General features: G+C 34.7%; 1 long non-coding RNA gene and 1 pseudogene across 1 annotated transcript; one reads left to right on the top strand and one right to left on the bottom strand.

Moving 5' to 3' along the window:
• Window positions 1-25282: 25282 nt before the first annotated feature.
• On the bottom strand, window positions 25283-25650 carry LOC149558476 (uncharacterized). Its single transcript, XR_016352465.1, has 2 exons — window positions 25571-25650; window positions 25283-25475 (listed from the first exon to the last, which is right to left on the bottom strand). It is a non-coding gene; the product is annotated as an uncharacterized LOC149558476 (long non-coding RNA).
• Window positions 25651-29895: 4245 nt separating this feature from the next.
• LOC149558475 (DNA replication licensing factor MCM7-like) lies at window positions 29896-55456 on the top strand (annotated as a pseudogene).
• Window positions 55457-72089: the final 16633 nt, after the last annotated feature.

Raw genomic sequence — 72089 nt, 5'->3', positions numbered from 1 at the left:
AAAACCTTACCAAAGGTTTTTTTAATTTTGCTTCACTAACTCATCATAGGAAGATGCAGTTTTTAGCAATGGTCCTCGGTCTGTGTGTTCCTCCATAATTGTTTTTCAAAGATGGTCAAGAGACTTCACTGTCTCTAACGAAAAAAATCTTAGGGTTCTTGTCTGGGTCGAGTTCCCAAGTTTACCCTTTCCATGTTGGCATTTTATTGAGTCCATTACCAATACTCTTGGCAAAGTTATCACAAAGGAACATGAGAAATTCTTCAACACTCACCCTCATAAATGCATTTTTTTTGAGGTTGATCTTTCTCAGGATCTTAAGGATTCTATGGAAATATAGATTGGGGCTCAAACCTTCTCTCAGAAGGTGCTTTATTTGAAACTACATAACACCTACTATAGGTGCTAGTCGGTGGAACACAAGATCAGGGATTGCCCTTTGGCTATGCCTAGGGTTAAACCCTCGCCTAAAGAGGTTCTTGCCAAGCTAACACGAGGGAAAAAAGAAGAATGGACTACTGTTGGGTGCAAGGGCAAGGCTCACTTGGCTCCTAAAAAATCATATGTGGCAGTCTTTTTGGTTCCTCTGATTTCAACAGAAGCACAAATCCCAACCAGTCTAGGGACACAAGTAGTTGTTCTAGAACCAAACCATGGTGTTCCTCATGGGATTAAGGCAGTCGCCAAGGCTAATACCTTGGTGGTCATTCACACTTCTCTTTGCTTCTTCCATAGCAACTTAGAATTTGTGGCATTCTTGCAATCCTCTTGGACATGCTAAGAAACTAGAGGAGAAATGACGAGCCATCAGTCGAAAAGATTTTCCTTCTAGCTTTAACCTAGTTTCTACTTTCTTGTAGAATAGTTACTCCTCTCTTGAGGACGAGGAAGTTATGGAAGAATTTTTATGATTTTTTTACCATGGAGTGTGCAAGGTCTCACAGACCTCTCCAAAAAGTACTATGTTAGGGATACCCATCATAGACTAGGAAATTAAGATTTTCAATGTATGCAAGAAGTTAAGATCTTTGGTTTCATGCTCTTTCTGCATGTCGTGTCATTTGGCTGGATGGCATTATGTTTTCTTCTTAGCACGATGTTGGTAGAGGTGGTGTAGTTACTCTCTTGTCACCTCATCTTTATTCTATTATTTTGCATTGTTCTGACTTCATGTATAGAATAATTTAACAATCATTTTTTTGGAGTCATTAATGTTTATGCTCCCAATGATGTTGTAGAAAGATCTCAATTTTGGGGGTGCCTAGCTGACAACTTGCCTCCAACTACTTGGGTTATGTGTAGTGACTTCAATATGGTTGAGGTGGCCTTTGAAAAAGATGACATTTTTTCTTTTCACTGAACAACTGGGGAAAGGGAAGCCTGGTACTACATGCACAATAAATTGGGCCTTTTTTTATCCCAATATTAACGCTACCAACATAGTGGGGTTTGGCACACTTGGTCCAACTTTTGAACATGCTCTAGTTGCATTTTAAAGCATCTTGATTATGTCATGATTACTGTACAATCTTTTTTCTCCTTTTCTGAGGATCGAGATTTACCTGTCATTCCCTTGCTAGATGTGACGTTATTTGACCACTATCCCATTTATTTTGTCATTTCATGGCAAACAACTATCCATTGTCAAGTCATAATCATAAGGCAGTCTTATGAATCCACTACTTTTGTGCTCAAAAAAGCTTTTGAGGCTCTCACCCTTAATCCTTTTGATGTTGATTTGCAAATCCATCTTGCCAAATTTCACCATGATAAATAGGTTGTGGATAATTATGTTGCTCGAGGAGCCCAAATCAAAGCTCACCTCCATTGGTTGGAGGTTGGCGATAAAGCCTCGAAGGAGTTCTTCTAGGCTCTTCAAGCTCAACATACCGATTTTGGGATTAAAAAAATCAAACAAGGCACTCTATTCTCTAGAGTCTCCCTAACATCTTGCAAGCATTTGTTCATCATAATGAGAACATTTTTGCTTCGCAGGAAAATTTAGTTGCTCAAGAGGAAGCTCTCAGAAAGTGTATTTCTGTTACTTCAAACTGTCTAGTAGTTGAGCAATGTGCTTTCTATGAGCAACTTCTTACCCTTTGAGACCTTAAAGAGGTGGTTTTCTCCATGGCAGATGATAAATCCCCTAGGTGTGATGGGTTTCCTTGTGAATTTTACAAACACCTCTGGGAGCATATTGGTCTTGATATGCACAAAGTTTATCTTGAAGCCTATCACTCTAAAAGTTTAGGAACTATTATCAACAAAGGAAACATTAAATTCATACCTAAAGCTGGAGATCCTGAGGATATTTACAATTGGTGACCCATTACCCTTCTGAATGTGTCTTATAAGATCATTGCCAAGGCAATTTCTGTCAAAGTTTGACAACTCTTGCCTTTAATTGTGCAACTTGAACAAATTGGCTTTATCAAATCCATATATATTCTTGACAACATTATTGTAGTCTGGGAAGGAATGGAGTGGGCTCGCAAGTCCAAGCAACCAGCTATTTTTTTGAAAATAGATTTTGCTAAAGCCTATGACTGAATTGAATGGCTTTTTATATTGGATATGCTTTGAGCTCTTGGCTTTGGTCCCAATTTTTTTTAGTTTGTGGAAATGCTCTTTGGAGATGCTAATGCTTGCATTACCACCAATAACTCCTAATCTAATGCCTTTGAGCTTTTTCATTCCATTAGGCAAGGTTGCCCTTTGGCTCTAATGCTTTATGTTCTTGTTGCTGAAGGGTTTTGCTATCTGCTAGCCCATTCCATGTCTTTAGGTTTGGTTCATGGCATTTCTTTGCCAAAATCCTCTTTCCAGTTGGTCAATGGTCATTTTGTTGATGATTCATTTCTCACTCTTTTGGAGGATGAAGAAAACATCAATAATGCCTTAAATTGCCTTGACACTTTTTTTCAAGCCTCTAGCTCTGCTATTCAATGGCATAAATGCTTTGTTATCGCTAGTCTTTTTTGCTAGTAGCACCTTGGCTTAGCCAATTTGAATGTTAAATGGGTTGCTTACAAGGAGATCTTCTGCTTTTTAGGCATTCCTTTTTCTTTTCAAGGGTCACTAGTGGATCTATGGAATGCATTGCTTGCCAAGATTATTAAGAAACTGGATTATTGGCTTACAAAACCGCTTTCTCTTACGAGAAAATTCTAGATTTTCTCGAAAGTTCTTGCAGCAACACATGTCTATTATTCCTCTTGTTGGGCTCCTTCTAAAGCCTCCTATAAAAAATTAGAGCGATTGCTCTATGATTTTCTCTAGTCCTTTGGTTCTGATCATCATGGCTTTCATAGAGTTGCTTGAGATTTTTATTGTCTCCCAAAAGAGTCTAGAGGCCTTGGCCTACTTTCCACATAGAAGCAAGGCCTTTCTTCACGTGCCAAATGGATTGTTCATGCCATCACAATGATGAAGCTTGGAAAATTTTGGTTTGGCATTGCATTTCTTCCAGATTTCTCGTCAATAGGCTTGCATGGAAGGGGATTGTCTTTCACACCCTTCTCATCATGCGAGAGCTCGTGCTCATATAGGGCTCTTTTGTTATCAATAGCATATGGAAAGCTTGGGAAGTTATCAAGCCTTGGCTTCGCTGGTTTGGTGATGAATTCTGTGATGGCCTCTCTTTGAATTAGCAGAACATTTGGTGGTCTCCACTGTTTGCCATCTAGGGTATTCCCCTTGCCAAGACTCAAGGTGCTAGTGCTCTACATTTTTTCAAACAAGGCATCAAGACTCCTAAAGATCTTTCCTCTAGGGTTTCCATGAGTTTTAGATCTTGGGAAGATATGCAAGTCTAGTACCGTCTGGCCTGTTCAGATTGACAAACTTTTGACTTATTGCTTTTTGCAATTCCAGTGCACTTAATTCATAAAGTGGGCATTCAGTCTATTAGACCTTAGTGGACTATTTGGAATTGGTATCCTACCACTCTTTTCACTAGTTACAAACCGAGTTTGGGTTATAGATGGCTTTCTCCTCATTTGCCGATGGTGGATATGCTAAATCAGAGATGACACTTTCAATCTTCTCTTTCTTAATGGAGAAAGCACTTTGACACTATTTGGAGTGCTATTACAAAACCCAAGATTGCCCATTTTGTTTGGTGCCTGGCTTTTCAAGGCCTTCCCCTTGGGCCTCGGTTCAAGTATGTTGGGGTTCCTGATCCTAGATGTCCATTCTGTGGACAACCAGAGTTTTTCCTACATATTTTCTGGTTTTGTATATGTGCTCAAAATTATTGGCACTAGATTCATGATTTCTTTAAGCCTTTTCGTCTTGAACCATTTTCGTGGCATATGGTTATTTTAGGTGATTCCCCTAGGATCCCTCAGAAATTTACCCAGATTTGGCATACCTCTAGGATGGAGATTTTGTTTACTCTATGGAATGATAGAAATGTTGTTCTTTTCACTCATAGTTTTCTTGATATTAATATTGCTATGTACACTAAGGCGTGCATTTGTAATAATGTCATGATGCAGATTCAGTTGCAGGCTAACAAAGTGGCCTTGGAGGTGGCCCACCTGTAAGAGCTACTTAATCACTAGGGCAATGCCCCTTGTACTGTTGCCAGACTACCTCCAAATGCCTTGGTTGATACCTCGATGCTTAGAGGCTACCGTTAAAGGTGCAACTCTTCAGGTCGCCGCTCACATACTTTATGTTCCTAGGCTTCCTGCCACCACCCTCCCTACGGTGGCGATGATGGATGGAGGCACCGCTAGGTTCCCCTCCCCCCCCCCCCCCCCCCCCCCCTTGGTGGTGGCACTGGCTGGTCCCTGGTTCCTCCTCCTGGCGCTCGGTGAGTGGTCTCTGGGAAATGGCCTTTTCACCTAGAACTGACTATTTCACCTCTGCGGCCAAATATGAAAGATGCTGACCAGGCCACTAAGGTTGCTGATGCAACTGCTGATGGCTAGACTGCTCCTAGTCTGCCTCCCAATTCCAAAGATGATTGGGGATTCCATGATCGCGATGAGCCACCTCCCTCAGCAGGCACTACTTTAGCCACTTGAGGATTGCTATTTATGTTTTTTTTTATGAATAGTTTATGATTCTAACTTCGGCCATGTGAGCTCTCGTAGGGTGATCTTGTATCCCCTGACCTTTTTTTGTGAATTGTAATCTTAGTATATTATTTATTAATAAAAAAATGACTATTCATTGAGAAAAACACTAACCTAATGCTCTAACTACTCCATGCTATTGCCTAGAGCACAAAAATGAAAGAATAATTATTCCATGCCACGGAAAAAGATGTTACAAAGAAATACAGCTGTAAATAGATGTTACGGTGAAATTAGAATGATAGTAATCTAAAGACTCCACGTGAGCAGCAGAAAGTCCAAAAAAAGTGAATAGAAACTATCCTGTTAAAGTGGGGCAATTTATCAGAAAATGTCGTTCATAGCATTTGCTTCGGTAAATGATATGATGGCCTATCCGATACTCCAATCTAAACTAGAGACTAGTGGTACTTGCACTACATTACGAGTCTGTTTTGTCCACCATGATGGGGCGCTGGGTATCTTTCAAATATATTGAAATGTACGTTTGTCAGGTCATTTTTGGAATCAAAGCTACACACCCTGTACAGCCACCATTGCTATAATGTAACTTTTGACATACCCAATAATGCCATTTCACATCTTTTGAATTTATGCTCAGTTTAGAACAGATCTGGAAACCAACTATTAAGAAGAGCAAGAGCTGCATTGAAGTGCTAATCCCTGCATTCACCAACTTTATGATTATTACTGAAACATTCATTAGCAATTTCTATTATTTAGAGATTAGATAGTTTGGTAACGAACGAGTGAATAACTTTATTGAAATGTGGGGCATTTATTTCAAACTGTTCATAGTTTTTCTATAGTTTCAAATAGAACTTACGGTCGATTACGCAGTTAGTACAATTCATTTGTAATTTAATTTGACCTTATTTTGTCCAGGATTACGATTTTAGCACCACAAGAATAATTGATTTTATTGTTTCTTTGATAAATAGAATTGTAGTTCTTCATTTATTTTTCACAATTAAACTAATATAATTGTTTACGAGAATTTTAAAACTATACATTTTAAAGAAATGGTATTCATCTATACTGATTTATAAAATGGTGTACAAAATGACCAAAATGGATTCACTTTTGAAGTATACTAAGGTGAAGTCTTGTATTTAATGATGATATATTATAAAGGGTGTCCTAGTAGGAAGAGGTGGTAAGCATGATATACGGCATTCGTTTAATCATATGGGAGGTATTGGCTATCAAGAGTTAACTTCCATATAGTGAAGAGAACCTCTTTTTTTCATTTTTGTATTTTTCGTTTGAAGATTATTTCTAATAGGAGAGTTACCAAGATATAAGCAATCAACTTTGAAACTATTAAACAAATTGGAAGTCTGTTATCCTGATATGCTAGCCAAGGGTCTAGTAGGACCAAGCACAAATTCAATATAGAGTGGATGTAGCTTAGCTATGGGAATGGTGTTTGGATTATTTTTTATGAAAGCAACTATGCATGTGCCACCAAGGAGGGGGAAGGATCCTTCCTAGACAGATAAGGTGACATATAACTGATAAGATAAAAATATATCTCTAATGTGATATTTCTATAAGGATTCAATCGAGTACTTTTTTTGGATCAAACTAATTGTCCCATGTTTCATGAGTATTTGATTAATAAGAAATCATCTCTCATGAGAATGAATTGAACACTTAATGCTTAATGAATCTAGGTGATCCTAGTAGAGGTGAAGCACAAGGATTTACCTATAAGTGCACATGTATAAGAGAGGGAGGTTACCCATCCTATAAGGTTTTGTAGATGGAGTAGAAAGCTAAGTGTGCTTAACTTCAGACGAAACTCCATGGATTAGAGTGTTTATTTCAATGAGAAAAACTCAACATATAATTGAGATTCAATACAAAATAATTTATTTCATCTATTCTAGTTGCCAAAACAAAAGATTTTTAAAAATTTATTTCCTAAGAAGGATGAACCTTCACTCTTAGTTCTTCAATCATCTAAACAACTTTCCAAAATAACATTACTATATGCATTTTAGGAGTTAGTTCATTATATTATAGAAACCATGGACCATACCTCAGTTTTCTTGAATTATCTAAATATTCTTTTGATTTCATTCACATGAGAGTATTTTAGGTTATATGCAAGGATATGTCCAATGTCATGGTGGGCCAATAAAGACCTTTAAATGGAAATGAAATTTTAGAAAAATATGGTTGCAAAACTTGATGTACAAATTTCAATAAATTATCAAATTTTTATCAAATATATGTAACAATAGAATTTATAGAAAATTGAATGTAGTTTCTAAGGTGCTAGTTAATTATTTTGTTACATAATATACTTGGTGAATTTTTCAAGAAGATTTTAAAGAGACACCTTATATTAGTATAAATAATTTTCAAATACTTGAAAGGAACACTTGATTATGGTTTATGGTATGATAGATCACATGATTTCAAATTGTGTGCATACACTAATGTTGACTAGGAAGGAAGTCTGGATGATAGAAAGACCACCGTCAGTGGAGAATTCTTCTTTAGAGGAAGATTATTTTCTTGGTTGAGCAAGAAATAGGATTGCATTTCATAGGCTATAGTAAAAGAAGAATATGTAATACGAGAAAAAAATTGTAATTTAAAGATAATCTTGATGAAGTAGATGTTGAAGGATATTTGAATTGAATTTATTGAGTATATTATCATACATTATGATAACACAAGTATAGTGAGTATTTCAAATAATCTAGTTTTACTTTCAAAGAAAAAGGACATTTCATTTAAGTATCAATTATTGAGAGAAAAGGTAGAAGTGAAAGCAGTCATATTGGAATCAGTTAGGACAAAAGAGAAGATAGCATACACATTTACAACACCTTTGGCTAAGGATACATTTGAGTACTTGAGGGCATGCTTGGGGTCATGCCCCAACCTTCTTTAGAGTAGTTGATGAAAAGAAGACATCAATCGAGTTCAAATAGAGCACTTTTCTTTTGTTTAGATTGGATGCTTGATTCTTCTCCTATAGGAGAGTATTCGTGCTTGAGATATGCAATTAAGGAATCTTGGTATTGGTATTTGATAGTATTTTTGGACACTTTTTTAGAGCCTTTTTATTAACTATTTTGGAAATAATTAAACGTAGAAGATTGACATAATGATACCTTTATCATTGATGTCAATGAGTGAGAGAGTAGTACATAAAAAATATTCTTAATGGGAGAGAGAGTAAAACCATATTGATTGATGTCAATGGGGGAAGAAGATTTTCTTTGGGAGAGAGTATTGATGTTTATGTATGGTGGAGATTACCACCTTCTTTGTGTGTATTGATCAATGGGTGATTTATGGCATGGTTGTGATTGGAACATGAAAAAATATGTACAATGTACCCAAGAGAGTGATGAATGTTTACATTCATGGGAAAAATGAATTGGAGAGTGAAAGTTGATGAGGAAGAAATATATTTTGGTATCCATGGTACTTAGATATTTTTCAACTATGTTACCATCAATGCCAAAAGGGGATATTGTTAGCATGAATGTTGATGGTATTCCAATGGTGAGTATGTTGACACTGTTGGAGAAATGTTTATGTGATTATGTGTTTCATTCATGACAATGTTAGTCACTGATGTCAACATATACACTATTTTATGAAGATCACCAATATTATAGAGGAAGAATCGTTTGGAATGGTCAATGGTTAGTGAGTTAGGTTACATGCACTTTGGAATATATTAAGTGATGTGTATATATGCTACAACTATGTGAAAAAAAAAATGTTTCAAGATATGTCATAATTATGGGATGTTGTTTGGACATATCTTTCAGAGAGAGTTTCTAGAAAGCGGGTACTAGTAAATCAGTTGTATATTTTAGCAAAGATAGAATTGATTAAGTGAGCTTGGAAAAAGGTCAAAGACTATGTCAAGATGTTATGGATAAGATGGTGAAATCAAATGTTCATTTTGTGAAGTTTGGTGAAGAGGATGTTTCTCAGGAAGCTAACTATTGATTAATTTTTTGTGGAAAGTGTTAATTGCAATGTAACATACAATTGCAATATCTATTGGTGTCATATATTATTCATCATAAATTGGGAAATCCTTAAATCTGACTCAATTAGTTATTGGGACTTCGCATAAAGGAAAAAATATTTCCTTGGTTGTAACCATCAGTGAGATCATATGTGGTCATATGCATTGTGATGTTAGGTTTTGCAAAATTGTGGATTATGAGAAGAGCTTGATGTTGAGGATTTATAATGAGCTTCAAAGGTACTATATTGGAAAAGGATTTATTGTTTAGTTAGCTCATATCTTGGATAATCCTAAATATTTTTTAGTGATGATAGTTTAAGGCTATTTGAACAGTGGGTTTTATTGTCCTCCTTTCAACTCCTAACAGGGTTGACACAACTCCTAATTGGGTAGAATCTTCTAATAAGGATTCAAAGCATCCTAACAAGAAATATATGTACTAAATATATCTCATTCAATCCTGATAGAGCCTATCCTTTCATAAATAACTTCTATATTAGTACATCATATTGTGGACATAAGTCCAGCGGGGTTTTCTCTCTAATCAAGGGTTTCCCTAGGCAACATATCTAGTGTTATTATGTATGGTTATCTTTCTATGGTTGTTGTATCTATTATTTACATGTTTGATAATTAATAACTAGATATTGAAATTTATTTAATGCATAACTAATTCACTCCCCCCTCACTCAGTTATCTTGTGGACTTTACTTTCCAACATATACAATTAGAATACTAATGGATGAATGTGATGAGCAACTTTTTGAGTAAATAATTATTTATGATTTTTTACTACTACTTTTTATAACATGAAAATTCATATGTTTGATGAGCATAACTTTCTCAAGACAAATTTATTTTAGTGCTATACCATGCAAATAATTAAATATGGCAGGCATTTCAAAATTTGAAAATGTTATAATATTGAAAAGTTATAAAAAAAATTCAATTAATGTATCAATTAGAATTTTTACACATAATTCAACTAGACAATAAATTGTAATCATTTATTAAACTCAAAATAATTTCAAATCTATATTGTAGAAAGTTGAGAACACCATCAAAGAATCCTATTTGTTTCATCATTGCTAGTAAACAAAAGTCATTAAATACATGGACAATGCCCTAGAGGAAAAGAAAATATCCCATATCAATCACAAGGAAAATAACAAGGTTACAAATTTATGTCATAATTATTACATACTAGATACCTACCATAAATCATCTATATTTGTATTATTTTTAGATACTACATACCTCATATACTATATTGTATAATAACATAAATATATTACATAATAAATAATACCTTTTTATATGTATAGCCATGAGTAATTTATCACCCAAAAATATTTCTAGAGATAGTTTCTATTTAATGTGTTTGAATTTATGGATATCCATTTAGGAAAATTGGAGATGTCAACTCTCATTTTTTACTGTTACTTTTCTAGTTCAACATTTTGGAACATGTGAGGATTTCTCAAAGAATATTCAAATGTAGAAAATGAGTTATTTTATTAGTGATCCATATTATGAATATTCAAAGGTTGTGAAATTATAGGAAGGTTTTAATTAAAATTTAATCTCTCTAGAAAAAGAATAAGGTCAAACTATTTCACCATTTGAAACTTGTAATCATTTTAAGTTGTGCAAAGACCTCCTAGAAACCCTTTAGAATTAGATTTAAGGAACTAAATGACCTGAAACACTCCCAAAAAAGGGAGAAATTGTAGGTTGTTAATAGAAATATTATAACCATTCATTCCTATCTTCACCCCCACCACTACCGAGTCTTCTTTTTAATCACAATTAGTTCTTAGTAAGAAAGGAAAATGAAAATGTGTGAAAAGTGATAGTGATGTTTTTGATGATGGACTTGATGATCTTAAAGCATTGACGGCTAGAAGATTTCCAAGAGACAGAGGAAAATAAAAAGGTAAACTTCCTATGATCTATTTCACATGTAACAAAGTAGGTCATATTCTTGCAAGATGTCTTGATGGAGAAGACAAGGATGAAAAGAGGGAAAGCAAGTACAAAGGCAAAATAGATTGTTGAAAACAAATTGATACAAGTACGAGAATGTGTTTCAATCATTGTTTTGTCATTGATATCAAACTTGGTACTTGTTGGTAAGACAATTGCTTAAATGATTTGAGTACTATCATTTATTTGATTGATGAAGAGGTTTTGATCAAATAAGATAACAATAGCCCCTAGAGGAAAGGTTGAGTTATGATATGAAAAAGAAGTACAAAGATCAGTTGAGGTAGTGATGTTATAGTGTATTGATTATCTACTTAAGGTTGCAAAGGATGGATTCACTAATTAAGTTTAGAAGAACAAGTAAAATGAATTAGGTCTACTAAGCTTAACAATTTGCACAATATATGCCAAGCAATGTTAGTGAAATTTGAGCAAAAAATTAGTTCGAGTTGAGCAAAGTCAAAATTGAGTGTATGCTGAGTGATACAATGTAAGATGAGTAAAGTTTAGTTGATGCTGAGCACCAATAAACATTAGTTTGTGCCAAGTGATTTGAGAGTGGATGCCAAGCAAAGTAGTATGTGCAGAGCATCAGAAGCAAGTTAAATGTCAAGTAACAACATTATAAGAAAGATCATGAATTCAATGAATCTAAGCTAACAAGTTTTCTTTCTTGGATTGTGTGAACTGTATGCAAGATAAGCTTGATGAGTTGGTGGCATATAATTAAAGATTAACCATTTTGAGGCAAAATTCAAAGAGGATTGAAAGAGAAGTTTCAAGAAGGGAATAAAATGAAAAATGGGTAGATTCATTGAATCCTACCTAACCCTACAATGGACGATAGAGGTTGAATGAAAAAAGATCTTAATTTTCTATTTATAGAGATGGCTAGTTAGAAGCATAAATTTTCATGTGTGAGAACCTAAGGAAGACAAGGATTATAGGGTATTGCTTCATTTAGTGACCAAATAGAAAAGATTTCTTTTGGTAAGTGAAGCAAGAAGGCTTAAAGGTATGGATGCTTGAAGGGTCAACAAGCTATCTGAGTTAAAGTGTGTGAAAGCGAAGTAGAATGGAGGACAAAACCAAATATATGTAATCTACAAAATGAGATGTAAGTTTTTATCAGATCAAGCATTACTGTTACTTTCTAATCATTGTACCAATCTAGGGTAAATTCTTTGAATTAAGGCTGACCTAAAAGTCACTTGTGAATCCTTTAATTAGGTGGCATTCCAAGTGAATGATCTGAAGTCCTCTAACAAGGCTTACTCTTAACAGAGTCATTGAAATTCTCCAACCATGTCACATTTAATAGTGTGCATTATAACCTTTAATAGGGTTGGCCTTCCACAAGCTATCACTTTAGAAGAGTGAGAATGAGTAACATGTTATTGGCGGTTTTTCTCAAATTGGGTTTCCACATAAAATCATTGTGTCAAATGCGTTATTGAATCTTTTATGTTTTTTGATTACATTTTTGCAAAGTTGATTTGATAGTAACCTACAAGTTTAAGTGCTTGTATGATCTAATGGATGCATGCATGATCAATATGTCTTATGGATATAGGTTCACTAAGTTGTGAAAAAATTTATTTGTACATCTAGACCTTGGATAATTGATTCACCACCCTCTCAACTATTCTAAAGAATTCCAACAATTGGTATGAGAGAAATGTTCTTAAGAGGACTAGTTTGAAGATACTAGAAGCAAAAGATCAAGATGTTAGAAAGAGAGGTACCAAAGCTTAATAGAGATAACTTTCTTGCATGGAAAAGTCTAATGAAGCTACACGTAGGAGGTCTTAGAGATCATGCATAATCTGCCATCATCACAAAGCATGTTGATCCAATTGGATCCCTAACTACTGAAGATCTAAAAAAAAAAGAAAGAACACAACCAGGCAATGTTGGAGATTGCATCTACCCTAATTTATGTTGAGTTTGATGACATAAAGGATTGTGATAGTGCAAAGAAAATGTGGGATGCTCTTCACACCATTTATGGAGGAGACACAAATGTTCTAAGAGCCAAATTTGAAAGTCTTAGAGGTAAGTTTGATTGTATGAGAATGCAAGAAGGTGAGAATGTCCCTCAATATTGATCTAGGATAAAAGATGTTGTTAATGCCATAAGAAGGTCTACTGGTAAGACAAATGATGAGATTGTACTAAAAAAATTTTTGAGAAAATTTTTGCCCTTCTATGATATTAGAGTTTCTACAATACAAGAACTAAGATGTATACCAGGTTCTAATCTAACTCTTGAAGGTCTAGTAGGTAGGCTCACTATTTTTGAGCTATCTAATTTTGATAACTTCAAATCTAACAATGTTGAACCTCCTTTCAAAGCTAAGATGTCATTCAAGGAACCCAATGAGAAGAAGAAGAGGAAGGTAAAATATGTTTCTAGTGACAATTATATAGATGAGGAGAATGTAGAATAACTTGAAGCACTATTGCCAAGGAGATTTCATAGAGGTAAAGGAAAATTCAAAGGTAAGTTACCTATCATGTCTTTTAATTGCAATGAGGTTGGTCATATTTTTGCTAGATGTCCAGAGAAGAAGAATTATGGAGGTGGAAACAAGTACAAAAGTAAAAGAGATGAAGAAAAAAAAGATTACAAAGAAAAAAGAAAGAAGTATTACTACATTGTTGAAGAGGAAACTAAAGATGGATTTGATGATCATGATGATGAAGTGGTGTATGTTGCAATGAAGGATGATTTTGATGAGGATGAGGAAATTGCACTAGTGTCTTGTGTGAACAAGAATGATAGATGGATCATTGACAATGGGTTTTCACATCACATGACTAGAGATAAAAGTAAGTTCAATGCCTTGAATTATTATGATGGAAATAGCATAAGATTTTCCAATGATGCACTCTATCTGATAAGAAGAAAAGGTTCTATCAAATGTGAAAAAAATATTTTTCATGATAATACTTATTATGTTGAAGGACATAACTATAATTTGTTGAGTGTTTCACAATTGAATAGTTCAGGTTATGATGTAGTGCAAGGTAGGGGAGTCCACAAAGGAGATGTCCTAGCCCCCTACTATAAAACCACATAGTGAAAACACAATAACAGGAAGCAGTAACACAAGATCTGATACCAAATCACAATAATATATTCATAAAATATAACTGATTACATTCAATGTGCTAGGCTGTAAGGCCTTCTTGGTTACAGCCAAATACAAAGCAAGTAATAATTCTGCAAGATCCCTCAAGATCCAATCCCAAACCCTAGCTAGTCTAGATCCACACTTTGGTATAAACCCACAAGGGAGATCTCAATTTGTGCTTGCAAGCCCACCAAGCTATCTCTTTATTTTCCAAGCCATGACTACTAGCTTTGCGCCAACTTCATCCAAGTGTAAATTGCCTCACATTTAGCACTCTGTCCACACATTCACAACTCCATCACAATCTTGCTGTAAATTGGCTCACATTCGGTGCTCTGTTCATAGACTCAGGAAAACTCCCTCTTTAGCTACTTCCCACACTCACTCCTCTTTTGAGTGAATGAATGATGACTAAAGACTTCCCCAAAACCTCTAATTATACCAATCTAAGCCACAAGTCAGCCCAAAACACAAATTAAATGCAAATACATAAATTAAATGCGAAAGTCGGCCTCCTACAACAATTAAATTTCCAAAGTCGATGTCTTAGTAAAATTGTGATATCTCCTAGCTCCAAATGAATTAGAACTTGAGCTTCAAACTATAGGTAGATGTCTAAGCCCTTTTCAATTTCTAAAAGTTTCATTCTTTAACTCATTGTGGAAAATTAGTTATACAGTCTAAAATAGACACCAAATTCTCAGACCATGCCGAGCAACTAAAGACCATGCCGAGCTCCATAGACCATGCCAACCAACCAAGGACCATGCCAAGCTGCATAGACCATGCCGAGCTCCCTAGACCATGCCAAGCTCCAAGACCATGCTGAGCTCCAAAGACCATGCCGAGTCCCATGAACTCCAAAGTAGTCACCAAGTAAATCCAAGATGCTCCTGCATCAGACTCCCCAGGTAAATAGAAAAGTGTGTCCCACACTTTGATGCCTAAAGAAAGAGAAACAACCAACTTCATCTTCACCAAAGGCTTCCACTCCAACAAGGATAAGAAAATCAATCTGCACATCATCCACATCCACATCATTTTGTCAAACACCAGAATCTCATCCAACCAATCATCATGCTCACTCCTAGGAACAAATTAAACATAATGCTTCATCAACAAACCCCCATCCATATCAACAACTAGTGAATCCATACCAGCAGCAACCAACTCCACATCAGTGACAATATGAAGATCTCCATTAACACATGCGAAACTCACAACACCAACCATCTCACAACTAGATCATCCATGACCAAGCACTCTGCAATTTCCATGTTAGACTCAACCTACTGATCATGAAAACCAACCTCTATCCTAGCATCAAAAAGGTTAGGAATATCTTCAGCAACAACTTCCTACTATTCTGCAGGTTCTGTATCAGACTCCACAAACTGATCAACAAAACCAAACTCTTCCACCTTGACCTTGTTATGCCATCTTCTCTCACAAACAAGTCTCTTAACTGGCCAAACAACTCTCTTTCAAATTGGTAGACTCTAGCTCTAAAAATAGCTACAGAATTCCTTCCTTACCCCATCCTTAACATGATCAGCCAAGCTAGCTTCAAATGTAGCAGTCATATTAGAAAACCTCCTCTCCACCACATCATGGAGATTTGCAAGAATCTTAGGGTCCAATCCTCTCAGAGCCATCTCCTAAGATCTTTGAAAACCCTCTGCAACAAATCCTTCCAATGCTCCTTGTGACAACCTTGAATTTTTTGCAAGTTAGATCACAACCTACCACCTTGCATGAACAATTAGGAACCACATCACAAGTCGAGGATGATGGATCTTGTAATCCAAAAACTCTCTACGATCATGCCACAACAAGATCAAACTTCCATCTTTGCATCCATCGATAAATTTGCATGTCCTCCCAAGGTCCTGGTGTAAACTGCCTTAGCTTCGGTGATCTGTCTAACACTCAAGAACAACCTTCACTCTAATACCACCTGAGGTAGTGCAAGGTAGGGGAGTCCCCAAAGGAGATTTCTTAGGACCCTACTATAAAACCACACAGTGGAAACACAATAATAGGAAGCAATAACACAAGATCTGATACCAAATCACAATAATATATTCATAAACTATAACTGATTACATGCAATGTGTTAGGCCACAAGGCCTTCTTGGTTACAGCCAAATACAAAGCAGGTAATAGTTTTACAAGATCCCTCAAGATCCAATCCCAAACCCTAGCTAGTCTATATCCAGACTCTAGTAGAAACCCACAAGGGAGATCTCAATTTGTGCTCACAAGCCCACCAAGCTATCTCCTTATTTTCCAAGCCACAACTACTAGCTATGCTCCAACTTCATCCAAGTGTAAACTTCCTCACATTCAACACTCTATCCACACATTCACAACTCGATCATAATCCTGCTGTAAACTACCTCAAATTTGGCGCTTTGTTTACAGACTCAAGAAAACTCGCCCTTCAGCTACTTCCCACACCCACTCCTCTTCTAAGTGAATGAATGATGACTAAAGACTTCCCCACAACCCCTACTTATACCAATCTAAGCCACAATTCTTTCCAAAACACAAATTAAATGCAAATACATAAATTAAATGCCAAAGTTGGCCTCCTACAACAATTAAATTCCCAAAATTGATGTCTTAGTAAAATTGTGATATCTCCTAGCTCCAAATGAATTAGAACTCTAGCTTCAAACCATAGGTAGAAGTCTAGGCCCTCTTCAATATTTGAATGTTTTATCCTTTAACTTAGTATGGAAAATTAGTTATACAACTTGAAATAGATACCAAATTCTCAAACCATGCCGAGCAAACAAAGACCATGTCGAGCTCCATAAACCATGCCGAGTTCCAAAGACCATGCCAAGTAACCAAGGAACCTGCTGAGCTCCCAAGACCATGCCAAGCTGCATAGACCATGCTGAGCTCCCTAGACCATGCCGAGCTGCATAGACCATGCTGAGCTCCCTTGACCATGCCGAGCTCCCTAGACCATGCCAAGCTCCAAAGACCATGTTGAGCTCCAAGACCATGTCGAGCTCCAAAGACCATGCCGAGTCCCATGAACTCCAAAGTAGTCACTAAGTAAATCCAAGATGCTCCTACATCAGACTCCCCAGGTAAATAGAAAAGTGCGTCCCACACTTTGATGCCCAAAGAAAGAGCAACAACCAACTTCATCTTCACCAAAGGCTTCCACTCCAACAGGGATAAGAAAACCAATATGCACATCATCCACATCCACATCATTCTGTCAAACACCAGAATCTCATCCAACTAATCATCATGCTCACTCCTAGGAACAAACTAAACATAATGCTTCATCAACAAACCCCCATCCATATCAATAACTATTGAATCCATACCAGCAACAACCAACTCCACATAAGTGACAATATGAAGATTTCCATCAACACATGCCAAACTCTCAACACCAACCATCTTATTGCTCACAACAAGATCCTCTACAACACACAACTCACCACCAACAACAACTAGATCATCCACGACCAAGCACTCTACAATTTCCACGTTAGACTCAACCAACTGATCATGAAAACCAACCTCTATCCTAGCATCAATAAGGTTAGGAATATCTTCAGCAACAACTTCCAGCTGTTCTACAAGTTCTGTATCAGACTCCACAAACTGATCAACAAAACCAAACTCTTCCACCTTGACCTTGCTATGCCATCTTCTCTCACAAACAAGTCTCTTAACTGGCCAAACAACTCTCTTTTAGATTGGTAGACTCCAACTCCACAAAAAGTTATGGAGTTCCTTCCTTACCCCATCCTTAACATGATTAGCCAAGCTAGCTTCAAATTGAGTAGTCATCTCAGAAAATCTCCCCTCCACCACATCAAACCTCCTCTCCACTACATCATAGAATTTTGCAAGCATCTTAGGGTCCAATCCTCTCAGAGCCATCTCCCAATATCTTCAAAAACCCTCTGCAAAAAATTCTTCCCATGCTCCTTGTGAAAACCTTGAATTGTTTGCAAGTTAGATCGCAACCTGCCACCTTGCATGAATAATTAGGAACTACATCAAAAGTCTAGGACCACGTATTTTGTAATCCAAAAAATCTCTACGATCATGCCTCAACAAGATTAAACTTCCATCTTCGCATCCATCGATCAATTTGCATGTCCTCCCAAGGTCCTAGTGTAAACTGCCTAAGCTTCGTCGATCTGTCTACACACTCAGGAACAACATTCACTTTGATACCACTTGACGTAGTGCAATTTAGGGGAGTCCCCAAAGGAGATGTCCTAGCCCCCTGCTATGAAACCACGCAGCAGAAACACAATAATAGGAAGCAATAACACAAGATCTGATACCAAATCACAATAATATATTCATAAAATATAACTGATTACATACAATATGTTGGGTTGTAAGACCTTCCTGGTTATGGCCAAATACAAAGCAAGTAATAGTTCTACAAGATCCCTCAAGATCCAATCCCAAACCCTAGCTAGTTCATATCCACACTCTGGTAAAAACCCACAAGGGAGATCTCAATTTGTGCTCGCAAGCCCACCAAGCTATCTCCTTATTTTCCAAGCCATAGCTAATAGCTCTGCTCCAACTTCATCCAAGTGTAAATTGCCTCACATTTGGCACTCTATCCACACATTCACAACTCCATCACAATCTTGCTGTAAACTGCCTCACATTCGACAATCTATTCACAGACTCAGGAAAAATCACTCTTCAGCTACTTCCCACACCCACTCCTCTTTTGAGTGAATGAATGATGACTAAAGACTTCCCCACAACCCCTACTTATACCAATCTAAGCCACAAGTTGGCCCAAAACACAAATTATATGCCAAAGTTGGCCTCTTACAACAATTAAATTTCCAAAATTGATGTCTTAATAAAATTATGATATCTCCTAGCTCCAAGTGAATTAGAACTCAAGCTTTGAACTGTAGGTAGAAGTTTAGGCCCTCTTCAATATTTGAAAGTTTCATCCTTTTAATCCTTGTGGAAAATTAGTTATATAGCCTGAAATAGACACCAAATTCTTAGACCATGCCGAGCAAGCAAAACCATGCCAAGCTCCATAGACCATGCCAAGTTCCAAAGACCATGCTGAGCAACCAAGGACCATGCCGAGATCCCAAGACCATGCCAAGCTGCATAGACCATGCTGAGTTCCCTAGACCATGCTGAGTTCCATAGACCATGCCAAGCTCCCAAGACCATGCCGAGCTCCCTAGACCATACCGAGCTCCATAGACCATGTCGAACTCCCTAGACAATGCCAAGCTCCAAAGACCATGCCAAACTCTAAGACCATGCCGAGCTCGAAAGACCATGCCGAGTCCCATGAATTCCAAAGTAGTCACTAAGTAAATCCAATATTTTCCTACATCAGGTTATAAGGTTGAGTTTGAGAACAAGATTGGTAAGATATATGATATAGATGGAAAACTAATTGGAAAAAGTGATAAAGCTAGAGGTAATCTATTTTTTCTTGATATAGATTATGCTACTTGTGTAATTGTAGAGTTTGATGATGTGTAGTTATTGCACAAGAGGTTATGTCATATTAATTTTGATAACTTGGTTAGTGTTAGTAACATGAGAAGAGTAAGAGGTTTGCCTAAGTCGAAGAAACCTGACAATATAATTTGCAAAGAATTTCAACTATGATAGACAACTAAGTCATATTTTAAGAGTAAGACTCATACCTCTAAAGGAATTTTGGAGATTGTTCATACCAAATTGTATGGAACAATTGATGTGCAAAGCTACAAAGGTGATAAGTAAATTATGATATTTGTTGATGACTATTCTAGGATGATGACAATTATGTTTCTAAACAAAGAAAATATAATGCTTTCCAAATGTTTAAATGGTAGTTAGCAAGAGTTGAGAAGGAAATAGGTAAAAGTAAAAAATGTTCGAGATCTAACAGAGGAGGAGAAATTACATCAAATGAGTTTGAAATGTGTTGTAATGATAGAGGAATCAAAAGATAGACATCTACTCCTAGGACCTCTCCACAAAATAGAATTGCTGAAAGGAGGAACATATCTATAATGGAATGTGCTAGGATACTCATGATGGAGAAGAATGTTGCTTTGGAATACTAGAGAGAGGCTATAAGTACAGATGTTGGAAAGTCAAGAAAGGTACTCATTCAACACCTTTTGAACTATGGTATGGATACTCATGCATTGTAAAATATTTTAAGGTATTTGGATGCAAGTGTTATATTCTTAAAGATTTTAGGAATGGTAAACTAGATGCAAAAAGTGAAGAAGCTATATTCCTTGGCTATTCCACAAGAAGTAAAGCTTTTTAAGTGTATAAATACTAACACTTAAAAAGTTGTGAATAGTGCAAATGTGAAATTTGATGAATATACAGAAGTACATAAGGATGAACCTATGAAGGAACCAAAGGAATAAAGATCGTTTGCATACTTTTATGAAGGTATGTTTGCTGATGAAGATGATGTAAATCAAGTTGCAAATCAATAACAAGTTTCAATGACTACCAAGCCACACACTATGAATGTTGAGTTAGAATTAAGAATCAAGCTACAATTAGGTATTGAGTTACAGAATGAAGTTGAGGTGCATTTTGATTCTAAGATTAGTGTATATGAAAGAGATGTTTAACTACTTGATAGAGAACTACATAGTGATTAAGAAGTTGAGAGACCAAATGAGGAAAACAAAGCATAACCAAAATTGTCAAAGTATGTTAACAGACATCACCTTGTCACACAAATAATTGTGACACTAATAGATTTGGTATCAATTTGCGACAGCTATGTGTCGTAATTACAACAACAATGTGTCACCACTGCGATAGACATAGACGTCATAGTTATTAATCGCAATTTACGACGTCTACCCTTGCCGTCACATTTGTGATGCCTATCCGTCGCTATGAAGCCACCTTGTTGTCCCGTCATCCTCGTCACAATTCTTGTGTTTTTCGTCACAATTGCGACGTGATTTCCGCGCACCTACAGCAACCCTGTCACAATTGGAGGGTAGCCGTGATGGAAACCACGTCACAATTCTTGTGTTTTCCATCACAATTGCGACACCAACCCCTCCAATTGAGTCGAGGTTACTGTAGGTACGACGGCAACATCGTCACAATTGCGACGGTCGAAGGATTAAAACAAAAAAAATAAAAATTTGTGCTTTAAGCTATCGTTCAATTGATATTTGGATGCCTTTATTGAGGGTTTATCCAGTAGGACCAGTGCTACTTCCATTGGCAAGCCATGCATTATGCTAGAAAGGGCTGAGAGTACTTTGTCTAAAAATGAAGCTCTCTTTAGCCTAGAACTGGGTTGCTCAAACTATCTACTAGTGCCATGTTTTTCCTGTGATAGGAAAATGTACAAGATAGAAAATAAAATGTAAAATCTATTGGAATAGACTGAAGAGATCAATAAGGCAAACTCACTCACCTATACAATTCTGATGATTTATAGATTTCACTAAAGTTGACACCTAGACGACACTCTTCTGACATAGAAGTTACTTCCAGCATCCACGTAGCTAGATTATAACCTTCCTTGATCTGTGGAACCCCCTCAATGGTCTACATGAATCATTTTCAATTAGCTGAAACATATATGATGATTGCAGCTAGTGCTTGACTCTTAAGCTCAATGTATTGAGAATGTTTGCTAAAAGATTAGTGGTCAACACTATCCGGCATGACCAATTCCTTGTATATAAAATCAACTTCCTATTGGTTCTAGTACAATAAACTATGACTACTTACAACTCCAAAATTCAAACTGCTCATCAAAAGGTACCAAATTCAGATCTAAATCTCTCAACAGAATAAAACCGTAGTGGATGGCATCTTACCAAAAAATATTCTATAAGTTTTTAGAATTGTGACCAAGTGGACCTGCATAGATAAGCTGACCTCCTCGCTTCATTAAGAATAGCTACAACATATTTCATTTAGCTTTAAGAAGATGCCAATTTCAAGTGCTTCACAAAGCTATTTTAAGAAAACCAAATCTTTACCTCGTCAAATACCTCGAAGATATCAATACTAGGCTAATGGATTGTGCAAACAATAGTTCTCCCCATGTCAACTAGATTTATCTTGTTAAAGTCTTTTTATGTAACCTGCAATAGTTATATATTCTACAAGAAAAGTGTGCAAGATATAGTGCAATAATTATATGTTTACTACATTGAAATGTTTGTAAATAATGGGAAAAAAATTGTCATGTGTGAAACTTATGATGGTGTTACGATGATATTTTTTTGGGAGGATGGGTGTGTTTTCACAAAAAAATATCAAACATGTATTTATGATATGCAGTATTTCAAAATTATGCATAAGGGAAAAGAAATACATTGCATTAGCTTAGAACTAGAATGTATTTAACTTCTAGGTCAAACCCTCAAAATCAATCAAAAACTACAAAAGGTAAATGCCAAGCAACAAAGAAACACTTGTTAGATGAGCCAGTAAGGCTGGCTGCTATGATGTACGATCCATGAGGGGGTTGTAGTTCTTAATGAAAAAGTCTAGCTTTGTTTTAACTCCTAATTTGGTTTAGTTGTTGCACATCAAATACATCAGCCATTACAAAGACTCTCAATTAATTATTTTAGCATTAATTACTGCCATAGAATTATGAGACTGCTAATGTCCCAAAAAATTTCAACCAATTTTTTTTTAGTACAATTTTCCCTATAAAAGCCATGGGACCAGCTGATTTATGAGTCTCTTGAACTTCTTAGCAGTTTAAGTGGCTCCCCTCTCTTCATGGGACTATACCCTAAGTAGTTGCGATTTTTGCATAGGGGTATAAAAACTTGTTTTTGTTTGTTTTTTACAGTATTCACTAAGATGATTTGCCTACAAATGACACAGGAAGCTACAAAAATGATGTTACTTCTATTTTTGAAATGAAAATTGTGTGTGAAAGATCTGCATAGCTTTTTGACAGTTTGTAGTAATTTTGCTCATATATTTGAGTACCTCAAGGAGGCACAAAATGCTCATTAGGCTTCACAAGTTTTGTTTACCATCTTTTATGATTCAAAAGAACTAGTGTTGTGCAATTTGAAAGCTAAATTCATAATAAAGTGCTCTCGATTGATCCATTTCTACTCAGCTTATATAGGCAAAGGTGATGTAATAGCAATCACAAACAGTGACATGGAAAGGAGAAATGTTGTGCTTATTGTGACGGGCCAAACAAAATGAATTGCTAGTGATGTATTTGCGTTTGAAAAGAATCACTGTGTTTTTAGATGAAGAGCTTGTGGAGTTCTTGTCAGATTTGGAGGCAAGAAGTCAACAAGTTTGATTTTCCTCCTTACTAGCATAGGGCCTCTTAGAGCACTCTACGATTATAGATCATGCAGTGGAAATGATCTGCATATGGCCTCTTAGAGCACTCTACAATTACAGATCATAATTGCAATTTGTCTATGTTGGTGGAGAATTTTATTTTGGTGAAGACAAAGACAATATTCAAGCATTGCTGGTACCAGATGATTGACCTCATACTTAAAACAATAACAACCACAAAACTGTATATTGGGATGGCACATAATGAAATATTATGGATTTATTTTATTCTTAGCTCCTAATCTCAAGTCGTAATTTCTGGAGGACATATCGACTTTTACATATCCAATGACTTATATGAATAAAACAACAATTATATATCTCACAAAGGTAGAAGTATAATGAAGTGTGATACTAATAAGGCACTGAGACTAAAAAGTTAATTATTTTGGGTAACTCATCTGCTAGGTGAACCAAATAAAGGAGCTGTGTGGTGGGACAAATGCCACAAATAAGACCTCATTCAATTAAGAGGACCATGGCTATGATGTGCCAACACAATGGATAAAATTGCTAATCATTGACACAAATTCTCATTTATAAAATCCTTAAAGTTACCTTGACATAGCAGTAGCGAATATGCAGGGGGAGCAATTACTGTCCTTTGGGGAGCTTCTAATCTGCTTGCAAGGGATTGCATAAGATTGATAAAGCAATATTATATTGTTGATTGAACTGCTGACATCTTTGCATTTACAAGGAGTTGGGAATGAAAATACACATCCATTCATACAAGTACTCTAGGGTTCCCATATCAATATCAATGGGATGGAAATAATTTTAGATTTCAAATATAAATTTTAAAGGCTCTATCTTGGAAAAATATAAGGTGTGGATATGTGTGAATGAGTAAGAGTGCGTAGTGTGTGTGAAATAAAAAAGAATACCAATGGAGCACAACACATGCTAGAATCACAACATAATATGGGAGTACAAATAGTATATCCAAATTGTTGGACAAATTGGCTTAAGGGAATGTTACCAAGAGATGGGATGCATCGATTGGAGATTAAGGGCATGCATAAATATTTTTGTGAAAGAGAGTGTATGTGATATAAAATAGAATACTACAACAATAATGGATAATATGGCTAATCCAAGATGATTTGATTATGTGGTATTTGTAAAACCCATTAGGAAGAGCCAAACCATCTTATCAAACTATCAATATGGCTAGTCTCTCATTCTACATACTACAACATTAACCCTTCTTGATATGTGTAACCCTTGTACTTATGAAGTCCTTGCATAGCCATTGGAGTTCAAATGTTGTACTATGAATTGATATAAGGGTGGTGATCTCTTATGAAGCATTGGAGTTTATGAGTGTATCACAACCTATATGGAGAATTAACACACATTCGTGTGTTTTGGGGTAGGGTGGTTATTTGAGTATCTTATTGAGCTTCACTTTGTTTCGAGAATAGTTTAATATTCTCTACTAAACAGGGCCAACCACGTGAAGGTGAAAGCTCATTTGGCCCCACCCCCTCCCCCTAACATCACTCTACATTCCCCGTTAACATCTAACATTCATTCATTCTTTCAACCATTAATAAAATGTAACATTCAATCAATATCATATAATAACATTCAATCAATATCACATGATAACATTCATTAACACATTAGATTCATTAACATGCAACATTCATCAATATTCTGCATTAACACATAATTCATGAACATTCATTAGCACATAATTAAATTCATTGAGACATAAAATACAATCATTATCAATTAAGGTATGTAGTGACAATCATTTCTTTTTTTTCTTTCTATTTCTTTTTTCTATGTAAGCTCTAAGAGGAGCATCAGTGTCATCATCAATTCCCCCCTCATCAGTTGTTTTATTCTCTGTTCTTGATGATCTCAAATTCCTATGCTGTTGCAAAGGGGGGTCCTCTGCAATAACAAATAAAAGAGTTAAATTAAAAATAATTTATTATAATTGTTACAAGTATTTAATTATTTTAAATAACATAACTGTGTCTCTTTACCTGATCTGACCACATCATTTTGTCTGGACTCAACGTCAACACGGTCATGAACATCGACCCCTCGATCCTCTATAGCTGCTATACAAAATCTTACATTAATCCAAACACCAATTGCAATTACATATAAAAAATTTAATAGAAAATGTATACCTCCACCACTGGGATGCACATCATGCGAACCTTCGACATCCACAGATTGTGTAGAAGGATTGTCAGGCTGCATTCCAACATCCTACGCATTGTTATCATTGCTTACTTAAAATAGATATACTAACTTTATATTGGAACTTAACATCAAATAGACTAATTGGTAAAGTATTCAATTTGAAATAAATTTCATTTAGCTTATTTACCTGTGGCTGAGATGCATCAGTATTAGAACCTTCCACACTAATTTCAGCTTGTAGCCATTTAGCCACGACTCTATAGCCTTGTTGGAAGCCAATTCTCTTATCGTCTTTTGTGAGGCATCTCTTGAACTCTGAGCCCTGCATTTTTGTGTGGTATGGTAAATTTTACTTGCATTGTTTCATCAACCAATGGAGGGTAGTTAAAATATCAACAGCAAATCATCTATATCCATCACAATATAATAGGAGAAAAATCAAGCAGTTTTGATGGAGCAATCTACTATATAAATGTTGCGTGTTTGTATGCTTTGGTTGTACCAACATATTTTCTCCAAATTCTTAAGTTGGGTAAGAGTTAGTTCAGCTCTTTGGAAATAAAAATGACTGCAAGTGCTGCTGCATTCCCTCATTCTTTCGATCACTGCCTTTATTCTCAACTATTGGAGGAAAATTCAGTCAAGGGTGAGATTTTAAATAATGTCATATTAGTGAATCACAAGTTTTCTTCACTAATCTAGATTGTAGAGTCTTGACTTCAATTATTGAATTGTTTATATTGAATATGAAAATCCAGTACTGTTATTATATTCTATTGACCTATTTATAATTGATGAGCTAAATAAGGGAGTCCTAGCATTTCCCTTCACATTATATAAAAAATTTGATACAATTTTTCATTTACTAATACTTACAACTCTTGCAAAAAGTTTCAAAAAACCACCAGAACCGAGCTTGTGTGTCCCGTGCTTTTCTAGTCTTGCCTTTGTTGTCTTTGATGTGTCAGGCAATCTATGAAAAGTTTGAAATATGTTAGATAGTATAAATATGGAGGTTAATTAGTACATAATTAGATTCTCAACAGTATCACATACCTTTCTATACTCTCCACTAGTGTAATATTATTTTTCTTGTCAGCTTTATACTTTCCATCCAAAATCAAAGCCTGCCACTCAGCCTCAGGAACATAGGGCAGACGCTCATACCTGGGGTTATCCCGTAAATTTTTTTGTACTGGTCCCTAATATACTTCAAACATAAACTAGCTTTTTCAAGGAGCTTGTTTCTCTCGAATGCACGAGGTCCAAAGAGTTGGGTCATGCTCTCTATAAGATCACCCTTCAACGGTTTGCGTTGGTGATTCCACCTTTTAAGTAAAAAAAAACATGTTAGACTCATAAATGAAGTGAAGCTACCTTTAATATAGTTCAAGAAATGGACAAAAAGGAAAACTATTATAGCAATGATATGAAATCAAAATAGTGGTTTGGGGTTTTAGTTAGGATATGATGTTCCACCAGGTACGCATGGTGGGCCCAAATATTCACAAACACTCATCACCAAGTTTTCTCCAAAAAAGATCATTCCCTACAAAACAATCATGGGATCATTAGTCGATGAAGAGTGATCAAAAACTAAATTACTATTATATCACTATAGAATAATAATAACTTTAAAGTACCTAGAACTTTGGCTACTTTTAATGGAATGCCTTCATCGTCGCTGACGATCAATGTGACATCCTTCACCGTTCCCATACTAGGAACATCCAAGAAATGATGTTGTAGGTCCTATTGCAAAAAGTTTCATAAGTTTCATAAGTCTTTGTCATGATCGAAGTATAAAAGAACAAATGATAATTGATGTTATAAAGTTGTAAAAAAGAAACTGTTTGTTGCTGTCATAAGAGAGAAAAAGAGGGATTTGTGTACCAGTAGATGGTGCAACAGTCGATGCATGTAAGCTGCGTGTTCCTGACTCAACAGTCAGAAAGAGATTTGTGGTTGTCCTAGATAGAGGCGGCGTCATCGTAGGATTCAATTGATGTGAAGCTGAAGAATAAAATTGTTAGAGCATGCATAAATATAGAACGCGTGGACTAGCATGGACAAGATTGTTAGAGCATTAAAAAAAAGGATTGTTCGAGCATGTATTGTCAATGATTATGATCATTCCTATATATATTTAGTGGAAAACAGAAGTGGAGAATGGAACATGCGATCTACCTGAACCACCTACAGCACCCTCATCATGGGAACGGGGATCGAAATCAAGCAAAAAACTCTGTAAAGACAACGCATCCATATTTTAATTAATGCCATAAAAGAGCATAACATAAAAACCATTATTGAACTCTTGTTATAATTAAAAATTTCATTAATACTTACTTTTAAGGACTTAGAGGTGTGCAATAATTCAGATGCCCTATCTTTTATTTGTTGAGTCATAGGCTTTATGGTTGCCAAATGTAGAATTTCTTTGCTAATTTTCTTTAAATTAATTTTAATCGAACCGATCGGGTCATCAGTCTCTGCTAAATCGATATAGAAAGGGTCCTCCTCAAGGGGGGCCTGCTAAGGGACTGCAGGTTCCTTTCCCTCCCTCTGACCACTAGCCCTCTATGACAAAAATAGTATTAGTATTATCAAAATTACTCCAAAACAATAAAGAAAACAACATTAAAAAAATAACATTTTGCTTCTATCTAGTTTGCACAATTACAAATGAGTTTTACCTGCTCATGTGTAGATGAGCCGGGAGCATCGTTAGCATCCCCTCCGGGCGTGTTAGAAGTTGTAATCTTTCCTTGGTGTGTTTATAAACCAAGGTTAGAACTCCTTTCTTTATTGTTGTAATATATTAGGATATAAGCCAAGGTATCCTAATATATTTCTTTTTTGTCCTTTTTCCACTACATCTTATTTTGTCATCTAGTGGAATATGTGAAGACAAATATTTATTGTAATTTCTAATTTTAGATTATTCCTCCTTAAGAGGAATCTCATACTTGGCCTCACACACTTATGAATGGTGGCGTTCATAGACATGGGAGTTACATTCTAACTCCTCTCTCTCATCTCTATTTAAGAGATGACCCTCTTCTCTCATTTAATGATGAGGTTTCTTCCTCTTCTCAACTATTGTATGAGCATTGCTCTCTATCACTCTCTCTCTTTCTCTCTCTTCCTTCTTAGGCTTTTCATGCCTCATTCATAATGTCACAAGGGGTTTTCTTTGCTTTCCCCTTTCCAAATATCTTGTCTCATGGTGTTGGAGCTTGAAGTTTTCTCTCTCCTATTTTATGGTAATATCTTATCATGCATTTACTCACTTAGATTCTTTCTTGGTTTTGCTTATTTACATATTTCTTTTTTCATTTCTAACATGGTATCAGAGCCAGGTTTAATCTTTGTTTTGGGTGTTTGCATGAAGGTACGGTTTGAAGGAGACTCTTGAGAGAGATTTCACTATTTTTTAAAATCTTCTTAAGTTGGAAGAAATTGATTTTTTTTTGGATTTGGATGGTTTACCGCCAAACCCAATTAACTTCTATTTGCTCTAATTTGTGCAGGTTAATTCTTATTTTCTATTAGTTTTCATCTAACCCCCTTTGGAAGGCTTGCCGCCAAAGGATTTTCCTTATTAGAAACTCTGTGCTCTTTTGATATCTGTCTTGCCTATCCTCCCTTCTTTTTTTGTATGAGGATGGCATTTGTCGTTGCAAAATTTTAAAAAATTCTCAGCGCTTCTTAGATTGCCATGTTCTCCAATCGAAGCTTTTCGTTACCCTACATGAGTAGAGAGTTTTCATGTCGCTCGTGCTGAGATTTCATCTGGGTTCTCTGATTCTAGAATCAGAACTTAATCTGGCAGGGGGCAAGACCCGTTTGCTTACTCAAAAGCTACCTTTGCTTCTCATCTGGATGATGGCACTCTTTGAAAAGCGCTTCCATCTCCTGAATCTGTTGAGGAGTATGTCTGTGGTATCAAATTTGAGACCGCCAGACTTATCAACTCAGGGATCACCCCTTCCTCTACCATGGCCCATCTTATCTCCTATACCTCGGCCACATTCCTCAATGCACCTGCAGCAGGTGCTCTAACCGCCGGCAAATCAGACCAGCAAACCTCAATAAGCACTGAAACCCCACCATAAGCCACAATTTCCCCCCATCTCATTTAAGCCCTTCATCGGCAATGGCAGCATCTCTCTACACACTGCCCCACCAGTCTCTATCATACGCACTAACAGGTACAAAAAAAAAATAGACAATAGACAACTTACCACCGATTTATTTTGAAGATTAAGAAATAATTTATTACAATAACATCTTATAATTTATTACCTCTCACTTTCCTCAATGTACCTTTCCCCATCAAGTACTCCCCTTCTAATTTTTTAAAAGGCTCGAGATCCCAAATGCGATCTACATGGATATTTGATGCAAAATTAGGAAGATATTCAGTAATGTACACCATAGTCTGGTATACCATATATCCCTCTACCATAGAACCCTCAGGATGTGCTCTTTGTCGAACCAAAGCCTTCAAAGATTTCAAATGCCTCTCAACCATCCACATTGACCTAGTGTGTACAGGTCCACACAATTCAATCTCCTCAACTAGGTGTATGAGGTAGTGTTCCTGTGCATTGAAAAAAGTTGGAGGTAGACACTTTTGCATTTCACACAGTAAATGAGGAATTCTTCTCTTCCAATAGTTTATATCTTCTTTATGGATTTCTTTAGATGACAACCACCTACATTAAGAGATTCAAGTCACAAAAAATATATAGATATGAGACTTTACAAAATAATATACAATAGGTTACATAGCAAGAAAAAAAAATCACGAATATAATAAATATATACAACAAATTGAACAAATATTACTGCTTACCTCATATATTTTCCAAGATCATATATCACTTGTTTGATGTTATTGTTGAAGTGTGCTGGGAGAGATAGAGGAAGCACGTACTGTAGTAATTATAAACCAATCATTTCATTGTTTTCTAACATAACATAACGAACAATTCACGTAGTTTATGAATATATTGTAAATATAGAAGAACATAACTTACCTTGATGAAAGTATGCCAATCATGTGTTTTGAGCCCTAGCCCAAATTCACTTTTTTTTGATACGAGATTGTTTATGTTCGCAGCAAATCCTGTGGGAAATTGAATTTTTCGTATGACTTCTTTTATGGCATCACTTTGCTGCTCCGTTAATAACCATGGAAGGGCACTTATATTAATTTGATCTTTGTTGCTATTTGAGTGAATGAAATTTTTCAATGCATGATTGGATTCATGTATGTCATTAAAAATTTTGACAATTTTTTCTTTCTCACGCCTTCCATCCAATATTTTCCACAATGTCTCTGTTATATTCTTTCCAATATGCATAGTATCAAACATATGCACAATTTGTAAGTGCTCGTAGTAGGGTAACCTACTAAATTGTCTGGGATAGCTTTTTAGTCCCTTTGGAAGGTTGTCAATATTGCCTTTACGACCTTCACGATAATCAATTACACAATTAGTCAAAAAAAATCACAATAGAAATATATAAATTACAAACATAAACCATTAGGTGGAACAACATTACCTCGATGATTAATTCTATTATATTCCAAATTCTATAGGCGAGGTTTCATTCTTTGTGGCTTTGATGTAGTCTCTTCTTTCCCATTGAAAAGATGTTTTTCCGTACTTCGATACTTATGATTCCTGTGGAGGAAGTGTGTACACTCATCAAACACCTACTTTCCTAAACTTTTTGAATGACAAGATTTCATCTTTGGACCACAAACTGGACATGCAAATTTTTCGTTGTTTGAAGACCTACAAGATAATGATGTAATTAGATTATTAAATATCTTGATTTTTATAATTAGAATTATTGTGCGCAACTTGAATTCACTATAACATACCACAAAAATGTGTTAGCCCTGGGGCATCATGTATTGTCCATGCAAGTATTGAATGGAATTGAAATTGTCTTTGTCATATTGGTCTAGACACGTCATACATAGTGACACCGTTCCATAACTCCACCAACTTGTCGATAAGAGGCTCAATATATACATTCATATCTTTTACTTGATATTTACCTACTTGAATGAACAGTAACATTACATAGTTACTGTGACCGTTTTATTGCAAGATTTGTAAGTACGTGTAAATTAATAACTATCAAATGATAAGATACTTGGAACAATCATTGCCAACATAATGTGCTCCCTCTTTATTGACATCCACGGAGGAATGTTATTGTTGATAACAAAAATAGGCCACACCGAGTAAACAGATCTCATCTCTCCAAATGGATTGACACCGTCCACTGCTAATGAAAGCCTGAGATTATGAGGTTCTTCTTTGAAGTGTTGCCACTTTTCCTCTATGTGCATAAATGACGAACCATCCATAGGGATTCGAATAATGCCATCTTGACTTCTATTCCGTGCATGTAATCCATAAATTGAGCCAAGCTACTACACTAGAATAATTTTCGCATCCGTGGAATAATGGGGATGTAACGAAGAACCTTTTGAGGCACCTTTTTTGTTAGTCAATCTATTCGATATCTACTCATATGACATACAAGGCATTGTGTTGCAAATTCATGTTCTTTATAATATATAATATGATCATTGGGACAAGCATGTATTGCTTCATACTCCATTCCAATATCTTTCATAACAGCAGTTAATTCTCTATATGAGCGAGGTAGAATATTTGATGATGGTAACAGAAACTCGCCTATCAATCTACAAAAAAAAATATAAGTTGTTAATATAAACAATATTTGTGGTACATTATTCACCCTTTGTTAACTATAAAGACATATATGACATACCTTAACATACGTGACATTGTTATGTTGGATAAACCATTCATAACCTTCAAGTTCAACAACAACAATACAGGAGAGAGAAGAGTTGTTTGGGAGTCTTTGTATAGGGGCTCGTATGCCTTCTAAAGTAGAGGTACATCAAGGCTATCATCATCATCATAATCAGATACGCTTGGACTAGATGTGTCATGGATCAATGTATTTATACCATCCTCTTCAATTGTGTTTTCTGGCACATGATCATCATCTTCCATCGGATCATTATCTTCACCTTGGATATTTGCACCTCCATGTTCCTCCACTTCGAAAACCATATTCTTCGGATTGTTGCGGTTCATATCATGTACTTCCCTAGGAAGATCAACCTATATAAAATTGATTAACATAAATAAACCATGATCATCAACTCATCATCAAGTGATTTCATATGTATATAAATTGGTAAAATGATATAATGAATGACTTACTAGTGGATGATAGTCATGCCCCCCTTCAATGTGACCATTCTCCCTATAATGTCTCTTAACTATTTTGATTAGCAGTCTTCTACGGTTTAAGCCCTTACAAATATTGCAAGGACAATAAAATTTTCCATCACCTTTTCTTTTCAAGTTAAACCACAATCTAGCAATTGTCTCCCTATTTTGTTCTTCACTTATATTATCTGACATGATCGTTCTTTGCTGGAAGCAAAAATTGGGCTATGAAAACTTTGGTCTACTGCAACTTTCAAAAATTAAGCAAAACTGTCGAAAGTACACAAATCTTCTTAGACCTAGCTAAATACTTTAATATTTTAAAAATACTTTCTTTGACTTTATTCCTAAGATTATTTGTAAAACTTTGACCAACCGCCTGAAGGTCTTATTTCAAGAGACCTTACAACATTAAGCCACTAAAAGCAATTTCAAAACATATAAGCTAAAAGTCTAGTTAAAATATACATTAGAATTTAAAAAAAACAATTTTCATACTCGAGCGCGTGGCTATAACTCGTGCAACGACCTTCTTTCTGAGCTGTAGAAGCTCTCCAACAATCAAATTATACAAACTACAAGGCCTAACAAAAATTTCAAAACATATAAGCTACAAGTCTAGTTAAAATATACATTAGATTAGATTCAACAATAGCAAGCAATGTTATTTAGAATTAGATTCAACAAACCCTAGTAGTGTAAATAGCCATCTCCTCTAAACTGGACTCCAAACACGAGGGGGCATTCACATACTCTTCCCCTAAAGGTATCCTGAAGAACAAAAGCCACTATTCTTGAGTTTGTGAATTGCACCTCGAGATGAATAAAGCTTAAAAGGAATGATCATTGTTTTCATACATTTAAATTAGGATGTAATATTTATTCATAAGTATATACCTTGCAAGCACTTAAAATTTTTGTTATATGTGTTGCAGGAAAAGAAGAAGTTTATACTTATGTGTACAGATGCACTTCCTGTATGCGATCCAAAGCTTGAATGTTATCAAGTGTGTCCAATGATGGGGAGAGACCTTCGTGCAAGCAGAAGATCTGCAATGAAACAAAAGAAAAGAAAACTTTCTTATAGTAAGAACAAGTTTGTTGTCCTGCACAGGATACCAACAAAATAGTGTATAATATCTTTTTCTTTACCTGGCTTTCAATTCAGCATGAGAGACTTTAATAGAAAAGTCAAGTTGATAACATATATATAATTTTTCCATAACTAGATTTTATTTTGACCAAGTTGGGCCAGGTGATCTTGTGGAGATGTCTGAAATATTTCTTCCTATGCCTTACACAGGCTTTCGAGCCATGCGAGCAGGTTTGGTGGCTGATACATACCTAGAAACGATGTCAATTACTCATTTCAAGAAAAGATACGAGGAGTGAGTTTTAGCTTTTCGTATGTCATTAAATTTTCTCTTTCTTGTTTTGTAAGGACTTCTATTTTTCTAGACATGATCCTCATTTCATATAAGAAATACCATCAGTGAAGCTATATCACACTTTATGCTAGGACCAATAGGGGAATAGTGAAAATAGATTTGATCAAATGTGAAAATAATTCCTAATAGAAAAAGTGATTACATTTTTAGGCAGCAGGATGGTTTAACTACTATATTCATTAATAACTGAAAAATTGTTTACAAGGCTTGTATATGAGCTAACCTTGGTTATTGACACATTAACATTAGCTATAATGACATTAAGAAGTATTTTTGAATTACTTAAACTTCTCTTGGCCTGGTATTTTGGTGGCCTGGTATTTTGGTGGAAACATTTGCTTGCTGATTTGAAGGCTAATAGGTCTATTAGTATGGCAACTTAAACTTGCATGGACTAATTCAGTTGTCTTGATAGGGTTCAAACTTAGATATTGATCTTATTGTTTTCACATGTTGCAAATTTTTATAATAAGCTCGTGACATTGAAAAGTCTCAAACTTGATCCAAATTTTGATAATAAGCTCGTGACATTGAAAAGTCTCAAACTTGATATGAGACTAGTTCTGACAGATCTCAACTTTTCATAATGAGCTTGTTATTTTGATAAATCTCAATCAGGGACTAGTTTTGCCCATTGCTGCAATTTGAAAAAATGACCAAACATCATTATCCAGTATGAGTAGCTAGCATGATTCTAGAGTAACTCTATATTATCAGTGAAGAAAATATCAAAAATCACAAATTGGGTACAATCAGTATGTTATGGAGGGACATGTCTCCAGTTAAATTTGCCACACAAGTTATCTAAATAGCCTTAAATAATTGGAGTAAATTAACAAGAACCAACATCATCATATTGTAACAGGTCAACAAATTAGTTTGATTAACTCCTTCCCTATCTTGTAAATGGAAGCATATTAAAAGTTCCTTCTTCCTCAATTCTCCTGTCCTTTCTTGTCCCCACTTTTCTTCCTCCTGCCCTTCTGCACCCTGCAACTGCTTCTTAGGTTTGCCCATGTAAAACCTCTCCTCATCCATGCTCTATTATAAGTTCTGTTTATCTTTATGCTCTACTATTGAAGAATAATCAGGTTTGACACTTTTAAAAATGTCTCTGCCCCTACTGAGACCATTGTGGGTTTGTGATCCATGTCTTGCTGATCTTCAACTACTTCCTTGCACTCAAGATTCTTGGGCATTTCAGTAACTATTTTTTTCCCCACAAAATAAAGATGAGGGAAAGCCTTCCTTTGTGAAGTTGCTTGTTTTTTTTTTTCTCTTCCTGGCACAATTTGTAGCCACATGCTCTGTTTGAAAACATTTTCTGCTATTTCATCATAATCCAACAGTTGCACCTAAATGCCTTTTGCAATTTTCAAATATGGATCTGCTGGATGAGCTTTTGCCATATCCATCTCAACCAGAATGCAAGCATAAATGGTATGAAGGATGCCTAAAGAGTCTTTGTCCATGTCTAAAAATCTAGCCAGGGTGTTAGATGCCAAAAAGCCTCTAAAGAGAAAGATAAACTAGTATTGCAGGGAGTGAGTTAGAAGTCTAACCAGATATCTTGTTGAAGGATTCAGTGAGAAGGTTAAAAGGTGGGTACCAAGGATTCAACAATAACAAATTCTTATCCTCTTAGCTCCATTGATGCTCACACACAAATTTCTTCCCGTCTCACATATCCACCTCAAAAATCTCTCATGTCCAAGGGTAAAGTTGCATATCTCCTTCCAGAAAGGAGCTCCAACTCCAATATCTATTTGTTCAGTTCACCAAGGCCTGGCCAAGAACCTTTGAATCTCACTATCAATTCCATCTCTATAAAACTCTTTTTGAAATTTAACCAAACACATTTGCCAAACCATTGAGATTTAGTACTTGCATAAGCAATCAATCTGTATTTGGACTAGGTCTATGAATCCAAGAACTATAATTGTACTTTTTTTCATAAGATGGAGCCTGTGAATTGCTGCTGAGCACACAAGTCAATAGTCACATGGCCTTTCATTGGAACATTTTGGTAGATATTAATTGGTAATAAGCTTCTATGATTTATGTAACTATAATCTTGTGTTATATCTTACCGATTTACCTTTTTTTTTTAAATATTGTTTATTCCTTTGCACTCTAGGTATGTTTTGCAAGGTGATGAACAAGAACAAATAGAAAGGCTAGCTGAGGATGGGGACATTTACAACAAGCTTGCACATTCTTTTGCTCCAAAAATATTTGGTCATGAGGATGTTAAGAAAGCTCTATTGCTTCTACTTGTGGGTGCTCCAACTAAGAAACTGAAGGATGGTATGAAGGTATGATTGATGAATTTCAAATGGTAGCATCCCTGTAAGTTAAGATTATGAACTATTCATTATTACAACTGATGGATTTCTATTATATTTCATGTATTCTTGGCTAGATAAGTTACTCTTGTTTTTGATGCAGTAGGTGTGACCTTAATAGTACAATTGGTTGTAGCTAGAGCCAAATATCTACCGACTCACATCAATTCTAATTGTTTCTACTCAAGGAACTGTATAGCTAATTTTCATTGAATTCACAGATTAGGGGCGATTTACATGTCTGCTTGATGGGAGATCCTGGAGTAGCAAAAAGTCAGCTGTTGAAACACATGGTCAGTGTGGCACCTCCTGGAGTTTACACCACTGGGCGAGGAAGCAGCGGTGTACGTCTCACAGTTGCTGTTCAAAGGGACCCAGTTACAAATGAGATGGTTCTTGAGGGTGGTGCCCTGGTATGAGTAATTCAATGTATTGACCTATTAATGGCATTGTAATTGTGGGTTGGGATGTTAGTCAAATGTTTTGTAAGGCTGATCGTGGAAGGCGTAGCTAATATTTCTATTTGGTACATATAGAGCTGCTGAAGTAACATTTCAATTTTTTGTGGGATGAATCAAGTTCTTGCAGATATGGGTATATGTGCTATTGATGAATTTGACAAAATGGATGAGACAGACCATACTACTATTCATGAAGTGATGGAGCAACAGACTGTGAGTATTGCAAAGGCAGGCATAACAATCTCTTTAAATGCAAGAACTGCAGTTCTAGCTGTTGCTAATCCTGCCTGGTATGAATTGAATCATTGATCTCTAATCTGGTTTAATGTCAAAATGAATTGTTAAATCTTAGATTCTTGAAACCTTTAGGCCAGTGTGAAGGGTATTTATGCTCAAATTCTATAAGAACGAGGGATTATTAATTTGAACTGCTGAATACATTTCATACCATTTCCAAATTAGCAGCATATTGAGTGAAAAATTTGTTACACTTTTTCCCCTTTTGATTGCTTCAATTTTGTTTCTTGTGATCTGACACTTGTAACTGCAACAGGGGTTAGTATGATCTCCGAAGAACTCTTGCAAAAAATATCAATCTTCCTCTTGCACTGCTTTCCCGTTTTGACTTAATGTGGCTGATAATTGACAAAGTTGACATGGATAGTGATTTGGAAATGGCTAGACACATCTTATATGTGCACCAAAAGTGCAAGCCACCTCCTTTGGGTTTTGCTCCTCTTGATTCATCCATACTGAGGTGAGTAATTGACTGATCCTTAGATTCTAATTCTTCAACTTACATACTATAATTTTGACTGCATTAATTACATTCTCACGAGTTATTTTCACCAGGGCATATATAGCAGCTACAAGAAGAACGATGCCTTTTGTACCCAAAGATTTAATAGAGTACATTGCCAGTGCATATGCTGCCATGAGGCAAGAGGAAGCATAGAGTGATGCGCCACATTCTTACACCACAACAAGAACACTTTTAAGCATTCTTCGAATCTCAATGGTACTAAGATTCTAATAAATAGTACATTTGTGTAACCAAATCACTTTTAAGCATTCTTCGAATCTCAATGGTACTAAGATTCTAATAAATAGTACATTTGTGTAACCATTTACAGTCTCTAAGATGACATTGTTTTTTTAATTTATCTTCATATACTCAAATAAGTTGATGTTTGGGTTTGTACATCATGACCTTTTTCCAAGACAAGAAGATTATGAAAGAAAATTGAAAGAGTGAGCTCATACAAGTTTTCTACCTATCCAGATTTTTTGGTCTTCCCGTATCTATTCATCTCTAGCTCATTCTTGCAATTTTCTACCATTATCTTCATATTCTAACTTTCATTGTGTATGTTACTAAATTATATTGATTTTCGAAAGATTTCAACAGTTCCATAAAATATATTAATAGGTCAAATATCCTTGATGATTATTACGCATCTAAGATCTTTGACTGTACCATTATTATAACATCATATTGAATCTAGTTGTATGAAGGTAAGCTCTATGCATATGAAGGAGGATAAATGCATTTGTCATAGAAAAAGATGAGTCACTAAAAATAAGTGATAGTTTTCATAAAGGTCTATATTGGTTGCAGGAAATAGGAACAAATAAAAAGAATGTGTATGTGCATGAATTTTCAATGTATTGAGGAGCTTTACCTTTGCTACTTACATTTTCCATGTATATGCATGACTTTTCAATGTCTCGACCCTCTCAATGCTGCCGAAGTGATCTCCCGCGCGCGCGCCTTTCCTTTCACAAGAACCCTGTGTCGCGCGATTTCATGCAGATGAGGGTTTTTCACTTTTTTTTTTCTCTTATATCCCGCTGGCGTCACAATTGCGATGCCTATGGTCGCAACTGCGACGGAATCGGGCTAAAATTGAAAAAAAAAAAAGCCAAAAACACATTACCTTTTCTTGCTGTCGCAAATTGAGGTCTAATGTATTAGTGCGACCAATGACAAGGAACAAGTTGAGAAATGATACATGTTTGTTTAGTATGAATGAACCTAAAATAGTGAAAGATGCCTTAGAAGATGTGGATTGGAGTAAAGCCATGAAAGAAGAGATTAAACAGATTGAGAAAAATAAGACATGGACTCTAGTTGCTAGACTAGAGGATAAAAATATGATTGGCACTAAGTGGATTTACAAAAACAAGCTAGATGAAAATGGTGAAGTCACAAAGAATAAGGAAAGATTAATTTGCAAGTGATATGCACAAGAAGAAGGGATAGATTATGGAAAAATATTTTCTCCTATTGCAAGATAGGAAGGTTTAGGAACTTTCTTGCTTTCTCTACATACAAAGGTTTCAAAGTTTATCAAATGGAGGTTAAATCTGCATTTCTGAATGACATATTGGAAGAAGATGTTTATATAGAACAACCAAAAGGATTTTTTGATGCTAACAACAAGAACATGGTATCTAGACTACATAACGCTTTATATGGTTTGAAGCAAGCACCAAGAACATGGTATGAAAGGCTTCATAATTATTTCGTAAGGATTGGATTTGAGATGACTAATGATAACATCAATCTATACTTGAAGATAGAGAAAGGAAAATGTATTTTACTATCTAAAATTTTTGATGATGATATCATATTTGGAAGTCAAGATACTTTATGTAAAGCTTGTGCAAATGAAATGAAGAGAGAATTTGAGATGTCTATGTTTGGAGAGATCAAGTTCTTTGTGGTTTTGCAAGTACATTAGATGAAATATGGTATAGGAGGTACTAAATTTTTTTGGATTGGAAGATTCCAATCTAGTAAGCACACCTATGGTGACAGGATATAAATTGTCAAAGAATGATGTTTCAATTGAGGTGAATCAAACATTGCATAGGTTTATGATTATCAAATTGCAATATGTAGTACATAGCAAACTTGATATTGCATTATCTATTGCGATAGTTGTAAGATTCTCTACTAGTCCCAAGGAGAATTATTTGATGGTTGTTAAGTGAATAATGAGATATCTGAAAGGAAAAGAAGATTGTGCTCTATACTATAGCAAAAATGAAAAATTTGAAATATTGATGATAGAAAGAACGTACACTTATGCTGATTGGGATGGAAATATTAAAGCATTTTTATTAGGAAAAAGGCTAGTTACATGGACTAGCAAGAAAAAAAACTACATGTCTCAATCTATTGTTGAAGCTGAATATGTTCCTACTATGGTAAATTGTACAAAGATTGTATGGATCAAGCATCTACTCAAAGGTATGAAGAAGGAAATCAATGAACCTATGATACTTTATGGTGATAACACAAGTGCTATAAATTTACCAAAGAATCGTATGATGCATACAAAGACTAAACACATTGCAATCAAGTTTCATTACTTGAGAGAGTTAGTTCAAGATAAAGAAGTGAAGATTGAATATGTTAATACAAAAGAGAAAATCATTGATATCTTCACAAAAGAATTACCTAAGGATTCTCATGAGTATCTAAGAGGTAAATTAGGGTTGATACCCCTATCCAAGGTTATATATGAAGCATGAGAAGAGTCTTGCATAAAATGAGATGATTGACATATGTTAAACATTGATGCAATGGATCTTACTTTACGAGTTGCCTAAAGTAATCAAATAGGTAGAGCTACAAATCAGCCACAAGCTAGGTGATAGAGGGAGAAACTGAAAATGTTCATAATTGCATATTAAGATGAAAAGTCTTTGGAATTTTTTTCAAAGAGGGAGATATTTAGGAGATTATTATTGGAGATATTGCTGAAAATATTATGCAAATAGAAGGAACATGGAATATCTACTCAGAGGGAGATAATGTACCTAATGGTTACTATAGAGAAAGAAATGATTACATCTACCTAGTAAGAGGGAGATAGTATTGAGGAACATATAAGAAGTGATTAAGAGGGAGTCATAAGGATGAATTGATTGTGTATTGATCAGAATAGAATTTTTGTAACCTATACAAATGATGAAAGCTTCAGGATATAATTTTTGTAACCTATATAGATGATGGAAGCTACTAATAGAGGGAGAGATTTCAATACAAAGAAGTATTTTCTTTTTGGTATTGTTGTTGGTTGTAGTTGTTGAATTAGTTTGCCATCAATGTCAAAGAGGGAGATTGTTGAAAATAGTTTGATACAAGTATGAGAATATGTTTTAATCATTGATGTCAAACTTGGTACTTGGTAAGACAATTTCTTAAATGATTTGAGTACTACCATTCTTTTAATTGATGAGGAGGTTTTGATCAAATGAGATAAAAATAACACCTAGAGGAAATGTTAAAGTATGATATGAAAAAGAAGTACAAAGATCAGTTAAGATAGTGATGTTGTAGTGCATTGGTTATCTACTTAAGGTTGCAAAGGATGGATATACTAATTAAGTTCAAAATAATAACTAAAATTTATCAAGTTCAATAAGCTTAATAATCTACATAGTATGTGCTAAGCAAAGTTAGTGTACGCCGAGCAGAAAATTAATTGGAGTTGAGAAAAGTCAAAATTTAGTGTATGTCGAGTGATACAATGTACAATAAGTAAAGTTTAGTTGATGTCAAGTACTTGTAAACTTTAGTTCGTGCCGATTGATTTGATAGTGGATGCCAAGAAACACAATATTTATCAAACATCAAAAGCAAGTTAATGCTGAGTGGAAACATTATTACAAAAATAGTGAATTTAATGAATTTGAGCCAATAGTTTGATTTCTTGGATTGTGTGAACCATGTGGAAGATAATCTTGATGAGCTAGTGGCACAAAAATCAAGATGAACTATCTTGAGGAAAATTCAAAGAGTAATGAAGGAGAAGTTTCTAAAAGCGAATAAAATGAAAGGATAGGTAGATTCATTGAATCCTACCTAACCCTAAAATGGACAATAGAGGTTGAATGAAAAAAGTTCTTAATTTTCTATTTATAGAGATGGCTGGTCAAAAGAAAAGGTTCTCATGTGTGAGAACCTAAGGAAGAAGACAAGTCAAGGGTATTGCTTCATTTAGTGACCAAATAGAAGAGACTGCTTTTGGCAAGCAAAGAAAGAAGGCTTAAAGGTATGGATGCTTGAAGGGTGAACAAGCTATTAGAGATGAAGTATTTGAAATCCATATAGAATGGAGGACTAAAACTAAGATCTGTAATTTACAAAGTGAGTTGTAAGTTTTTATCAAATCAAGCCTTGTTAATTTCTAATTATTGTGCCAATCAAGGGTAAATACTTTGGATTAAGGTTGACTTAATAGTCATTTGTAAATCTTTTAACTAGGTGACATTCCAAGTGAATTATCTAAAGTCCTCTAACAAGGCTCACAACTAACACGGTGATTGAAATCCTCTAACTAGGTCACATTTAACAATGTGTATTGTAACCTTTAACAAGGTTGGCCTTTCACAGGGAATCACTTTAGAAGAGTGAGAATGAGTAGCATGTTACTGATGGTTTTTCCCAAATTTTCTTTCCACATAAAATCATTATGTCAAAGGTGTTATTGAATCTCTTATGTTTCATTCTTACATTTCTACAAAGTTGAATAGAGACTGATAATGAATCTGCAAGTAATGATGAAGAAGTTGTCTATGTTTCTATAAAAGAATATTTTGATGAAGATCAGAAAAAACATAATATATTATGTGAATAAAAGTTATAGACTACGTGACTAGTGATAAGAGTAAATTTGAAACCATTAGACCATACAAGGATAGTTGTGTTAAGTTTGGTAATGACGTACCATGTCTTGTGAAAAGAAAAGGATTAGTACAATTGAGTGATAAGATCAAGTGTGAAAATGTTTATTGAGATAAAGGACTTAACTATAACTTTTTGAGTGTTTCCCTATTGAACAATTAAAGATACAAAGTTGAATTCCATCAAAGGAAGACCAAGGTATTTGATGTTGATGAAAAATAGGTAACTTGTTTTATTTAGATTTATCTAATGAGACTTTTTTTTTTTGCAAAATATGAAGATATATGGTCATGGAAAAAGAGCTTATGCCATATGAAGTTTTACAATTTGGCAAGCATTAGAAGGAGGAAAAGAGTAAGAGGTTTGCCAAAACTGATGAAACTTGATAATGCTATGTGTAAGCAATGCCAATTGGGAAAAATAAAAAAGTATAGTTTCAAGAGAAAGACATATTTATATAATGATGTTTTGGAATTTCTTCATACTAAAATTTTTGGACCTATTGGTGTTCAAAGCTATTGTGGACACACACATTTCATTCTATTTGTTGATGACTATTCTAGGACGATGACTGTGATGTTTCTTAAAGAAAAATATGATGCTTTTCAATTGTTTAAGTAGTATTTTGCCAGAGTTGAAAAGGAAATAGGTAAGAGTTTGAAATACTCAAGATAAAATAGAGGTGGAGAATTCATCTCTAATGAATTCAATATATTCTACAATGATAGAGGAATCAAAAGGAATATGTCAACACCAAGGACCCCTCCCCAAAATGGAATAGTTGTAATGGATCAAACATGGATTGTACTAAAACACTAATGATGGAGAATAATGTATCACAAAAGTACTAGAGAGAATGTATAAGTATATCGATTTATACTTTGAATAGAGTACAAGAAAGGTACAAATGTTACACATTTTGAACTATGTTATGGATATAGACCTAATATAAAGTATTTTAAATTTATTGGAATCAAATGCTATATACTAAAGGCTAATAGAAATGGAAAATATGATGCTAGAATTGATGAAGGCATATTCCTAGGTTATTTCACTAAGAGAAAACCTTTAGTCTTTGAACTCTAACACTAAAAAAGTTGTGGATAGTGCAAATGTGAAAGTTGAATGTAAGAAAAAACCTTAAGAATATAGTACTTTCATATATGTGAACAAAGGTGCTCCCTAAACCCTATTTGAGTAAGAGAACAAAGCTAAAAAATAGCAACAAAATGGGAATGCCAAGTTGGAACAACTAGTTGTCAAGCAATAGACTGTGGGTGCCAAGAAACAACAAAATGATGCCCAAGTACATGTTGAAGGAGTCAAACACCAGGAAAAAAATGTCAAAAAAGTAGAACCTAAATTAGAGAGAGTTAAAGAACTTAAAATTATTTTTTCAAGATGAACCGATTCTCTTGATTGTCGTCATGTGGTTTTCTCTGGGATTTGTTGAGAATCTTTCCACCATACCAATTGCTAATGCAATATTAGGCCTTGTATGCACTACATACTATAGTTTTCCAATCATTGATTTATATGTGGTTTGATCTACTTCTTTGGAATCATCATTCTTGGAATGCTTATGTCCAATAGATATAGGGGTTCCAACTGGTCTTGAATCTTCCATTTCAAATTTCTTTAGTATTTCCTTGATGTACTTAGATTGAGTAATTTTTATACCATTTTTGTTCTACTCAATTTGAAGTCCAACAAAGAATTTTATCTCACTGAACATAGGCATCTCAAATTCTTCACTCATTTCTTCTAAAAATGCTTTGCACAAGTCATAATTTCCTATGAATAAGGTATCATCAACAAAAAGAATAAAAAAAAATTCTCCACTATAACTCTCTATTCATATAGGTCTACATAAGTCAGTATGCACTAGTTCTAAGACTTCTTCTGATTGATAGTTCTTGCTTTTGAAAATAGTCTTTGCCATCTTACCAATTTGGCAATTTTTGCATAGACCCATATCATGTTTCTTCAAACTAGGAATACCTCTTACTCTTTTATGTTTTCTTATCTTAACCAAATTATCAAAGTTTACATGACATAATCTTTTGTCCCATAACCAGCTTTCTTCTACTTGAGCAATAAAACATGAACTTTCACTAAGTTCAAGATAAAATAGATTACCTTTTGCTTGTTTTTGAGATCCAACTAGATTTCCTTTTCCATCTAGTAGTTTGGTATTTCCATCTATGAAATTTACCTTGAATCCAATGTTATTCAATTGCACCACACTTAGTAGATTATACTTTAATCCTTCAACCCAATAAGCATTGCCACATAAAAGTTCTTTAGTCAAAGAAATACAACCTTTCCTTTTATGTTACAAGGTTCATTTTTGTTCATTGTTTCCAAGTCTCACACTACCACCATCATAATATTCCATGTACTCACATTTTGTTTTATCTCTAGTCATATGATGTGAACAACCAGTATCAATAATCCACATATCATTTTTTCTAACATGAGAGATAAGTGTCATTTTATCTTCTTCATCATTAGATTTATCTTTTACTGCAATATATACCATCTCATCTTCACTATTATTAGAACCTTTATCATAAAACAATATTTCTTACCTTTGACCTTGTAGTTCTTGTAGTTCTTGAAATCCTTCTTGCCTTTTTTCTTATTACTTTTCTTTTCATCTTTTTTTTCTCTATTTGGACACCTTGCATCAATGTAACCAACTTCTTTGCAAGAAAAATAGATAAGAGACACTTTACCTTTTTACTTTCATCTACCTTTGGAATATTTCCTTGCAAGTAGGACTTCAATAACTTCAAGATCACTATCTAAACTCTCTTATATTTCTTCTTCTTCACTTTTTGATTGACTAGAATTTTATTTCTTACTCTTTTTCTTGAGTGAGTGCTTTGCTTCAAATGTAGACTCAATACCTTTTGAACTAGGAACATAGTTATGAAAGTTATCTAACTCAAAAGCTGTCAATCTTCCAACTAGAGCATCCAAAGATATTTTATTATTTGGATCACATCTCATGTATTGAATAGTAGATAATCTAATTGCATAAATAGAAAAAGGAGTTCTAAGGATTTTTCTTACAACTATTTTTTCATCAATGTCTCCTCTAGATGATTTGATTGTGCTCACACTTTCTATGATCCTTTCCACATATTTTTCAATGTTCTCATCTTCTCTCATTTTCATTTGATCAAAATGACCTCTAGGACTTTCAGCCTTACCTCTTCTTACATTATCATCTCCTCCATAAATGTCTTTCAATTTGGTCCACATTTCATGAGCAATTTTGTAATCTTTTTCTTCATCAAATTCAGCATAACTGAAAGCAGATGCAATATCAATCATCATGATGTTACGATTCTTCTTTTCAGAAATATCTTCAACTAATAATGTTCTAGTAGGAGTCTTGTATTTAGTATCAAGATATTTACAACTCAAAGCACTGATGGTAGCCAAATGTAACCTCCTAAGTCCTTACCATGTTGCAAAATTGTCTCTATTCAGCTCAAAAATCTCTCATTTGTAAGACATCTTTATCTTTAGCTTAGGTCCTTGAAACCTTCTTTGCAAGCACCAAAAGATCTTATACCAATTGCTGAAAGTATAAGAGGAGTAACCAAGAGGGGAGGGCTGAATTAGTTACCACAAAAAATATATCCCATTTCCCATAGATATCAGTAAAAAATAAACTCTAAAAACTAAATATTGTTGATGCTCTGTAAATACACATAAAATGTTGTAACTCGATAAATACTTAACATACAAATCTTTAGATGTTATCTATGATCACCATTACTTTAGCTTAGTTGTAAACACATGAAAGAAAATAGCATGAACACATTTGACATGAGGATTTAACGTGGAAACCAAATTTAGGAAAAACCACCAATTGCAACTAGTTATTGTTTTTACTCTTCTAAAGTGAGCCTTGTTAGGAGCCAACCCTCTTAAAGGTTACAAAACACACTGTTAGGTATAACCTTGTTAAAGGATTTAATCAATGTAGTAGGAGTGGCCTCATAAGAGGTCTTTAGACAATATAATAGAACTATAACCTTGTTAGAGGATTTACAAATAACTATTAAGACAACTTTGTTAAGAGATTTAGATCACCACTACAATGGTTTGATAGTAACAATGAGATGACTTGATTTCTAATGCAATTGAATTTCTAATTATAGATCTCTATTCTAGCTTATTCTCTATCCTTCCTGATCAAATAAATCTCTTCTACTTGACAAGAATATTTTGCTTATCTTTTTGATTCACTTCTTCTTAGCATCATCAAATCTTCCATACTCTCACACTCTTACACACTTTCCCATTCTCAACTTGACTTTATACTTATATCTTTCATTTTGTCAAGTTAGCTCATATACAATTTAGAATACTTAATATCCATCTCCTTATTTGGTTAGAACCATCAATTAATATTAATATGCCAAAATAAGAAAATCCTTCGATAGCCAACCCTGCTTGGTAGTGACTAACTCAAAAACAATTTTCCTATGTTAACTAAGTGAACTCAATTAACACTGCATATTAAAAAGTTCCTTTGGTAACCAAGTGAGCTCAGTTAACACTGGTTCCATCCAAATTTTCCTCCATTAACTAAGTGATCTCAGTTAACACTCATCTTTTGTAGGTTGTCATTTTGATACATGAGTGAACTTGGAATACATTGCCTTCTGTATTGGTCAATTTTAGGAACACTCACTAGCCATAGAAAATTGTCTTTATTGCCCAAGTGAGCTTGGCATACACTAACTGATAATGATATGAGATTTGTATAACATCAAAGATAATACACAATTAATCAAGTTTACATCACATGACTAGTAATATGAATAAAATTGTTAAATTTAAATCGTTGAGTGGTAGATAGTTGGTGGACAAGGGATATCAATTACAGTTCATAGAGAAGACCTACATTATCAAAGATAAGGATGGTAAGATGATTGGAACTAGAACTAGATCTAGAGGTAATGTATTTTAGTTGAATCCTACTAAAATGACATGTTTGATTAAATTTTTTTATAATAGTTTCTTATGGCATAGGATATTTTTTCATATAAACTTTGACAATATTGTGAAGGTTAGTTGCACGTTTGGAGTTAGAGACTTGCCTAAGATAGTAAAGCCCAATAATATTGTGTGCAAAGAGTGTATTATGGCTAAGTAGAAGAAAGTGTCTTTTTTTAGCAAGAAATTCACTACAACAGAGAAGTTGCAAATCACTCACATAGATCTGAGTGGTCATTCAAGAACAAGAGGATTCTATAGTGAAAGTTACTTTATGATTTTTGTTGATGATTTCACTAGAATGATGTGGGTAGCATTTCTTAAAGAGAAATCTCAAGCTTTCAAGAAGTTAAAGATATTTAAGAATATAGTTGAGAATGAATCTGGTGTTAAGATAAAATATTTAAGATTAGATAGAGGAGGAGAATTTACCTTTAGAGAGTTTAACATCTTTTGTGAAGAGAATGGAATCAAAAGACAATTGTCTTCACCTAAAACACCTGAGAAAAATGGGAATGTTGAGAGGAGAAATAAATTGGTAGAAGTAGCTAGAGTGATGTTATTTGAGAATGATGTCTCAAAAACATTCTAGAGAGAAGTAATTAATACAATAGTGTACACTTTGAACATAGTGGAGATCAAAAAAGGTATGAGTAAGAAACCTTATCAGTTATGGTTTGGTCATTCACCATCAACCAAATATTTCAAAATATTTGGGAGAAAATGTTACATAAAGAGAGATGATGACATTTGTAGTTTTGATCCTAGAAGTGATGAAGGTATGTTTCTTGGCTACTCATTAAAGTGCAAGGAAAATAGATTTTTTAACTATAAAACTAAGATTATAGTTGAATGCACAAATGTAAGAATTGATGAAAAGTTTGGTACTAAAGAAAAGATGGTAGATCATAATTCTAATGTAGAAGAGGATAATTCTAGAATTGTTAGATAGAATGCTAAAGTTTTCTTTGAGACTAACAATGACCTACAAAATGATGTGCTATCTATTGAGCATTAAGAAGAGTAGAGGTTTGGACCTAGAGATGAGATAAGATTTGAGATGTCAACTCCTACCTCCAATAGAAATATGGAAAAGAATCACCCTCTAGAGTAGATAATTGGGAGCAAAAATAAAGGTGTGATGACAAGGAATAGAGTGAATGAGAAATTGTGTCTAATTTCTCAAGTAGAACCTAAAAGCGCAGATGAAGCTTGCAAGGATGATCATTGGATTCAAGCAATGAAAGAAGAATTGGATCAAAATGAAAAGAATGAGACATGCCAATTAGGTCCTAGACCTAAAGACAAGAATGTGATAGGAATCAAGTGGTTATTCATGAATAAAATGAATGAACAAGGAGAAGATGTGAGAAACAAGGCTAGACTTGTTTGCAAAGGTTACTCATAGAACAAACGCATAGATTATGAGAAAATTTATGCACCTGTAGGCATAATGGAAGCAATCAAGATTTTCTTGGCTTATGTAGCAAGTAATAACTTCAAGGTTTATCATATGGATGTTAAGTCAACTTTTATGGACGAAGAACTTGAATAAGAAGTCTACATTGAGTAGCCTAATGGATTCCCTTTGACAAAAGAAAAAGATATGTTATGTCAATTAAAGAAAGAATATAATGGTCTGAAGTGAGAACCTAGAACTTGGTTTGCAAGGTTGGATAGGTATTTGACCAAGCTTATATTTATCAAAGGTACAATAGATGGAAATTTGTACTTGAGAGAGTTTGATAATGATTTTTTTTATCATTGTAATATTTGTGGATGACATAAAATTTGGAGGAAATGATAAAGAAAGTGATAAGTTTTTTGAAGAGATGAAAAATGAGTTTGAAATGAGCATGATAGGATAGATGAAGTTCTTCCTAGGATTGCAAATAGTATAGATTAGAGATGGGATATTCATTTCACAAGCCAAGTATCTAAAATACTTGTTGAAAATATTTGGATTAGAGAGTTGCAAACCTACTGGTACACACATGATAATTTCTCATAAGTTATCTAGTAAAGATGAGACACCTATAGTTGAGCAAAAGAAGTATAAATATATGATTAGAGGATTGAAATATCTAACTCACACTAGACTAGATATAGCAAGTGCAGTTGGGATTGTAGCTATATTCTAGGCTAATCTTAAAGAGTATCATTATGTAGCAGTGAAGAGGATATTTAGATATTTGAAAGGAAAATCTAATTATGGGATTTGGTATGACAGATCAAGTAATTTCACTTTGTGTGTATATACTAATTTAGATTGGACAATAATTATGCATGATAAAAAGAGCAACAGTGGTGAAACATTCTTTCATGGAGGAAGATTGGTGTATTGGCTAAGCAAGAAATAGGACTGTATTTCACAGAGTATAGCTAAAACTAAGTATGTTGTACTAGAAAATAACTATAATCAAGTTATGTGGATGAAGAAAATGTTAAAGGATATTGAGATTGAGTTTATAGAACCTATTATCATTTACTATTATAACAAAAGTATAGTGCGTATGTCTAAGAATCTTGTATAGCATTCTAAGGCAAAGCATATATCTATCAAGTATTATGTTTTGAGAGAGAAAGTACTAGAAAAGTAGATAATATTGGAGTATGTAAGTACTAAAGATTAGATTTTAGATATCTTTAGAAAGCCTTTTCCTAAAGATACTTTTGAGTACTTGAGAGGTATGCTTGGGGTTATGCCCTTACCTACATATGAGTAGATAATGTAGAAAGTGCATCAGTTTGGTGGTATAGAGCATTATGGTTAGACTAGACTAAATGTTGATGCTTCCTATATGGAGGAATATCTGGTATGTACTATGTCATTGAGGACTCCTGGTATTTGGTATTTTGTATTGTACAATGTCTTTGGATACTTTAGCTAATTAAAGAGTTGAAGAAGTAATAATAACAATTGGTATGTAACAATTGTTAATTATTTTGTATTTGTTTGGAGGCCTTTTACATTGATGTCAATGGGGGAGAGAATTTACATGAAAAAACATTTCCTAAGGAATAGGGGAGAAGAACTTACAATTATGTATGAGGAAGAGATATCTCTTTAGGGAGATCTAGCAAGATTCATGTAAAAGAAGCAAGAGTATGCACCTGATGTGCATCTAATTTATTGTGAGTTTTTAGTGTGAAGAAAATAATTAATCTCTATCAAGAGAAAGTATTTGCATCTATTTTGTTAAGATATTTTAGCATGTGAACAATTAATGCTAGTTATAGTAGCCAGAGGATTTCAGATTCATGAGGAGGATTTGAGATGACAACAACAACAACATCAAAGTATAGTTTGATATTCTTGGAAATTAGATGTTTTTCATCTATGTTGCCATCAATGTCAAAGGGGGAGATTTTTAGCATGAATTTTGATGATACTACATTGGGGGAGTATCCCAAGCATTGGAGAGAACTGATATGTTGCATTCATGACTATGTTTGTCATTGATGTCAATATAGCATGATTTATGTGAAGATTAGGATAATAGCAGTTAGAGATCTCACTAGTACAGACAATGGTTTGATTATCTCATAGTTAAGGACATGTTCTAGACTATGTCTTGATGACATAGTTAAGTGCATAGAGTCTAAGTTGATGGCATACGATAGTTGTACCTAATTTACTAAGAGCAGTGCAGAAACAGAGTACTAGAAAATATCTTTTGATGTTTGATTGCTATCTTTCATTTGAGATGTAATGAAGAAGTGCATAGTCACATAGTGATAGAGGATAGTCATGTGGTGATGTTAGTGAGTGTGCAAGCCTTGGTATCATACATGTGAATTTTTGTATAGATTGTGAGTTGACAGTGCTATTGTAATTTTAATTTAATTAATTATCTTATTATAATTAATTGAAAAGCATCAAGGCTGACTCAAAGAATTATTATGAAGATATGGAATAAAGGAAAGTTGTTTTCCTTATTTGTAGTGTGTGTACTTGCATCAAGTGAGATGCGAAGTAAATTGCAAAGTGCAAAAAGGAGTGGAATGTTTACTGAATGCAAGTACCTAATTCAAGGAATTATTGGGTGTGCAATATGAGATCTGGTTACAAGATTTGAAGGTATAAAAGTTTGGTTGACAAGATAGTGATAGAGGAAGGAATTACAATTCAATTTTATTATTCTATGAGGAATAATATAGAGATCATTTGGATAGTGGGTTCATTGGTATTAACCTTGATGCTATTTTAGCAGGGGGTCCAGTTGTCTTCCAAAACTCCTAATAGGGTTGGAGTCTCCTAATAGGGATTCAAAGTCTCCTAACAAGGACTTATATATAAAAAATTTTGTTTAACAAACTCCTAATAGGGTCTATCCTCTAACAAGGAATATTTATATTAGCACATCGTCTTCTTGGTACCATCCCTATTAGGGTTTTCTCTCTAATAAAGGGTTTCCCTAGTTAACATATCTGGTGCTAATTATGTATTAGTATCTTGTTATTATTTTAATTTATATTACTCATATTGTTAAGTTTTCTTAAGGTTTATGTTTATGATAATAGTTGGATAACTGATTCCTGCTAGGTCTTAATTGTATCAGTGGACTATATATTCTAACAACAACAATGGTCACTTGATTAGTTAGACTTTGACAAGATAAAGTAGTTGTTTAATCATGCTATAAGTGAAAATTTTAGTTGTGTTGAAGCCTTGAAGAAATAATCAAAGAAAGACTAAATGCATAGGCTTGACCAAGCAATGAAGAAATTTTTTAAGGAACTTGAAGTTTATGTCTAGTGATGCTAGTGTTGATCAAGCATCAATATTGACTGAGTGTTAGTATGTGTTAAAATAAAATGGTAGTAGCAACTGAGTAATCCAGTGATTACCAAGAATAAGAACACAATGTTATCTAGGGGATAACATTTTGATAGGTTATGATGAAATTGTGATTTCTAGATGACATAGTTAATTACTTGGAATATGTAAAGAATATTGAAGATAAGAATGGATGACCTGGAGCATTTAAATTAAGGGAAATCATGTTTTCACATTTATATGAAATAATTCAACAAGAAGTTTGGAGAAGTGTCTAGATGAGAAAAAAGGAAACAAAATCATTGAAGGCTTCGATGAATCTAACAAAAACCTAAGATCTACATGATGTTTGAGCAGAAAAAGATCATAAATACCTATTTAAGAAGGTGCAAGGGCTACCATAGGGGGGTTGAAGAAGTTGTTGATGCTATTGATTGGTGAACTTAAATGCAAGGTTGAGAACAGTTGTGAAGATGTGAAGAGTGATTTCTTGAAGGGTTGCCAAGTGAATTAGAGATTGCTAAGAGAATGAAGGCCAGTTAGTAGATTGTTACAATTAACCTGAGATAGAAATAAAAATTACATGCAAATATAAACAATATCAAAAAATAATAGATAACAGAAAAGAACATAAGACACCAAGATTTAATGTGGTTAACCCAATCCCTGGGCTATGTCGACCAAACAAAAAGTTTGATATTATTACAATCTAGTGATTACAACCTAATTACAGTCCATAATCACTTATAGCTCAATATTGCCACAAGAACCAATTTTCACATCACCCCTATAAAACAATCCCTAACCCTAAGCCCTTTCATAGAAGTATTCTACCACTTTAGGGTTACAACATGTCAGCCATAAACTGGCCAATATTAGACCAAACTTTAGTGATGAGTTAGCAAATAGTACAAAAAAAAATTCTAGCAAATAATTTATGAAGTATATATTTTACTTCCCTGATCAGTCACCACAAATTAACAATCTCCCATGTGGGGACTAATTAGACTCCACACTGCTCTTGGCATGAAAGAGATGGCAAGCATTGCAAAATTTGTAGGCACGAGGGCCTGTGTGCCCTAGGAGCAGTGTTGGACATCCGTCGGTGGTGGCATTCGTGCAACGTTTTGGCCGCAGGGGCAGACTGTGCAGGCGGCACCATTTTTAGATTGAAGGGTGAGTTTGCTTGCTTAGGCAGTGGTGAGGCATGCAGGGGTGGGCCTGTGTCCATTGCCTTCTTATTCTGGGGTAGCTAGTGTGGGGCATATAGTTGGGGGTGGGTTTTTGTGGCTTCTTTTATTGATTGGGGTTTGGATTTTGGTCCTTGATCATGGGGCAATCAGAGGTCCCATCTCAAATTTTCTCTAAGGATTTGGTGATGGCTGAGTCCTCTCCTTTATTGCAGGGAGGGCCTAAAGGTAAGGGTTTCAATACTCTGTCTGGGATGCATGCATCATCATCGAAAGATTTTGTCTATATCAAAAAGAAGAATGGATGTTTGGAGCGATCTGATGATTGACCTGTGTTAATTATTCAAGTAGAACAGTTTTAAGAGGATGTGGAGTATTGGGGCAAGCATGCACTCATTTGTAAGTTTTTGGGTCTCTAGCTCTCCCTTGTTGTGCTGGAATTGTGGGGGCATCGGATATGGAACTTGGAAGGGGATATGGAAATTCTTCTAGTGGCCAACAACTATTTTTTGGTCATTTTTTCAATTATGTCAGACAGGAACAAGGTCTTTGAGGGAGGCCCATATTTATTTAACCAGGTTGGGCTTTTCCTCAAACCTTGGCACGTTGAATTTAACACCATTGAGGAGATCTCGTCTCAGGTCCCTGTGTGGGTTAGGCTTCCTCGATTGCCTCTGGAATTTTGGAGAGAGGACATCCTTCATTCGATATCGCTTCTGCTGGCGAAACTGGTTGGGTCGACCACACTAACCCAAGACCGAAAAGTAATTTCATATGCTCGAATTTGTGTGGAAGTGGATTTGAATAATCCACTTCCTGACTCTATGGAAATTTGTATGGGCACTTCTTCATGGGTTCAACAGTTGGACCATGAGACTTTACCCTTCAAATGCAAGATTTGTCATGAGTATGGGCACCTATAGCTCAAATGCCCTAGGTATAAATCTTCTTAGTCAACTATGGCCACTGTTTCGTCTCCTAAGGAAGACAAGGGTAAGGCCTAGATGCCAAATGGTCCCTCTGCGAATAAGGAAGATTTTATCCCAGTTAAGCCATGTAATAAAGGAAAGGGGCAAAAGAGAGCTTGGATGGATAAACAAAATGATGGTAGTTTTAACAGGTTTAATGTTCTAGAGAATTTGATTCAAGAGGAAGGAATCCCTATGGAGTTACCTTCGGGTGATGGGTCCTTTTTTGCTCCCCAGCTCCAGGAGGATGGGGTTCTAGTCTAGGTTGCTGAGAAAGAACAAGGCCAACTAGTTGGATTAGATGGAGTGGTTCAGGGGATTAGTTGTGATATTCCTAGAGGGTCGCATCCTAGTGATGCTCCAGGTATCGCAGGTGCAAATCTTCCCAGCAAGAAAGGTGTGCCTGATAATACAAAAGGTGCTAAAACTGCTTCCACTTTAGGTTTAAAACAGAAGCCTTTTAAAAAGGGGACCGCAGAGAAGTCTGCTAAGAGTGGAAGGAAGATGGATTAGGAGAAGGTCAAGATGATGGGCGAGACTTTGGTTGAGGTAGGGTTAGTGATGCCCATTGACTCCCATTTCTCTCAGTCCTCTAAATGATTATTCTATCTTGGAATGTGAGGAGGTTGAGTAGCATCCCTAGACAAAAGGTTGTTCGTAGATTGATAGAGTCTCATTCTCTAGATGTTTTGTTCATTTAGGAAACTAAGCTTTCAATTGATGAATTGAATAACTGTGGACCAAAGATTTGGCCCCAAGGTTGTTAGCAGGGAGTAAGTGCTCATGGGAACTCAGGGGGCCTTGCTTGTCTTTGGAATCCTATGAAGGTGACTCCTTTGTGGTGGATTGGGAGTAGGTCTTCTATCTCCTTCCTGGCTTCTCATTTTGAGACAGGTGAAAGGTACTTATTTTCTAATATTTATGCTCCTAGTGACTTGGTTGGTAAATCTCATATGTGGTCTCATATTATGTTTGTCTGTTCTTTGGACCCCTTTCTTCCATGGATTGTGGCTGGAGATTTTAATGCTATTATGAGTCTAGAGGAGAAGAGGGGCGAACATTTCCATCTGGGTCCTTCTTCTAATATGCTTAGCAATAATATTGGTTCTTTGAATCTTATTGATGTTAAACCCAACTCTGGTATATTCACCTGGAACAAAAAAAGGAGTGGGACAGAGGCTATCTCTAAAAGGCTCAATAGATTCCTAGTATCCTACTATTGGATGCATAGTAGATGGGCTACCCGTTCGAAAATTCTTGATTGGAGAGGCTCTGATCACTGGCCTATTAGGCTCTCTATCACCCCTTTCAAGACCTCCAAGAATCCCTCTTTCAAGTTTCAGCTGATGTGGTTGATGGATCACTCCCTACAGGAGCTTATGATTGCCTGGTGGTATGAGGGTAAGCCTTCACATGGAATTTCTATGTGCACCTTCGAGAAGAGACTTCAACATGTTAAGTTTAGGTTGAAGAAGTGGAACAATCAGTGTTTTGGAAACCTACAAGAGCATTTGAGTTATGCTCAAGCTAGGTTGAATAATGTCACTCGCCAGATCAGGGACTTAGGCATGACTCCAGATTTGATGTCTCAAGAATCCTCAGCTCTGAAGGAAGTTGAAGAATGGGAGCTTTGGGAGGAAATATTTTGGAAACAAAAGTCTTGAGTAGACTTGTTGAAGGAGGGAGATAGAAACACAGCTTTCTTCCACAACACTGTCAAGGCCCGCAGGTTTGGGAATTCTATCACTTCACTTGTCTCTACTTCTGGTGATTAGCTATGTTCCAAGGAGGCGATTGCTTCAGAGGCCATCAGATACTTTTCTCAACTCTTCTCTAAGGAAGACCCTGCTTCCTTGGAGGAGACTAGATCTATTTTAGACTGCATTCCTCATCTATTTTCCAGCAGTATGAACAGAGATCTTTTAAAACCTATTATGATTGAGGAATTGGAGAAAGTAGTTTTTGGTATGCCAAAAGGTAAAGCCTCGAGCCCAGATGGGTTTCTCATTGAATTTTTCGAGGAGTTTTGGGAGATTATTAAATTTGATCTTCTAGATGTGGTCTAGGAGTCATATCAAAATAAACAAATGCTCAAGTCTATGAATGCTACTTTTCTGGCTCTCATTCCCAAGATTGATGGCGCTAACAGGTTGGACCAGTTTAGACCCATTGCTCTATGTAGTGTCACATACAAAATCATCACCAAATTAATTGCTGAAAGGCTCAGGCCTTTCCTTACCACTCTGATTTTCGAGGAACAGGGAGGTTTTTTCAATGGGAGACAGATTCTTGATGGGGTGGCTATTGCTACAGAAGCTATTCATTCTATGGCCTTGTCCATGGAAAAGGCTATGTTTATTAAGCTGGACTTAGCTAAAGCATATGATCGAGTTATTTGGGACTTTTTTATGTCGTGTGCTTTTAGCTTTTGGATTTACTACAGAATGGGTGGATTGGGTTCTCGGCTATGTGTCTTCCCCATCCTTTTCAGTTCTTATCAATGGAGAACCTACTGACCTTTTCTCTTCTTCTTGAGGACTTCACTAGGGGGATCCTATCTCTCCTTATCTATTTATTATTATGGCAAAGGGCTCAGGTAGATTTATAAAATCTCAAGCACAACTAGGACTTATTCAAGGGTGGAAGTGGGGTAATGATATTCCTTCATACACGCACCTCCAATTTGTGAATGATACTGGCCTGATGGGCCTGGCTACTGCCAACGAGGCAAGGAACTTTAGAAATATTTTGGATAGTTATTTAAAAGCTTTTGGACAAAAAATTAATGAAGGGAAATCTTATATTTATTTCTTTAATACTCCTCAGTCGATTCAGCTCAGGATTGCTAGAATTCTCAGGTTTCAAGATTGATCCCTCCCTTTGATCTATCTCAGAGTTCCTTTAGCTTTGGGGACTCAACAGAAAGAATATTGGAAAGGTATTGTTGAAAAATTTCATAAAAGAGTGAGGAATTGGACACATAGGTGGCTCTCATTAGCTAGGAGGGTTACCCTAGTCAAGACTGTGATTCAGGCCCTCCCTATTTACAGGTGCTTAGTGCAAACCCCTCGCATGGGAGTTATGAAAGATTTTGATTCTTTTTCATGACAATTCCTTTGGTCAAGCAACCTTCAATCCTCTAAATGGAGCTTAGTCAACTAGGACACTATTTGCTTGCCTAAGTTTGCTAGGGGTTTGGGCCTTAAATGTATGGCTCTCGGTGTCAAAGCTCTTGCTGCAAAGTTATACTAATGATGGTGCAAGAATCAAGACCGGGATTGGGCCAAGATTTTGACCCATAAGTATTTCCCAGGAGTGGAGTTTTAGGATATTCCCAGACTTGAGATTGATGGTAAGGGGTCCTTTATTTGGGACACCCTTAAAAGGGGCGCTCCTCTAATTAAGGATGGTCTTTTCTGGATTTGTAATTAGGGGTCAAGTGTGTTATTCTAGCAAGATTCTTGGGATGGCCACCCTCCTATTCTCTCCAGTTTTCCCCACCTTTGGCCTTTGTATCATGTTTTTTCTTCTACAGGTTGGACCACAGTTGCTCACTTCAAGGCTATCTAGAGGTGTGGTTTGATGGAGGTGGTTAGCTGGAAGGATCCATAGCTTTGGCCCATAGGGGGCTCCCCAGACAGTCAGGCTGAATTGGCACATATTCTCTTCTCTAGGCTTTGCAACTCTTCTAAAGACAAAGACATCCTGGCATGGGGACCTTGCCCAAAAGGTAAGTTCAGTGTGGCCCAGGGATATGCTCGGCTGGATAAGCAATGTAATGTTATTCAGGAGGTTCCCTAGTGGAGGCAGGTCTGGAATAAATTTTCTTGGCTGAAATGTAATTTTTTTCTTTGGTTGGTTGCGCAAAATGTCTTACTTGGGATAATCTCCAGCGATGCTTGTCCCCTATGTTTGTTGGATGAGGGAGATGCTTCTCATGTGTTTTTCTTATGTCCTCTCTCTAGTGAGATCTAGCATAAGTGGTGGGAGGCATGGTGCCATAGATGTATTCATGCCGTATCTCTTATTGAATTTTGGGCCAGCCTTGGCAGACCCCCTACGAAAACTTCATTCCTTCAAGTGGCTTGGGCTATTGGACCTTCTTTCATTCTATGGAATCTTTGGTTGGAGCGTAACTGTCAAATTTTTTGTAATTCCAGCTTGGGAACCACTAAACTATGGCAGTTGATCCTATCCAGGCTTCAAGAGACTATCTTTGCTAAATGTGATATGTCAGAGCCAGTGGATCCTGGGGATTCTCGTATTATCAAAAATTTAGGATTAGTGGATAAAGGATCTGAAACTAGTAGCAGTAAGAGATATTAGCCACAAAAGAGGAAGATTTGCAGAGTGGGGAGATGGAGCCCTCCTCTTGCGGCAATCCTAAAGATTAACACTGATGGCTCCTCCCGTGGGAACCCTGGACAGGCTGGAGTGGAGGGGATTGGGAGAGATGTAGATGGTAATGTTATTTTCATATTCTCTATACACAAAGGAGTTCATTCCAATAACTTGATGGAGGCTTTGGCCATTAAAGTGGCTATGGAGCGGGCTTGCTCTCTTGGATGGAGGAGAATGGTGTGTGAGTCTGGCTCTCAGATAGTTGTGGATATGATTAATAACTGGAGAGTGGATGAATCTAGCTGGAAAATTGCATCTATTGTTAGAGAGATTCTCCACTTGAGTATCTTTGTCTATGGGATCATTTTCTATCATATTCCTAGGGAATGGAATGGAGTGGCTGATGTCTTGGCAAAATGGGCATCAGAGAAGGGTGCTAGTTGGGATATTTCTGATAGAGATGATCTTCCTGTTGATCTTAGTGGGATCTTCAAGCAATTAGTGGATAAGGATAGATCGTAACTATGTTGGGTTGGTGACTTGGTTGATGGGCTTGAGGCCTCCTATAATTTGGATTTAATTGAATAAATTTTTATCCCCTTTTTTCAAAAAAAAAATTAGACTCCACACTAGAAAACAATCTCCCACTTGGAGACTAATCTTTTAGCTATGCCACTACACCATGAGGCTCCTATTAGATCAAACCCCCTGGACTTTGTTCCTCTTTGATTCTTGTTTAGTTTCAAAGACCAATAGAAGCTGAAGAGGAATTTAGCTTCTCCCTTGTCACTACCTTTGTCAACATATCTGATGGATTGTCATCTATATGTATCTTATCTAGCTTTAACTATCCATTATCCAAAACTAACTACATGAAATTGTACAACTGAATGTGTTTAGTCTTTTAATGCAAAGCTAAATTCTTTGCAAGATGAATGTCACTTTGACTATTTGTAAGAAAATAATTATCCTTCTAAGTGTATCCCAATTCTTCTAAAAAGAACTGAAGCCATATCATCTCCTTTGTTGCCTCTGTAGCAGCAACATACTCTGCCTCTATAGCGGATAAAACATTAACCTTCTATAACCTAGAAACCTAGCTCATAGCTACCCCATCAACAGTAAATACATAACCTATAGTACTTCACCCAGTATCAATATCCCCTGAAAAATGTAAGTTAACATAACCTTGTAAATCAATAGTAGAACCCCCAAAGTGTAAACACTTATTAGATGTTCCTCTCAAATATCTAAGAATCCATTTTACTACATTCTAATGCTCAATTCCTAGGTGACTCATATATTTGCCAATGACTCCCACTGCATGTGCAATATTTGGCCTTGTACATATCATAAAATACATCAAGCTTCCTTTAGCTGAAGATTAGGGTACCTTAGACATTTTATCCTCCTCTTCTCATGTCTTAGGACACATCTCCTTAGTCAACTTCAAATGACAAGGTAAAGGTGTGCTGACAACTTTAGTGTTCTCCATAGAGAAACATTGCAACACCTTCTCAACGTAATTAGCCTGAGATAGCCTCAATTTCTTTTTCATCCTATTTCTACAAATCTTCATTCCAAGGACTTTTTTTTCTATCCCCAAATTCTTCATAGAAAGAGCATGTGCTAACTGGCATTTCAGCCCCTTAATATGATCCATGTTAGACCTAGCTATAAGAATTTCGTCAATACATAAACATAAAATAACATAGCTATCATCATCCAACCTCTTAAAATAAACACAATGATCTAAATGACACCTATTGTATCCATGCTCATGCATAAAACTATCAAATTTAAATTACCATTGCCGAGGTGCTTACTTCAAGTCATCTAAATTTTTCTTCAATCTGCGCACTAAGTTCTCCTTACCTTTGCCCTCAAATCCCCATGGATGATCCATATATATCTCTTCATCCAAATCACCATGAAGGAAGGTTATTTTAACATCAAGTTGTTCTAAATTAAAATATTTAGTAGCCACAATACTTAAAATAGTATAGATAGTAGTCATTTTAACAATAGTAGAAAATATCTCATCAAAATCAATGCCCTTTTTTTGTGCAAATCTTTTCTTAGCTCCATCCTCTTCTTTTAACCTCTAAACACATTTATTTTGTAAAGCCTTTTGACCTATAGGTAACTTGCATAAATCTCATGTCTTATTTTGCAGGAAAGAGTCCATTTCATCTTTCATTGTAGACTCCCACTAAATCTTAGTATCCACCTACATAGCTTCATCGTAACATTCAGGTTCACTAGCATCTATTAATAAAATAGAATACAAAGAGGGAGAAAATCTTTCTAGAGGTCAAATTTGCCTTGTTGACCATATAACATTCACTAGTGTGTGTGGTATTTGTTATTTTAGTTGTTACACATCATGAGGAATTGCTGGAACATAATCTTTTGGAGTATTATCTAGCACTACATAATCATCTTCTTTCTTCTCATGTTGCTGCAATAGATCTTTGTACAACACTTTCTCATTGAATATGAAATTCCTTCTATTTACAATTTTATGATTTTCAAAATCCCAAATCCTATAACCAAATTCATTAATGTCATATCCAATAAATACACATTTCTTTGACTTTTCTTTGAGCTTGGTTCTATTTTCATAATCTATATGAGAAAATGCTTCACAGCCGAAGGTTTTGAGAAAAGAATAACTCACCTTCTTACTAGTCCATGCTTCCTCTAGAATACCACAACCGAAAGGAGTAGAAGGACCTTTGTTAATCAAATATATAGCAGTATTGATAGCCTCCACCCATATGTGTAAGGGCAACCCAACATGCAACGTCATGCTCCTTGCACATGCCATTATAGTCTTGTTCATGCATTCAACCACTCCATTTTCCTATGGAGTCCTTGGAATAGTTTTTTTTCTATGAATGTCAAAAGTGGAGCAATAATCTTCAAATTCATGACTACAATACTCACCACCATTATCAAATCTAAGAGATTTTAATTTCTTACCAATCTCATTTTTAACCAAGCATTTCCATTTCTTAAAAGTTTGAAATACATTAGATTTATGTCTAAGGAAATAAACCTAGACTTTTCTAGTTGCATCATCAATAAATGTAACATAATAATGAGATCCACCAAGGGAAGATGCTTGATTCGGTCCCCATACATTAGTATGCACAAGCTCTAATTTCTCCTTTTTTATTTTCCTTTCTAGTCTTCATAAAACTCACTCTCTTTTTCTTTCCATACAAACAACTTTCACAAAATTCCATATTAACACATTTTAGACATGGTAAAACATTCTTTGAATGAAGTAATTTTATATCTTTCTCACTCATGTGCCCAAGTTTTTTGTGTCAGAACATTGTATTAGAATTTACAGTAGTTATTTGTTCTCACTACTCAACTATAATGACAATTCTCAAACATTCATTTTTCTCTAAAGTAATTAAAGTAGAAGGAACAATATGACCTGTACAAAGATATAAGGTGCCTACTTTCACACATTTTGCTACTACAAGGGAACCTTTTGAAACCTTCCAATTTTTATCATTGAAAGTAACTATACAACCCTCATCACTAAGTTGCCCTACTAAAATGAAATTCCTTAGCCTTGGAACATGTCTTACCTCATGTAGTAGCCAATGATTCCCATTGTGCAACTTAATCTTAACTTTTCCCTTTCCAAAAATTTGATAGGGTTCATTATCCCCCAAATAAACAAGCCCAAAATACCCTTGGACATAATCAATGAAATAATCTCTATGAGGTGTAGTAGGAAATGAAGCACTAGAATCTAAAACTCATGAATCATCAACAGTTTCTAAAGATAGAAGAAAATTATCCTCTTTGGATTTGTTACTTACCACATTTTCCTCCTTGTCTCCATCTAGTCTATGTCCTTCATTTTTCTTTGGAGTCCAAAAATCTTTCTTTTTATGCCTTAGTTTAATATAGTACCAACAGTTGTTTGGTCCTCTTGATTGAGGCCTCCTCCCCTTTGACTTTCCTCTTGATTTCCCACAATTTTTGGAATTACTTTCTCTCTTAGTTGTTCTGCCTCGACTTTGTGCATTCAAAGAAATTCCTAATGTAGATCCACCTAAGGATTTCCTATGAGTTTCCTCACTCAAAATAATACCTATCACATTATCATATTTTAGGGTATTAGATTTAGGAATAGAATTACTCACAGCCATTACCAAGCCATTCTAGCTTTCAAGAAAAGAACACAAAATAAAGAGAGCACTAATTTCTTCATCAAAATTGATACCCATAGAAGATATATAGCTAGTAATAGAATTAAACTCATTTAATTGATCTGCAACAGATCCACCTTCTACCATTTTAATTATAAATAAATGCTTTATGAGAAATACCTTGTTTGAAGCGGAGGGCTTTTCATATAGTTTTTCTAGGGTTTGCATCAACTCTTCTATTATCTTTTCTTTTATGATATTAAATGCCACCGATGGTGCTAGGCATAATCAAATACTTCCAAGTTCTTTTCTGTCCAAAAGATCCCAGTCATCATTTGACATAGATCCCTAATTATTGATTTTACCTTCCAATGACTTCCATAAATCCTTCTAATATAGATAGTCTTCCATTTTCATCTTCCATAATTGAAAGTTTTTCCCATTAAACCTATCAACCCTCATCTTACCCTTGTCTACCATCGCTCTCACTCAATTGTGAGACTTTTTTGTAGAGGATAACTAGAAAAATAACCTCGCTCTAATACCATTTGTCAAGATTAACCTTAGAAAGAAATAAAAATTACATGCAAATATAAAAAATATTAGAAATAATAGATCACAGAAAAGAACATAAGACACCAAGATATAATGTAGTTTAGCCAAACCCTAAGCTATGTCCACCAAACAAGTCTTTTATTATTACGATCCAGTGATTACAACCTAATTACAATCCATAATCCCTTACAACTCAATACCACCACAAGAACTAATTTTTGCATGACCACTATAGAAAAATACCTAACCCTAAGCCCCTTTATACAAGTATTTTTGCCACTTTAGGGTCACAACATGTCAGCCATAAATTAGAAAATATTAGCCCAAAAATTAGTGGAAAATCGATGAATAGTACTAAAATTTTTTTTGGGGTGATGCCCCAAACCCCAAAGAATTTATTAAGTATGCATAATACTTCATTGATCAGTCACTACAAACTAACATGGATCAGCATGTGAGCCAAACTATGGTCTGTATTTGTAAAGTGAGTTGTGTTAGTCATATCAAAACTTGTTGTTACTATCTAACCATTATATTAGTATTGAAATCCATTTATGAAGATTGACCTAACATCCATATGTAAATCCTTTAATCAAGGTGGCATTCTAATGGAATGTTCTAAAGACCTCTAACAAGGCCACTCCTAACAAGGTGATTAAATACTCTAACAAGGTCACATTTAACAATGTGTTTTGTAACCTTTAATAGGGTTGGTTCCTAAAAGAGTAAAAATATTGGTGAATTTTTCCCAAATTGGGTTTCCATGTTAAATCTTAGAGTCAAACTTGTGCTGATATTATTTGTGATGATTCATGGTTAATGTTTTACATTTTGCAAGTCTATTACTATTAGGATTATGGAGTGCTAGTTGATATTATTGATAAACTATTATGGAGTTTGAGCTAATGAATTCTTAGATATGAAGTAGTTGAAGTGTTTATTTTTTGAATTGCCACATCTAGACCTTGGATAACTGATTCACACCTCCCCCACCTCCTAGTTATTCCAAACATTCTAACATAGGTAGCTATACCTCCTAACCTTATGGTGTCCATAGGCCCATAGCCACTCTACTCATGGAGATAATGATTTGACCACAACCACATAAGAAAATCACCTATGGTTATTACACATTCCAATCAACAACATGATACCAACATCTATATGTTAAGGATGATAATGTTGTACATCAAGTCACTAGTTAGACCCACTAAGGATAACTATGGAGGAACTCTAGTGGAGTGTCATTACTTTCCATCTGGTAGTCAAGTACTTTGAGACTTTGATCATATCCCTTATGAGTCCAGATACACACACCTTCAATCAACTCCCTCAAGAGTCTAGGTGTTCCATAAGCTTGTCTTTCACTAAGTTTTGTTCATCGATTTATTAATTTAGTTATCACTTGTTAGAACCTCTTCATGTTACCTTGTTGGCCAATTCATGGTTGAGGTTCATGCAAGAAGTTACTCCACCACCTACCTTACATACACATGGTCATCACATGATGAGTGCCTATAGGTAATGCAAGTTCCCAACCCAAACCCTAAATGAACATTCCCTCAACTGGCCTAAATTTGGGAATTTGGATCTCACAAGATCCCATCATATACATGAACATGTACTCATGTGTGGACACAACCATCCACACTATATCAATAATAAACAAGGGTTAGATGAGAAAATAAGGAACACCAAGTCTAAAAACTCACTCAAGTGAGCATATTGTTGGAAGTACAGATTTGACATGAATCCAAATGAAAAGTAAAAGCATGGGTAGATTGGAAACCTATCATTCATTCTGATTCCATGACAAAAATTAGCTCCAAAAAATACTTGAGAAATTTGGGTGGCATGTATAATCAGGTGATGTAAAATCGCTCAAAACTAAAAGTTGTGAAAAACTAACAAAATTAAAACCCTTTTCCCAAATGGAGATAAATCCTTCAAAAAATATAATAAAAATTAATTTTAACATTCATAGAAAAAAATGGCCAACATAATAGTATGAACTTCTAAATTAATTCATAAAAAAATCCCTAATTATTTATTGATTCCCACCCATCCGTGCCAAATTAACTTGTGAAAATGGAGCAAAATAATAGTTCTCATCCTATAACTATAAATAAATTGAAAATGGAAACAAAAATCAGCCAAAATTATTAAAATGAGAAGGCCCTAACTCACAACCAAATGAGCTAACACAAGAATAGGTGCCACAAAATAATGAAGACACCGATAGTGATGAAATGCTTCGCAAATGAATTTTCCACTTTGAATCCAAGGAGCCTACTCTCATGTCAGTCCTATGTGCATAGCTCCCAAAATGAAAAAATCTCTAAAATGCTTACAATGGGTTTGGATGATTTTCTCCAAATTTCCTTAATTCAAAAGTCAGAAGTGAAGTCTATTTCACTTTTTAAGACATATATGGACTTTTTTTGAAAATAACATATAATAGAAAAAGAAATAACATAAATAAATTAAACCATTTTTCAACCAAGATAAAATAAGGTAACTCCAATTAAATGGAATTCACCTAAGGTAAATTTTTTCGGACTATAAAATAATATAAATTAAATACAAAATTTCCTTAAACATAAAAATGCAACAACTTAATCATTTCTACAACCACAGTAGACACCTAAATACATAAACACTTCACTATTCTAGTCATAATTGCATGATGAATCCAAATTTATTAAATTAAATTGTAGGGTTCATTATTTTAAACAAATAGGATATGTTGCCCATACAGGGTCGACATTGGTTAGGTATAAATAGCCAAACCACTAACTCCATGTACCACTACTAGGGATATAAGTCTTGCATAATAAACAACACAATCAAGTGGAGATGCAGAACAATAATATAATTTGAAGCAACAATGCACAAAATCATGTAATAATCATTTATTTAATTTCATTAAAATAACCTATTTAAATAATTCATTTGCACCATAATAAAAGTTCACAACAAGAATTATATAGATGTCTTTATACAAAATAACCTGATATCATCATAAAACATCATGTCACATCACTAGCATTCTCATACAAATATGATCAAACTGAATAGTGTAGCACCTAACATCTATTGCCTATGATATTGGCAATAAAAATTATGTTTAATCATTGAAGCATCTCAAACTCACATACACATGAATATCATAAAGTATTATAAAAAAAAATATGCCATGGTACAAAATGCAAACACAGAAAGTACTACATCCTCATTCAATAAAATTTCATCTAGCATATTTGATAGGGATCATGATCTAGTTAGATCTTTAGGTTTCAACAAGCACAAGTTGAATTCAAGTTCTTCTTCATGTAATCTCTTAATCAACATATTCCTAGTCTTCATAGTTTTTAATTTAATTCCAAACTCTAGCTCAAAACCTTACTAAGATTTGCAATGCACAATAGGACAAATATGTACCTTTTCCGTTTCTTCTTCTTTAGACTTATTATTTTCTCAAATTTGAAAACCTTTTTGTAACAACTGCCACTACTTATAGTAATAAAGTGTCTAACAATGATTATCCCAAAGCATTTAATGCAATTTGCTAATAACTAATAGCTAAGTCATTCACCAATAGAAAATGATCTCAAGTTCTTATTTTCATCAATTAACTAATTTGTGTCTATCTATAGTTTTCTTCTTATCAACTCTTTTGGGACCTAATGTAAACACAATGGAACTTGATGTCCTTAATCATATACTTATATGCTTAGTTTGCAAACAAAGTCCCTATATCATCCAAAAAAAGTTCCTTGGTTGTTGTTGTCTCTTCTCCTTTTTTGAGCCATATCCTTCTCATTTCCTTTCTTACCGATTCTTTGTCCACATTCGTTTTTCCTTTTCCAATTGATCATTATCAGTGTCAGACCAATACTACCATTTTTAGGTAGAATTTCTATATTTTTAATAGAAATGACATCATATTTGGAGTAATCTTGAAGGATGGGTAATTCTTGACTTGAATTCAGTAGTTAAATGTTCTAGTGTTCCACATTGGTAACATTCACAAGTTCATTTCCATAGTCTTCTAGATGATACATAGTTTTCTTAGTTTTCATTGATCTCATCTTACAAACTTCTACATTTTGACCATATTTATTGTACTTATAGAAATATACATTGAAGTTCTTTCCAAGTGTCATGTTGTCATGTTTAGACCTACACTCTTGACCTTTATGCATGTACATGTTATAGTTATTAAAGTAACTATTTAATGGTGTTCTCTTTACACATGCTTCTTCTTTGTATTTAAAAACATCTTCTGTATGATTATATTTGCCGCAATATTAGAAAATAGGGTGGTAATTATGCCTTTCTATTTCATCATCCTTTGTCATTAATTGTTCAAACTTTTTTGTTTCACCTTTCTCCTTTGTAGTGTTGTAGACAGTTCTTGAATTAGTGATATCTATTCATTCTTTTTGTTTCATCAAGATTTTATCTAATTTGAATGTGTTTTACTCAAAAAAAATAAAAATCTAAATATATCTCCTTCTGAACCTTCAATTCATTTCTTAGATCATTGTTTTCCATTTTTAAGACATTAACTCCTTTTACAAATTATGTTTATTAAATTATCTCTTGTGTGAATTTCATTTCATTGTATCTCCATGACTAGGTGTTTCTTACTCATTATCTCTAAAGAATCTTGGAAATTTGATTCAACATAATGTTTTCCCATATTTTATAGTTTCCATTCTATCAAGTATTTCATTCATTCCATTGGCTTGACTTTCTTGTTCCTTTTTCATCAAATTCAACATTTTCTTTAATGCTTTGTTCTTTTTGAGGAGCTCATCATTTGTCTCCATTAGCTCCTTTATCATGGAACATTCTTCCTCAAAGTTGACACTTCATTTTGGTTATCTATTCAAATCATCAAGACTCATTTAAAATTTTTTAATTAGTTCTTTTCTTTTTGTAAATGATACTCTTAGTTTGTACTTTAACTCAAAGATTTGTGCATTTTCATACTCCAGGGTTTTTTCTAGTTCCTTATAATACTTGTAGCTTGTCGTCATCCCAAACATACTCAAATTGTTAAACTTTCATCGAAGAACAAGGATCTCTAATACCAATTGTTGAAAATTTATATGTGAGGTATTGAGGGGGGAGGTGAATCAATACCTAATAAATTTTTAGTTTGAGCTCCTTTATCAACATAAACTAAAAGTCTATCAAAATAGTTAAAATGATAAATATTCTATATAATAGATAACACTACCAATAGTTAATGCATTCCTATGATGTGTATTAGTGTAAAGTAACCAAATGAACCATAATCTCACAAGCACATAACATACAAATTTTTGGTATCATGGAAAATAATTGGCCAGATGGAAAACTATGGTAGGGATGATACCCACAATTTATTATTGTATCAATAAGCTTCCCTATTAAGAGCTTACAATAATCTCATCTTCTAAATAACTACACCTTGCTAAAATTTTCTAGTACCATGTTAAGATTATCATTGGTCTTATTAAATACTACTTAGTTAAGAGATTCGATTCCACTAATATAGTGTTCACCCTATTAAAGGATTTATAATGAGTTTCAAATAAGAACTTATAAGTCCTACTAAAGGTGACTTTGATAAAGGATTTTACAATATTGTTGAAAAATTTGTTAGATATAAACAACAATAAATTAACTTGTATTTGCCTTTCTTTTTTCTTGATAGATTCGCTTTTCTCTTCACTATTTATTCCCTTTTAGATAGCTTGCTGCATTGTTTATTATTGTAATTGTTAGTATCCCCATGCAAATAGAATTTCTCCAACTCTCTCTCTCTCTCTCTCTCTCTCTCTCTCTCTCTCTCTCTCTCTCTCTCTCTACTCTTTTTTTCACTAATATCCATTTTTCTTTCTTCATGACCTAATTAGGGTTTCTAGACTTTCTATAAACCATTTTTTTCTTTTCCTCTTTTCCTCATTGATAAGTCCTAGAATTGCCAATAAGATAAGTAGTTTAGGGTTCTAATAATGCTTTTACCTTATAATAGTACCTTCTTAGTCGATAGTGTAAAATTATTTATTTTTCCTTAATCATTTTTCTTATACTTATCTTCTTTAATATTTTTCCAATAATGACAACATCCAAAAACCATCACCATAGGGGTATAGGAATTTATTAAGGTAACAGTGAGAAAATATAGTAAGTTGAAGATGAAGAAGCTTGGACCATGTGGGATACTAAAGAAATATGATTTTGGAAATGCTTAAGAAGTAAAACCTCCTAGTGAACTGAATATTTTCCCAACATTTAATATTTTAGATCTAATAAAGTGACATGAAGGAGGTGTTGAAGATGATTTCATATAAGAATAATGAAGTATTTCAGCAACTACTTTGGCTACAAAAGATATTGAAGAAATTTAAAATAGTCATATTAGTAGCTAAACAACAAATGGGACACATGAAGAATATTTGGTCAAATGGAGAGTAATACATGTTGAAGATTCATCATGGCTATCAAGGGAGAAGGTTAACCATCTTGGTTTTCCTCTAAACACCTAAGATGTGAGAAGATGACTTCTTAAATTATTATGTGTGTCATATGCATCATCATCATGTGCGTAAGGGAAATCTTTTATCATCCAATAATATTTTTGATTTTTCTTTCAATAAAGGTTATCTTAATGTAGAGTTGTTATTTCTAGAAGCTTACTATTTTTAGTAAGTCAATCATTCAAGCTCAAATGTTGTGATTTCTTTCCCAAACATTAATTTTAGATATATCAATCTTCCAATAGAGTTTCAATGCAATATCAGTTCAATTTGTGAAGTTATTAAAAAATCAATATTGACACTAGAGTATAAAAAAATTAAACCCAATTTTGAAGGCTTTAGAGGCTCTAAAAAGGGGTAAAACCTTAGGTAACTACAACATACACAAGTTAGGCACTATAGAGGAGTTTTATACCTCTTTGAAATATGATATAATAGTCATTTAGAACAACTAGAAATGAGTTATATACCCTATAAGTTGCACCACCTGAAATGGACTAGAAATTAAATTATTTCAAAAATTATTTTGAGTTATGAAAATTATTAGGGCCTACTCTAATGTAATAAAATATGAATAATAATATTTAAGTTTTTTTATCCTAAAAGTTTAGGGTTGAAATATCTACAACTTTCTTAGGAAAATTACTTATATAAAGAAAGAACAAAGGGTTATCTTGGAAGTTCTGGGGATGTTTATGGTGGCTCTGGCTTACAAAACAATGTAAGGAAAATATCCATATGGCTATGCATTTTATATTTCTAAAAAAAATTATTTCATATTTTAGAAATAATAAGAAGTTTATTTTTTGATCTTGCAACTTCTTCTTATTTTCCTATTTATGATGTGTGTTTGTGCTATTAAAGGGAGTGCCCTTTATCAAAAAATAAAAAATGAGTGTGAGAAGAAAAGAATAGAAGATTTTAAACAATCAATTTCTATATATTGAAATTTACTCCTCTCGGATACAAATAAGATAAAGGAAATAGTTGGGGAAGGAGGTGCGATATTGATAACCATTTATGGTCATTCCCAATACACTAAGGATATAATGAAAAACAAAAGTGAAGTGTAGAAACAATTTATATTTTTCATTATTAACTTTGATCCTTTGCAAGAATTGGGTACTAATTTTGGAAACAAGATAACTATTTTGAACTATAAGTTCACACAATAAAGGAATAAGGAAGACAAGGAGAGACAATCTTCTGATGTTATAGAACCTATTGATTGCAAAGATGACCTATTTACAACATGGTCTTAGAGAAGTAGAGAAAGCTTTAGCAATCCCATATGTATTTCTTTGCATGAATGTTGATGGTATTTACATAGGGGAATACCATAACATTGATGGAGACATGATTTAGATCTTATGTATTGCATTCATGATAGTGTTTGTCACTGATGTCAATATATGAACTATTCACTTTAGATTACTAGACTTGCAAAGGAAGATTTGTTTGGAATGGTCAATAAGTTGGGTTATGAACACTTGTAAATAAATTTAGTGATGTGTAGATGATATAGTTATGAGCTCAGAA

Source organism: Cupressus sempervirens, chromosome 5 (genome assembly GCF_028749045.1).
Source record: "Cupressus sempervirens isolate cs-2001-9-10 chromosome 5, ASM2874904v1, whole genome shotgun sequence".
NCBI lineage: Eukaryota > Viridiplantae > Streptophyta > Pinopsida > Cupressales > Cupressaceae > Cupressus > Cupressus sempervirens.
This window is presented reverse-complemented; position numbering and strand designations above follow the sequence as displayed.